This window comes from Nicotiana tabacum, chromosome 22 (assembly GCF_000715075.1).
Source record: "Nicotiana tabacum cultivar K326 chromosome 22, ASM71507v2, whole genome shotgun sequence".
Classification (NCBI taxonomy): Eukaryota; Viridiplantae; Streptophyta; class Magnoliopsida; order Solanales; family Solanaceae; genus Nicotiana; species Nicotiana tabacum.
The window spans coordinates 137,388,588-137,456,316 of NC_134101.1; the positions used below are offsets into that span (position 1 = coordinate 137,388,588).

General features: G+C 38.8%; 1 protein-coding gene and 1 long non-coding RNA gene across 3 annotated transcripts; both read right to left on the bottom strand.

Annotated features, from left to right (window-relative positions):
* Positions 1-27,840: 27,840 nt before the first annotated feature.
* On the bottom strand, positions 27,841-29,607 carry LOC107783366 (uncharacterized). Its single transcript, XR_001647442.2, has 5 exons — positions 29,212-29,607; positions 29,023-29,118; positions 28,391-28,462; positions 28,210-28,271; positions 27,841-28,116 (listed from the first exon to the last, which is right to left on the bottom strand). It is a non-coding gene; the product is annotated as an uncharacterized LOC107783366 (long non-coding RNA).
* Positions 29,608-30,510: 903 nt separating this feature from the next.
* Positions 30,511-38,771, bottom strand: LOC107783381 (kinesin-4-like). Of its 2 annotated transcripts, none has more exons than XM_075242574.1 (19): positions 38,084-38,771; positions 37,760-37,926; positions 37,454-37,597; positions 37,039-37,269; positions 36,877-36,945; positions 35,186-35,254; positions 34,823-34,900; positions 34,578-34,694; positions 34,400-34,481; positions 34,211-34,306; positions 33,947-34,120; positions 33,683-33,789; positions 33,417-33,597; positions 33,063-33,219; positions 32,709-32,962; positions 32,446-32,609; positions 32,166-32,345; positions 31,216-31,706; positions 30,511-31,024 (listed from the first exon to the last, which is right to left on the bottom strand). In XM_075242574.1, the coding sequence occupies exons 1-19, from the start codon at positions 38,190-38,192 to the stop codon at positions 30,898-30,900; spliced, it is 2,997 nt and encodes a 998-aa protein (XP_075098675.1). In that variant the 5' UTR covers positions 38,193-38,771; the 3' UTR covers positions 30,511-30,897.
* Positions 38,772-67,729: the final 28,958 nt, after the last annotated feature.

Genomic DNA, 67,729 nt, shown 5'->3' on the forward strand with positions numbered 1-67,729 from the left:
GGGCGGAGCACGGTGGTTGAAGGCAGCGGATCTGTTTGGTATCTGAAGCTCAGAGACGAAGAGGTGAGGGGGAGTATGGCTTTGGGGGCGTGGGGTAAGGGACTGGACTTATATACGGAGGGGGTGTTTTAATCCTGGCCGTTGGATCAAGCACGATCAACGGCCAGGGTCAAGGAGATTAACCTATACAACGTCATTTGGTTTAAGTAGGGGGTCGGTTTGAACCGAGTAACGGGTCAGGCTTGGTCCTTGGATGTGGGCATTGATCTGTGACCGTTAGATGTGGCTTGGTTGAATGGCTGAGATTTTGTTTGCCATTGAAACGACGTAGTTTGGTCCCTCTACTACGTCGTTTCACCATCTTGTGAAAGAAACTGCCTGGACCGGGTCTGGGACATGCCATTGGGCCAGGGATTTGAGCCCAATCCGATTTTCCTTCCTAGTTTTTGTTCTTTTCATTCATTTTGCTTTTTAAATTATTTTCTAAAATTATAAACTAAGTTAACTTATTAAAATACTAATTAAATAACATTTATCACATATAATTAAATGCCAATTAATAACAAAAATCACACAATTCCCCATTAAATGCTAAAAAAGCAAAGTACATATTTTTGTGATTTTTCCGTTTTGTAAACAAACTTGATTGTTTAATTAATTCCTAAATTGTAAAATTAAATCCTAAATGCACATGCAACACATATTTTTGTATTTTTCTTAATTAAAGTAGAAATAAACATGCACAGACAAAAATACAAATAAATCACAAACAACACAAAACTATTTTATTTTGAATTTTTGGGAGTAGTTCTCATAGGGCAAAAATCACGTGCTCACAAGTACAACCACCTTAGTAGTAACAAAAATAACTAAGGAACTGAGCAGTAGTGACGAGCTAAGTAAAACAGTCCAATTATTTATTTTCACAATTTTCAATAAACATGAATAAACAGGTAAATTCCATAAAACCAACAAATGCCACAAAGAAATTAACAGGTAAATGCAACAACATCAAAAGTAAATGCAACCTCACAGCAATGTCACTCCATCACTCATCACTCGCACTCAGCACTCAACACTCAACACTAAATACGCTCAACACTTTGTGCTCACTGGGGGTGTGTACAGACTCTGGAAGGGCTCCCAAAGCCCAAGCGCTAAGCACGGACAACTCACGTGCCATCATATTAATACCTGAATCCGCACGGTCAACTCACGCGCTATGGTATTAATATCCTCACAACCAGGCCCTCGGCCTCACTCAATCATGTACCTCACGAGCCTCACCATCATCAACAAATAAGGGGACACAACTCACATCAAGTATCATAACATATTAGCAAATAATAGAGACTGAGGTAAACATATACAATAATTTCTATGATTTAGTACAAATAATGTGAGCATGAATAAAGCCTAAGCATGATCTCTAACATGAAGGCAAACAAGTTCAACAACAAGTTAACATTAACCACGGATAATAGCCATTAGGCCTCACAGCCTCACGGAACAGACCAAGTCTCAATTCCTCGCGGTGCACACCCACACACCCATTACCTAGCGTGGGTATCACCACCAAACAATCATATGATATCAATTTCTTCGGGTTTATACCCTCAAAGCCAGAGTTAAAATTGTTACTTACCTCAACCACATAAAATCCTACTCCGGGATACCCTCGTCTCTAGACTCGGTCTCCAAAAGCTCTGAATCCCAATCCATAAGGTAAAAATCGCCAAAATCCGAGCTCCCAACTCAAAATATGATCGAATGAACAAACCATTATTTTATATATTTTTTTGCCAGCTATTCTGTCTCGTTTCTCGTACCAAATGATCCTGAAACTTGCTTTTAATGACTCCAATGGATTCCTTGTGAAATTTTAGTCAAGTTAGGCTTTTGAATCATTCAATTTGACCTTATAATGAATGAGATATGTTGGTTTCAATATTTGCAAATAATGCATATTTTTAAATACGCCGTCAGTGGCAATTTCGTAATTACTCTGAAAAATTTGGCAACCTAATTCTTAGTAAAATGATCATAAACTCCTCATACGATGTCCAAATTCGATGATTCTTTTTGCTACAGGTCCGTAATTATGATACGGATCTAATGCTTCAATTGAAAAAAGAAATCGGAGCTCATTTATTCAATATGATATTATTTATGCTTGAAGAAACGACGTCGAAATACAAGCAAAACGAGCACAACACAACCCAAACCTATCCAAAAATCACCCAAGGCCCACAAGACCTCAACCAATAATTCCAACAGGTCATATGTCACTACCCGAACTTAGTCGAACCTCCGTAACACCCAAAACAATACCAAAATACCAAATCAACCTCGAATTCAAGCCTAATAATTTCTAAACTTCCAACTTTCGCCAATTCAAGCCTAATTTTACCACGGACCTCCAAATTATATTCCGAACACACTCCTAAGTCTAAAATCACCCAACGAAGCTAATCGAATAATAAAAATCCAAATCCGAACTCGTTTACTCATAAGTCAACTTCCGATTGACTTTTCTAACTTAACTTTCTAACTAAGAGACTAAGTGTTCATTTTACTTCAAAACTACTCCGAACTCAAACCTACCAACTCGATACAACTCAACACAGCTGGACAATACATAAATAAGCATAGATGGGGGAAATGGGGCTATAACTCTCAGAACGAACGACCGAGTCGTTACATCCTCCCCCTCTTAAACAAACGTTCGTTCTCGAACGAGTCTAAAAACATACCTGGATTCTCAAATAGGTGAAACCTTCAGTAATACTTTCTCGTCACATTAAAATCATATGAACTCATCTCACAGTCACATCATACTTATCACGTACCCATCCAACCACCATTTCCACTAATAGGGACACTACCGGACATATAGGCCCACAAGTACGCGCTCACACAATCAATACCTCAGTACTCAATCTACCATCAAAACCCAGCCTCAAATCCTCCAGAGTGGCCCATCATCAACACACAGAAATCACATCTCGCACCTCATCCAGGAAATCACAATCCATTGATGCACAACTAATACCGAGTGCTCATGTGCGCATACGAATGCGTGGAATGAATTCAAAGAGTTACAATTCAAGCTGAATCAATACCACATGATAAGAATTCAAGAAGGTGAAGTTTTCCTAAAGGTTCTGCAGCCCCTCGAAGATAAGTACAGACGTCTTCGTACCGATCCGCAAGACTCTACTAAACCCGCTCATAACTCATGAGACCTATATAACCTAGGCTCTGATACCAACTTGTCACGACCCAAAATCTAACCATGGTTGTGATGACGCCTATCGTGTTACAAGGCAAGCCTATTCCCAAAATATTACTACTAATTTGATTATAAGAATTTAATAAAACATTTGCAATAATTTAATTCCTGATAAACTAAACCAACTCTAAATATAAATAATACTCCTTCTGTTTCAATTTATGTGAACCTATTTGACTGGGCATGGAGTTTAAGAAAAGAGAGAAGACTTTTGATCTTGTGGTGTAAAATGAGGCACATATATTTTGTGTGGCTATAAATCATTGTGTAAAGGTAAATTGTTTCTAAATAAGGAAATGAGTCATTCTTTTTGGCACAGACTAAAAAAGAAATAGGTTCACATAAATTGAAACGGAGGGAATATTAAATACAAAAATGAGTCCCAAACATCGGGGTGTCACTAAGACATGAGCGTCTAAATCTATGAACTAAGATATATAACTATCTAAAAGAAGAAATGACAAAAGGAGTAACAAGGCTTTGCGGACGCTAGCAACTACCTTGCAGTCTCCAAAGATAGCCGACCTAAACTCAATGATCGCCGCGCTCTAACTCACCTGGATCTGCACATAAAGTGCACGGTGTAGTACGAGTACAACCACCTCAGTAGTAACAGAAATAACTAAGGAACTGAGCAGTAGTGACGAGCTAATTAAAACAGTCCAATTATTTATTTTCACAATTTACAATAAACATGAATAAACAGGTAAATTCCATATAACCAATAAATGCCACAAAGAAGTTAACAGGTAAATGTAGCAGCATCAAAAGTAAATGCAACCTCACAGCAATGTCACTCCATCACTCATCACTCACACTCAGCACTCAACACTCAATACACTCAACACTCTACGGTCACTAGGGGTGTGTACAGACTCCGGAAGGGCTCCCAAAGCCCAAGCGCTAAGCACGGACAACTCACGTGCCATCATATCAATACCTGGATCCGCACGGTCAACTCACATGCTACGCGGACAACTCACGCGCTATTGTATCAATACCTAGACCCACACGGTCAACTCACATGCTACGGAAACAACTCACGTACTATGGTATTAATATCCTCACAACCAGGCCCTCGGCCTTACTCAATCATGTACCTCACGATCCTCACCATCATCAACAAATAAGGGGACACAACCCACATCAAGTATCACAGCATATTAGCAAATAATAGAGACTGAGGTAAACATATACAATAATTTCTATGATTGAGTACAAATAATATGAGCATGAATAAAGCCTAAGCATGATCTCTAACATGAAGGCAAACAAGTTCAACAACAAGTAAACACATAACCACGGATAATAGCCATTAGGCCTTACAGCCTTACGGGACGGACCAAGTCTCAATTCCTTATGGTGCACACCCACACACCCGTCACCTAGCGTGGGTACCACCACCAAACAATCACATGATATCAATTTCTTCGGGTTTATACCCTCAAAGCCAGAGTTAAAATTACTTACCTCAACCACATAAAATCCTACTCCGGGATACCCTTGTCTCTAGACTCGGTCTCCAAAAGCTCTGAATCCCAATCCATATGGTGAAAATTGCCTCCAAAATTGCCCAAATCTGAGCTCCCCAACTCAAAATATGATTGAATGAACAAACCCTTATTTATGTATTTTTTTGCCAGCTATTCTGCCTCATTTTTCGTACCAAATGATCCCGAAACTTGCTTTTTATGCCTTCAATGGATTCCTTATGAAATTCTATTCAATTTAGGCTTTTGAATCACTCAATTTGACCGTATAATGAATGAGATATGTTGGTTTCAATATTTGCAAATAGTGCAGATTTTTAAATACGCCGTCAGTGGCAATTTCGTAATTATTCTAGAAAATCTGGCAACCTAAGTTTTAGTAAAATGACCATAAAATCCTCATACAATGTCCAAATTCGACGATTCTTTTTGCTATGGGTCCGTAATTATGATACAGATCTAATATTTCAATAAAAAAAGAAATCGGAGCTCATTTATTCAATATCATATCATTTATGCTTGAAGAAACGACGTCGAAATATAAGAAAAGCGAGCGCAACACAACCTAAACCTATCTGAAACTCACTCGAGGCCCACAGGACCTCAACTAATAATTCCAACAAGTCATTCCAACAATTCCAACAAGGCGTAGCAGTAACTGGCCCAACGGTATTCACCAAAGATTGCAAGTGGTTTTCAAGGAAGTTTCCATGCACTCTTTCCCTCCAAGACTTATAATCGGACAAGACATACTTCTTCATCTTGGGCATAATATAGGGAAATGTGGCCTTTGACCTACTTTTAGACAAAACATAAATTCGTAAAAGTTCCAATCCTTTGTCTAAAGAGCACTGATAAGTTAGGATTTTAACATGTTTTATGCCCCTACTTGCCTATGCTTTGATCATATATTGTTACAAAATAGTCCTAAAAGGCTCACAAGTTGTGCTTAATCGCAGGTTTGATCGACAAAGTGACAAAATGTCAAAGATCGGCTAAAAAAGGAGTGAAACCTGCTCAAGTATCAAAGACCAAGAAATTTAAGAAAACAAGGCCTAGTGCAGACCGCACAAAGTGGAATGCGGCCGCACTAGGTGGTTCAGAGAGTTAGTGAATCAGGCTAGAAGAAGCGCGGCCGCGGTAAACATCTCGCGGTCCGCGGTGAAGGCTCCGCGGCCACACTACTCTTTTGTGTGGTCCGCGGTCATGCGGTTCAGAGAGATGAAGTTTGCAAAGCCAGTGCCATGCGGTCCGCAGTCATGGTTGCGCGGACTGCCAACTCCCTCCGTGGCCACGGTCCGTTCTACGCGGTCCGCAGAGTCCAAGTTCATAGAAGCAGAAGCGAGCCCAGTATGGCCGCGATCCATTTAATGCGGCCCGCACTGACTTTGCAGGGGTATTTTTGTCCAGTTTTTCCAACCTAGTATAAATAGAATATTTTACCATTTTTTTGCTTTATATTTACAATAGATTCTTGTATTTTAATTTTAGCAATTAATTAATATGCTTAGTTCTTCATCTATTTCTTTAATTTATTTATCTAGCATGTGTAGTTAAACCCATTAGCTAGGGTTGTGGCTCAACCCTAGTGTGGGTAATTGATGGGTGTTGCCATCTAGTGTTAGATTGACGTATTACCACGTGGTCGGGGATTCGATCCCCGACAACGGCGCCAAAAAGTGATTGCTGCCAACTCGACGCTATACTAAGGTAGGTAGAGCGGGTCGCAGTAGTGGAGATAGGAAGAGCGGGTCGCAATCGAATTCCTCAGGGAGCTAGTAGTGGAGTTGGATTGTCTGTCTATCCTAGAGATATGTTTGTACTCCTAATGTCACTTCAAACATTTTTGGGTTTTCAAATTATAACTATTTTTGTAAAACTATTGATTAACACTAAATTATGCTACGAGAATATTGCTAAGTTATATCTAATGGGAAGACATGCACTAAGGTCGTGACACTACCTAGGTGGCTAATTGACGGGTAGATGTTACTAAGGTTCGATTGACATAATTGGGGCTTATGCTACAACCGTTGCACAATTTTACCCACTCTCACACCTCTCGGTAGAGAGAGTAATTTTGCCCAATTGACTCTCTCGAGACCAAAAGGGTAGGCAAATTAGACCAAGCAACTAGGGTTCAAGTAGGGTAATTACTCTCTCGAGGTTTAACCCGTTAATTGGGACTATCATTTCTTATGAGTCCATCCCAATTCCTTGTTGGGTCAATTTTTGGGGTCATAGACTCTCTTTCTCAAGAAGAGTTAAACCCACAAAGCTTGAATCAGTGTTTGAAACCACCAATTCTAGATTAAAACATAAAATCAACCCAAATAGCAAACACCCATAGTCAATCTAACACTTGATGATGAAGCCGAGGTAGATACTCAAGATGCCGTGAACACGTCTAGGGAACACGCGATTGACATGCCTGAGCCAGTTGTACCAAAGGCCAAGGCACCTTTGCCTAGGCCACCTCCACCTTATCCTCAACGGTTAGCAAAGCAAAAGAGTGACAATCAATTCAAAAAGTTCATTGACATGATGAAGAGCCTCACAATCAATGTGCCTTTGGTGGAGGCACTTGAGCAAATGCCCGGGTACGCTAAGTTCATGAAAGATTTGGTAACAAATAAGAGGTCGATGGAGTGTGAAACAATTAAAATGACTCATCAAGTGAGTGCCATAGTGCATTCAATGGCACCCAAGCTTGAGTATCCCGGAGCTTTTACTATCCCTTGTACTATCGGAAGTGCGGATTTTGCCAAGGCCCTTTGTGACTTGGGGGCTAGCATAAATTTGATGTCGTACTCGGCCTTCAAGACTTTGGGAATTGAACAACCTCGGTCCACCTCAATGAGACTTCAAATGACGGATCGATCGATGAAGCGACCTTTGGGAATAATCGATGATGTACTTGGCCGGGTGGAAAATTTATACTGCCGGCTGACTTTGTCATATTGGATTGTGAGGTGGACTTTGAAGTGCCGATTATTCTTGGTAGGCCTTTCCTAGCTACGGGGAAGGCATTAGTTGATGTTAAAGCTGGTGAGTTAACTTTCCGAGTGGGGGATGAGAAGGTGGTATTCCATGTTTGCAAATCAATGAGACAACCCAATAGCACGGAGGTGTGTTCATTTGTGGACATTGTCACAGTTGTGATAGTGGATGACACAAGTTCCATGATCCATGTTGAAGATCTCCTTGAGGTCGTGCTTCTTAATATGAATGTCAATGATGATGCTAGTAGAGTGGGATGCGTGAATGCATTGCATGGTATGAGTTCATATTCATATGAGCCTAGGAGGCTATCCTTGGATCTTGAAAACCGCAAAACTCCACCAATAAAACCATCGATTGATGAGCCATCGGTGTTGGAGTTGAAGCCACTTCCTCCACACCTCAGGTATGAATTCTTGGGTTCAAATTCTACTTTACCTGTTATTCATTCTTCTTTCCTTACTAACATGCAGGTTGAGGTCACCTTGGCAGTTCTTCAAAAGCGAAAAAGGACAATCGGATGGACTCTAGCTGATATTCGGGGAATAAGCCCCGCATTTTTCATGCAAAAAATCATCTTGGAGGAGGATGCAAAGCCCTCCTTGGAGCATCAAAGAAGACTAAATGAGGCGATGCAAGAGGTGGTGAAGAAAGAGGTTATCAAGTGGTTAGATGCTGGGGTGGTTTATCCTATTTCTGACAATTCGTGAACTTCTCCGGTGCAATGTGTGCCGAAAAAGGGTGGTATGACCATGGTGACCAATGACAATAATGAGCTCATTCCCACTAGAACGGTCACCGGGTGGAGAGTTTGTATGGATTAACGGAAGCTGAACAAGGTGACTAGAAAAGATCATTTATCATTGCCATTCCTTGACCAAATGCTTGATCGTCTTGCGGGCCGGGCTTTCTATTATTTTTTTGATGGTTACTCGGGGTACAATCAAATTCTAATTGCCCCGGAGGACCAAGAGAAGACCACCTTTACATGTCCTTATGGCACATTCGCTTTCTATAGAATGCCATTTGGATTGTGTAATGCTCCGACGACCTTCCAACGTTGCATGATGGCTATTTTCACCGACATAGTGGAGGATATCTTGGAGGTCTTCATGGATGATTTCAGCATGGTTGGGGATTCTTTTGAGGAGTGCTTGGTAAACTTGGATAGAGTGTTGGCCCGATGTGAAGACACCAACCTTGTTCTCAATTGGGAAAAGTGCCATTTTATGGTAGAAGAAGGTATAATGTTGGGTCACAAGATCTCGAAGCGAGGAATTGAAGTTGATAAGGCCAAGATTGAGGTTATTTCGAGGCTCCCTCCCCCTACTTCTGTCAAAGGGGTGAGGAGTTTCCTTGGGCATGCGGGTTTCTACCAGAGGTTCATAAAGGATTTTTCTAAAGTGGTACATCCGTTGTGCAAGTTGCTAGAGAAAGATGCAAAGTTCTTGTTTGATGAGAGTTGTATGCAAGCATTCGAGCTTCTTAAGCTCAAGTTGACTTCCACCCCCATCATTACCTCACCAAATTGGAGCTTGCCTTTTGAGCTCATGTGCGATGCTAGTGACGCTGCGGTTTGGGATATTTTGGGCCAAAGAATCAACAAGATGTTTCATCCGGTGTACTACACAAGCAAGACCATGAATGAGGCTCAAAGAAACTATACAGTCACCGAGAAAGAATTGTTGGCCATTGTGTTTGCTATGGAAAAGTTTCGACCTTACCTTATGGGGGCCAAAGTTATAGTGCACACCGATCACGCCGCCCTTAGGTATTTGATGACCAAGAAAGACTCCAAGGCGAGATTGATGATATGGGTGTTACTTCTTCAAGAGTTTGATCTAGAAATTGTTGACCGGAAGGGTAGTGAGAATCAAGTGGCGAACCACTTGTCCCGTTTGGAGTAGGAGGGGAGGCCTTGTGACGACCTTGAGATCAATGGTTCATTTCCCGATGAACAACTCCTAGCGATGTCAATGAAGGATATGCCATGGTTTGCCGATGTTGCCAATTACCTTATGACCGGAATAATTCCGTGTGAGCTCTCTTCTAACCAAAGGAATAAGCTCAAGCGGGATAGTTTGGATTTATATTGGGATGAGCCATACTTGTTCAAGATTTGCACGGATGGTGTGATTCGTAGATGTGTCCCGGAGAAAGAACAATTGAGTATCCTAGTGGCTTGCCATTCTTTACCCTATGGTGGCCATCATGGCGGGGCAAGAACGACTTCTAAAGTGCTTAGTTGCGGATATTGTTGGCCCATCTTGTTCAAAGATGCGGGCGATTTGGTGAAAAGATGTGATGAGTGCCAAAGAGCCGGCGGAATTTCTAAAAGGGATGAGATGCCCCTCAATACAATTCTCGAAGTGGATATTTTTGATGTTTGGGGCATCAATTTCATGGGTCCTTTTGTGAGCTCTTGTGGGAACACTTACATTCTCGTGGCGGTGGACTATATCTCAAAATGGGTTGAAGCCGTGGCTTTGCCCAACAATAAAGCCCGGAGTGTTGTGGCATTTTTGAAAAAGAGTATCTTCACAAGGTTTGGCACTCCTCGTGCTATCATTAGTGATGGGGGTCTCACTTTTGCAACAAGGCTTTCAACACATTGATTTCTAAGTACGGTGTCAATCATAAGGTCTCGACCCCCTATCATCCTCAAGCTAGTGGCCAAGTGGAAGTCTCCAACAGAGAAATTAAGAGTATCTTGTCTAAAACTGTCAATGCTAATAGGACCGATTGGTCGAAAAAGTTGAATGACGCTCTTTGGGCTTATCGGACGGCTTACAAAACTCCGATTGGTATGTCACCGTATCGGTTGGTGTTTGGGAAAGCTTGTCATCTTCTGGTGGAATTAGAGCATAAGGCCATGTGGACTTTGAGGAAGTTGAACTTAGAATGGGATGTTGCGGCAAATCTGTGGGTTGAACAACTTAATGAGCTTGATGAGTTTAGATTACATGCCTACTCCAGCTCGTCCTTTTACAAGGACAAAATGAAGTACATTCACAACAAATATGCTTGGGGCAAGGAGTTCAAGGTTGGAGATATGGTTCTCTTGTTCAATTCCCGATTACGTCTGTTTTCGGGTAAACTCAAGTCAAAGTGTTGTGGGCCGTTTGAAGTTGTATTCGTGACCCCATTTGGTGCTCTTGATCTAAGGAACAAGAATGGTGAAGTATTCAGAGTCAACGGACATCAGGTCAAACATTATCTTGGGAAATTTGATGATAGCCACGTGGTGTCACTTCTCTATCTAAAGTGATGTGCTGGTAACATGCGTCGTGCCGCGACGTTAAATCAGGCGCTATTTGGGAGGCAACCCATGTTTTTTCTTTTTTTTTGTTGTTTTCTGTGTTTTCTTGGTAGTGTAGGTTTGATTTTTGAGCTAACTGATTGTGAGATGTTGCAGGGATTGAGTTGATGCAGTGCAAAATAGTTTGAAAAAGAGTTGAACAGTCTCTGAAGATTGCTAGTGCGACCGCGGTTGCTTTTGTGCGGTCCGCACTGGTGATGGTCAAAAGTGATGCTCTATGAAGTTTTCCACCGTGGCCGCATTCCATTTAGTGCGGCCCGCTGTGGACCTCCACGGCCGTGGTCTATTTTGTGCAGACCGCGGAGGTTGCCTACTCAAGCTTCATTTTGAATAAACCCAGCACGGTCCGCGGTCGATTTTGTGCGGCCGCACTGGTAGGTAAGGCTGGGTCCCACTGTTTTCTATAAATAGAACTCATGAGTCACTATTTACCTTTTTCGAACTTTTTACACTCAGAGAAATAAAAGTACTATTCATAACCTCTCTTGACCGTGATTCTTGCTTAAGATTGACTAATTACATTTCATTTTCTCATCTGGTAATGTTTCACTCAGTCCTTGTACATTTACTTGATTAATTTTGTTTTATTTTATTATCATTAGCTTATAACTTCTTTTTCTTCTCGTTAGTTTCTTCTTCTTTATTTAGTTGTTAGCTTAGGGTAGTTTTAAATGCTAGATTTGTGTACTAAATATGCATAATGGTTGGGAAAGTGAGTAGGGATAAAGTAGGTGAACAAATTTGAACAATTGTGCAAAAAAAATGATGAAACCCTAACTTAGTGCCTGTGCAAATTACTCTTCGCGGTCGCCTTTGTGCGGTTTGCGGTGCCCTGACGCGGTCTGCATTACCATTTTGCGTGGACCGCGGTGCCCAAGTGACTGAAATTGAACCTACACCTAGCACGGCTGCATTGCACTTTATGCGGTTCGCACTGGCCTACCGCGGCCACAGTGCTTCTTTGTGCGGGCCGCGGTGGTTGGATTCAGAGAGGTAGTGTTACAGACCTCACCTTAATGTGGACCGCGGTTTCTTTTATGCGGTCCGCGGTGCCCCCTATGCGGCCGCAATACTTTTTATGCGGACCGCGGTGGGGAGATTCAGAGAGATGTTTTCCAAGGCCTTGTTCCAATGCGGACCGCAGTCGCCTTTGCGCGGTCCGCGGTGCCCCCAGTGCGGCCACACTCATGTTTGTGCGGGCCGTGGTGTTCTATTCTGTACTGTTTCTGCAACCTGTAATCTGCTGTCTGCAATTCATTTTCAACCCTTGTTTTACTGCCTGTGTTGATACTAACCATGTTAGATGTGTATGCTTGCAGATAATGGTCAAACAACGAGGTGGAGGTGCCAAACAACCCGGCCGAGGTAATTTCTCCCGGGGAGGGAAGCAACGGATGGTAAAACTCACTCCCCAGGCTAAAAAACACACAAAAGAAATGAGGAAAGCAATCAAAGCGGCTGATAGAGCCATTGACAACTCGGGGAGTGAGTACGAGCCCTCCCGGGAGATCTCTTCAGATTTAGTCCCTCTTTACATCCCCTATCCGGAGAACGCCATACATATAGACACTCCTCCATCTTCCCCCGATGCTCGACCTTCAATCAACATTTCTTCTAGGTAGTATGAGGGCTCAGCGGCAGGTAGTGGGGATGAATACTTTACCTCTTCCACAACATCTCTATCAGGAGAGGGTGTTAGGGGTAATAAGGGAGATAAGGAGTTACCTGGGGGTGGTGTGCCTCAGGTTGGGGGTGTTGACCGGACTAGGAATCCCATTGTCTGGGAAGATAGATTTGTCAGCCAGGTGGCGTTCCACAAGTTTAGGGAATGGTGGCCGGCACGGAAATTGATTCTTGAGAGGAGTTTCATTGACAGAGACCTCCTACCCCTACACCCCAATGTACATAGACAGTTTCAGGCTCGGGTAGGTTGGGAGTTATTTAAAGATAATTGTGTGAAGGCGAATGAGCATATGGTCAAGGAGTTCTATAGCAATGTGGCCCATATCTTGAAGGGCACTAAAGTGACCAAAGTGAGAAACAAAAATGTGGTATTTATCGGGAAGGCACTAAATGAATACCTGGGGTTCAATGATGAAGATGTGTCCCTTTACAATGAAAAGTTGTCAATGGGCAAGGAGCTTCGTCTGTGGTTAGCTTCATACCTGGCAATTCCGGGTACGGTTCCAGAGTGGTTGCAAGCAGGGGCCAAAATACTTCGGAGAACTTTCAACTTTGAGGCTAGAGGGTGGTTGACTTTTGTGTGCAGTCGGCTTGACCCCACTACCCATGATCAAACTATTCCACTTGCCCGGGTTGTTCTTGTTGCTTCTATTATGGCAGGATATCCTATCAACGTGGACAATGTGATGTCCCGCGTCGTTTCTGCAGTGGGGGTTGAGCATGACCGGAACTACCCTTTTCCCAGCACCCTCACTGTGTATTTTCGGGACCTGAAAGTGGAGAAGAGGCCTTTTGACATAAAGGTCAAACCTGTGGCTCCGTTTTCATGGTACAGTTTGAAGGGGTCAGACAACCCCAAGGACAAAAATTACAAGCTGCCTGCTTCTGCCCCAACCGGCTAGTCTGAAGAGCCGGTTGCGCTAGAGCCCCCCACTGAGCCTACTTCCACAGTTGCTGACATGCCTCCCGGACCTTCCACTTCTGTTGGTCTCTCGACTTCAGCTGGCCCGGGGATTCCATCTTCCTGGGCCCATCCTATCACCGCCTACCAGCTGAGCCAGACACTGCATAGCTTGAAAATCTGGATGGCGACTGCTTTATCCAAGTTGTCCACCTTGACTTCTACCATTGCGGCTCAGTCGGCACCACAGCCAGTGCAGGTGCCCAGTCTATCGAGGATTCACTTAAGGAGATTCTTGCCAACCAGCAAAAGATCCACAATTCTCAGGCTGCCTTGGCTAAGGCAGTGGATTCATATGGCAAAGCCCTGAAGGAGCTTGCCAGGGAGCACAAGAAGCTGCGCAAAACACGGGCTTCTAAGGAGTTTGTGAAGGCGCTGAGGGAGGATGTTGACAAACTGAAGGCAGACCAGTCGCCTTTAGACTTGCTATTTGAGGATCCAGCCCCAGCAGCAGCACCAGTAGCAGAGCCACAGCAGGAGCGTACAGAGGCTTCCAAAGAAGAAGAGGAAGCTCCCTAGTGCAGATGAGGCGATCATCCAGTTGACGGACCCACCGGAGGTATCCCCCAGTCAGCCACAGGATGTTCCAGATATTCAGCCCATACAGGTCCAGGCCCTAGGCCCAGTAGCTGAGTAGCAGGAGATCGGGAACCAGTCTGAGGTTCCCGTACATACAGAGGACCAGGGGACCACTCATGTTCCCATGCAGACAAACGAGGCTTAGGGATCACCTATATCCTTTCCTTTTGATTTCTTGATGCTTATTTGTTTAGTTGGCATTGGGGACAATGCCAGCTTTTTTTTGTGGGGGTGCGCCCTACTTTTTATCCAGATGATTGTGTGTATTAGTTGACTTAGTTTATGTTTCTATTGATTTTTTTATTAGGTATGTATATAACTTTACATTTAGTTACTTTTATCGCATTTTTTATCTTCTCTTTGGTCTGTATATAAAGTTACATTTTTGTAAATATATTCATCCCCCGTTGTATATTCTAATCCCCTATTGTAAATATTCATTCTATTTTCTATTTTCGTACAAAATTTTCATTCTTAGCTTAGTAGATAGGCTCGCAGCCTTTTTGTTTCGGTTTTGGCGCTTTCAATAAACCCTTGGTTTTCTTAATACCACGGTTCTTTCCAAGGGTGGAGTATTGTGCGAACCGGGTGGCTCTTCCCGATGATAGATGGCATGACAACTTTCTTAAGGGTTTCAGTCCGTTTTTGATTTTTCTCTTGTTTTTAGTAGTTTATAGTTAAGGGTACCTCAAGCAAAGCTTCACTTGGGCCTAACACATTTGCCTTTGATCCCATGGTCAAAGACAAGGGGTTGTGTTTAGGATGGTGAAAGTAGTGACCTTGAGACTCTTGTTTTGACCAAACAAACATCATGTGGTCTTTCAGGACTATTGTGTACTCAATCGTGTCTAAGGTTGTTTTGGGCCCCCGACTCTATGTCTTTATCAATCCTTGAGTGTGTGTGGTGAGAAATCGAATTGTGAGTCCAAGTCCCGAGCCAATGGTCTAGAACTTGCCCTGAATGTTTGTTGAGGCGAAATTTTGAGTGAAATTCGATTTGAGAAGTGATTATAGGCTCTCCTTGATCCAAACAATAGTCGAACAATTCCATAGCCTACCAATGATATAATCCTTAGCTAACCCTTTTGAGCCTTAACCCTTTTTCTTTCAAGAACCAATGCTACAAGCCTATACCCGTTCTAGATTATACCCTCTCTTGGCACCCAAATTATCCCTTAAGTAATGGCAAAAGTCCAAGTTGGGGGGGGGGAGAGACAAGAAAGGAAACAAAGTGGTAAAAGGAACAAAAGCAAAAGGAAAGGAAGGCGATGAAAAAGAAAGAAAAGAAAAAGACAAAAAGAAAGCCCAATGTGCAAAGAATAAAACAGGATTCAAGAAAAACAAAAGTGAAAAAGGTGTGGAAAAAAGTAGAAAAAGAAGAAATGCTTTGAATTGCATAAGAAAGAGTGACAATGTGTCTCTCTAACCCCTTGAAAAGAAGTGAAATACTCAAAGAGTCAAAGAAAATTGTGCCAGAATGAATCAAAAGAAGTGCTTAAGGGAAGATGGAAACAACTTTTCCTACCCTGAACCAAAAGCCTTCACATTGACTGCATAAAATCCCTATATGATCTTGAGTTGGATGACGCTCGCATTAGTGGATACTTACATGAGGGTCAAGCATATGGTACTTAGAGCCGGACTTGTGACCTTTCCTTGAGAGAGAGACGAGTGACTTCCCATTAACCTTGGTTTGCGTGCTTATACTCTAAAATGTGATGTTTGCTTAGGGAGAGTTGAAGATGTGTGAGTTTGAGGTCCACAGCGACCAAAGTAATTGAGAGAGTTCTTTGATGTAATGAGTCAATTCTTGATGCTCTTGTGTCACACTTGATCCATAGTTTTTCAAAGTTTAAATTTTGTTAATGATCCATTCGTATTGAAGGCAATTGTTAGTTCCAATTGATGCTTGTTGAGGTTACTTTAGGATAGCTGGAATTACTTGAATTTTTCTTTAAGGGGTGGGTCTTATTTTGTTTGCTTGAGGACAAGCAAAGGTTTAAGTTTGGGGGAGTTGATAAGTTAGGATTTTAACATGTTTTATGCCCCTACTTGCCTATGCTTTGATCATATATTGTTACAAAATAGTCCTAAAAGGCTCACAAGTTGTGCTTGATCGCACGTTTGATCGACAAAGTGACGAAATGTCAAAGATCGGCTCAAAAAGGAGTGAAACCTGCTCAAGTATCAAAGACCAAGAAATTTAAGAAAAGAAGGCCTAGTGCGGACTGCGCAAAGTGGAATGCGGCCGCACTAGGTCGTTCAGAGAGTTGGTGAATCGGGCTAGAAGAAGCGCGACCACGGTACACATCTCACGGTCCGCGATGAAGGCTCCACGGCCGCACTACTCTTTTGTGCGGTCCGCGGTCATGAGGTTCAGAGAGATGAAGTTTGCAAAGCCAGTGCCATGCGGTCCGCGGTCGTGGTTGCACGGACCGCGCCAGCTCCCTCTGCGGCCGCGGTCCGTTCTACGCGATCCGCGGAGTCCAAGTTCAGAGAAGCAGGAGTGAGCCCAGTGCGGCCGCGGTCCATTTAATACGGTCCGCACTGACCCCACAGGGGTATTTTTGTCCAGTTTTTCCAGCCTAGTATAAATAGAATATTTTACCATTTTTTAGGTTATCAGATACATCAGGGGAGAGCTGCGCTCGTGAGAACGTATTTTGTAGCCATTTTTGGCACTTTCGCTTTATATTTACAATAGATTCTTGTATTTTAATTTTAGCAATTAATTAATATGCTTAGTTCTTCATCTATTTCTGTATTTTATTTTTCAAGCATGAGTAGCTAAACCCATTAGCTAGGGTTGTGGCTCAACCCTAGTGTGGGTAATTGATGGGTGTTGCCATCTAATGTTAGATTGACTATGGGTGTTTGCTATTTGGGTTGATTTTATGTTTTAATCTAGAATTGGTGGTTGCAAACACTGATTCAAGCTTTGTGGGTTTAATTCTTCTTGAGAAAAAGAGTCTATGACCCCAAAATTGACCCAACAAGGAATTGGGATGGACTTATGATAAATGATAGTCCCAATTAATGGGTTAAACCTCGAGAGAGTAATTACCCTACTTGAACCCTAGTTGCTTGGTCTAATTTGCCTACCCATTTGGTCTCGAGAGAGTCAATTGGGCAAAGTCACTTTCTCTACCGAGAGGTGTGAGAGTGGGTAAAATTGTGCAACGGTTATAGCATAAGCCCCAATTATGTCAATCGAACCTTAGTAACATCTACCCGTCAATTAGCCACCTAGGTAGTGTCACGACCCTAGTGCCCTTCTTCCCATTAGATATAACTTAGCAATATTCTCGTAGCATAATTTAGTGTTAATCAATAGTTTTATAAAAATAGTTATAATTCGAAAACCCAAAAAATTTTGAAGTGACATTAGGAGTACAAACATATCTCTAAGCTAGACAGACAATCCAACTCCACTACTAACTCCCTGAGGAAATCGATCCCCACCTTCATATCGGGTAAAAGCTATTGCGACTCGATCTTCCTACCTTAGTGTAGCGTTTAGTTGGTAGTGATCAAGCACTTACAAAAATTTTGATCCAAGCAACCAGGGATATCTTAATAAAAACCAAATTGGCGGCTAAAGCGATGAGGCCTATAAGACTCCACGATGAAGGTCGATCCATTTCTCAAAGGAAGGTAATTCGAGCGAATACTCATACAATAATTTGACTCGGACTCTTCCTAGTTGCCATTATCATGATAGTAACATGGTTGAGAATTACTTGGCATTGTCGAAGTCCATACGACACTTTCTCCTCCATGAATACGTTTTCTCGCGTCTTCATTGCCAAAGTATCTTGATGTTCCCTCACCTGAATATATGGACATCATAGGAGTAGCCGGCCTATTTGTTAGAGAAAATTGAGTCTTGAAGTAACAGGCCAAGCAACCATACACATAATGAATTGGGAATTGAACTCCAAAATGATCGAGTGGTGAGCCATTTGAAATTGTGTTTAAACCCCTACAAATGCTAGCTAAGACTGGAACGACGAGGTTAATTCTTTGCCCACACACTAGAAGGCCTGCAATTTTGAAAGTCTCAAGCCGAATAAAGTCGCCTTCTTTTGTAGGGAGCGCAAAGACACATAACCAGCATGATAAAAAGGCAGCCAGGTATACTTCGTCTTTCTTGTCACTTCCAATGCCAAGTTTAATAAATAATGCATCTTCAACTTCCGACCAATTGGCCATTTTACCTATGGCTCAAGTAGGGTTGTGTGTTGATTTGGGAGAGATGACTTCTTTTCTTTTCTCGCTGGAGGTTGTTCATACTTCACAACCTTTTTGCTCCAAAACTCTATCCATCTTCTCACAGGGACGTTATGATTTTTAGTGTTTCCCTCTCGGAGTTGGTGATATGCATCAAACAATTGCTGACAGGCTTGTGGAAGGAACATTTTATCCTTGTCGTAAGCACCTATAAGTTCTCGAGTATTTGGAATAACTTCCTCATAAGGAGACCCCATTAAAGGCAGACCCCCAATAGTGCACAAATCCCAAAGGGATATGGATAACTCTCCAAATGAGGTAAGCAACGTGTTTGTAAGAGGACACCAAGCCTCACAAAAGGCTTGCATGATACTTGTAGAATGATCATAAGTAAACAATGAGGCAAAGACAGCATCATAAATATTGGTGGCCCTCAATGCTCGATGGTTCCTACTAAGAATATCTTCGGTCCACTCCCAATAGTCGGGTATATAATAAAATTCTCCACCAAAAGTTAAGGAATCACTCCAGTATACTTCTCCTTTGAGGATTCATCGTCCTAAGCATGGGAGGGAACTTGCCATATCTTTAACTTTGTGATTATAGGAACGAAGAGTCCATGTCTTGAATTTACGTTTGGTGTTTTCAAAGGTCCAATCTATCAAATGAAATGGTTTGCAGTGATGGCCACGTAGTTGCGTATAAACAGGTTAGTGGTGTGTCAACTAGTAATCTGGTCTCCGTTTTACTATCCTTATGCTCTAAAATGACAAGATACTTGGACGTGGAGGAAGAGGATGTTGAGTCTCTAAAGTAAACCATGTTCAAGCTGCAAAAAAACAATTGTTAGTACCTAAGTCAAAAGGGAAGAGTAACAACCACAATCTTGAAAGAGAGCATGGATAAGTAAAAAAAAAAGGATGTCTGTGTCGGATTTTTTTTAAAGGTTTTCGTTACAAACTTTTAAAGTTATTCGTCTCGAACTTTAAAAGGCATTCAAATTTTTAAAGGTTTTTGTTGCAAACTTTTAAAGGTGTTCATCTCGAACTTTTAAAGGCATTCGAATTTTTAAGGTTTTCTTTCCAAACTTTTAAAAGGCGTATGTTTCGAACTTTTAAAGGTGTTTGTGAAGGTGCTCGTGACGAAGTTTAAAGAGTCCCCGCTTTTGACTTTTAAATATTTCTACCACGAATTTTTAAGAGTCTTCATCACGTGCTTTTAAAGGCCTTCACCGCGAACTTTTAAAGATCTTTATTGTGAACTTTTAAAGATCTTGACCACGAGCTTTTAAGGATCTTTACGCGAACTTTTATGGGTTTTCACCACAAATTTTAAAGGTTTTCATCGCGAACTTTTATGGTTTGCCACCACAAATTTTAAAGAACTTCTTCACGAACTTCTAATGGCCTTTGTCTCGATCTTATAAAGGACTTCGTCATTTGACGAAGTTACTTCTAAAAGGGAAAAAAGAGACAACAAGTAAAATAAGGAAGAAAAGCATAAGAAAAGAAGAAGAAATTACCTTCGCGTCAATGCTTTCGAGTCCACAAAACTTGACTCAAATGGCTTCAAAATACTGCACTGATGCCGACTGAATGGAAGATATGCAGCTATTTATTGAAGCAGTGAGACGATACTGGAAGTTTAATGGCGATGTGGGACTGGAAGTAGGTTAGAGTCCAACAAGGATTTGATATCCTAATTCAACTTGAAGAAAAAGTTACGGCGGTGGATTTGATATATGCAAATTGAGAAAAGGACAATGTTAGTTCTATTTCTAGTGAATTAGGGAAAGAATATCCTAGGAATATAAAAATGACATCTACGTGGATTTAGCCTAATTCCATTATTCAAGTCAAATGCATTGAAAATGGACGTTGCTAGGAGTTGCATGGGATGTTTTTCATAACCATATGTACGTACGAAGTTCTTTTACTACAAGCCTAGTCTTTTAAATTCACACAACAAGTCTTCAAGAGGCTGTTGTAGGCATTTAAAATTTATTGAAATTAAATCCGTAAAATAATTTGGACTATATTTTAAATTCAAGATATATTAGTTCAAATAAATTTATTGGGCTAATATAATTGGATTAATTATAAGTCCAACATATATGGATTAAATAAATAAGTCTTATCCATTGGGCTAATCCATTTAATTGGGCTAAAGTTATGAACCCACTTCATTAAGCCCAAGATGTCATCTTCCTAGAGGCCCAGTTTGGTGCCACGTGTCAAATGACGTGGCACGTCAAGTCAAACGGAAGAGCCAATAGGATCATGCGATGTGTCAAAATGACAAAGCATGCCAAATCACATTAAAAGCCAATAAAACTGCACCACGTGTGCAAGTGACATGTTCTGGCCAATCAAATACGGCCTTGTCACACTTCAATTTGATTGGTCGGAAAGAATTTGTTGTTATCATAACTCCTCCCTTCCACAACTATAAATAGGGGTCTTCATAACTCAGAAAAGAGACCAGAAGTTATAACAAGAAGCAAGAGAGAGCTCGTGGATCAAACGCTGCAGATTTCTCTAAAAGCTACAAACATTCAAGTGTTCTAAGGATTAAAAGATCAAGACGAAGATTCAAGAACAAGCTGCAAGCCCTTGGATTAAAAATACGTCAAGATCAAAATCAGGCCTCAAGCGCTTGGATTAAAATAAAATAAAATTCAAGATTAAGCTCAAAAGCTCTTTTATTTACTATGAAAAAGTAGATTCAGAGAATTCATAAAGATTGTAATACTCAAATATTCGAAATAAAATACTACGATTGTTGCGATATTTTTTCGGTCTTGATTTTATTTTCTCAACGCAATTTATTGTCTACACACTTATCAGATTTTGAGTTAAGTTTATGAGACTGCAGTCTCTTAACATAAGCTTGACAATCCCAAACTTTAATATGTTTAAGGTTAGGCTTACATCCTTTCCATATTTCATATGATGTTAGAGACTAACTTAGTGGAAAGTTTATTAAGTAAGTATGTTGCTGCTTCCAAAGCATATCCCCATAAATTTATTGGAAGATCAGTGAACCCCATCATAGATCTCATCATATCTAATAAGGTTCGATTTCTCCTTTCAGACACACTATTGTGTTGTGGTGTTCCTGGAGGTGTCTACTGTGAGAGAATCCCATTCTCTTTGAGATATCTGGTAAAATCTTCACTAAGATATTCTCCACCTCTATTAGATCTTAGTACTTTGATACTTTTACCAGTCTGTTTCTCAACTTCACTACGGAACCTTTTGAATATTTCAAAAGATTCAAACTTGTGTTTCATAAGATACATAAATTCATATCTTGACATATCATCAGTGGAGGTGATGAAGTAAGAATATTCACCTCTAACTTGAATTTTCATGGGCCCACAAACATCTGTATGAATTAGTCCCAATAATTCAGAAGCTCTTTCTCCACTTTCAGTAAATGAAAATTTGGTTATTTTTCCTTTGATACAAGATTCACAAGTTGGATATGATTTAAAATCATACTTGTCAAGGTACCCTTCCTTGTACAACTTGTTAATTCTTTTCTGTCCAATATGACCAAGCCTACAATGCTAAAGGTATGTATAATTTATATGATAATCTCTTTTACTCTTAAGACTTGAAACATGCATAATCGAATTAGCATTCACATTAGGTAAGACATAAACATCATGTTGGAGATAGCCATTCGCATATAAATTATCATCATAATAAATAGAGCAAATATCATTCCTATAATAATGCAAAAATCACGTTTGTCTAACATAGAAGCTGAAATTATGTTCGAAACAAATTTAGGAACATAATAACAATCATCCAACATAAGTGATTTGCCCGCAGGCATTATTAAAGAAATTGATCATACAGCTATGGCCGCAACTTTTGCATCATTTCCATCTTGTAGATTAACTTCTCCTTTCTTTAGTCTCCTACTTATCTTGAACCCTTGCAACATATTGCATATGTTATAACCATTGCCAGTACTAATACTCACAGTGAAGAATTAGTAGTAGCTAAAGCAACATTAAAAATATTTTTCATTAATGTCTCACCTTGTTTCTTGTCCTTTAGAGTTGCAAGATACTCCTTGCAGTTTCTCTTCCAATGCCCTTTCTTCTTACAGTGAAAACATTCAACATCATATACTGACCGCAAGATCAAATCTTCAGAAAGCTTTTTACCAACCTTGTACCCCAACTTCTCATGTTCTTCGGTAAGAACAATCACATGATTGACAAGGGGTCCAACTGGAGAGTTTTCAATATCCAACTGTGTATCAACCATCTTCTTAAGATATTCAATGATTGCAGTTGGATCCATATTCTGATGTTTCCTTTGGAGTTCAGAACTCATAGAAGCAAGAATGATGCGTTTAATAGCAAGGCATTCTTCCAAGTGTTTCTGATAAACCTTAGTGCCTTGAACATCATTCTCTGGTGAGATTATCTTTGCAGCTTATCGATCACATCAATGAGTATTTCATGCATGAGAATAATTCTCAAATTTCTATACCAGCCATAAAAGTTTGGTCATACCAACGTGTTGGTCTCAAGTATTTCACGCAGTTATATAACAGGCATATTGAGAAATCTAAAATATAGAAAAGAAAAGGTAATAATATAAGAACATATTTAAATATATCATAAAGACATAGACTTTTATCTAAATGATATTTTCATTAATTATTTTAAACTATTTACCATCATTATAGTTTAAGAAACTCTATCTCTGTTAGTGGAGTAGAGGAATCCTTTAACAATATGTATGAGCCCATTTGAAGTCAAATCGTTTCTCACATATATTCTAAAGGTAGGTACTCTTACCAATTGTATCTCTATACAACTTCCTTAAATAGCTTTATGTCAAATAGTCCTCTGGTAGTCAGGTCGATCCTATTGGCATAGTTGAGTTCAACCATTCTGATGGCAAAGAACTTATTAAATTTTATACTCCCCCCGGGTAGTCCAAGCGTCTAGTATAAATTAAACAATTCTTTCAAATCTAATGCAATAAATAATTTTTACATATTCTCGAACAGTCTCCTGGTTGTGAGGTCGCTCCTTATAAACAAGAAACAAATAAAATTATTTATTTTGATGGATAGCTTTACAATAAAATATCTTATATTTTATTATTAAAGAACTTAAATTTTAGTAGGAGGAAATTGTTATTAAAATAACTTTTAATAACATGATAATCACATCTTTTATAGCACATGAATTTAGTTTAAGTTGTCTACATGCTTAGTCCTAAATTAATTTACATCACATGTAACAATTCAAAATTATGTAACGAACAAGCATGTGACATAAAAACGAAATCCAACATACTTCTAACATGTTTATCATATATATCACATAAAAAGAATCCATGCCAGAATATTAATATTAATTAACATCTCATGAACTAATAACAATTAAAATAACAGTAGAATCTAATAACCTACTATAGATTACCGTCGTATATAATACAAAATTTTAAATTTAAGTTAAGAACTATCTCAATAGTTTAATTTATATGTATACATATTTTATGCACAATAAAATAATATCAATCCATATGTATTCAAACAATTTGACTATTGCACATGACAAAAGTATTATGGTTTGAACTCTTCAAATATAATCTTAAAATATTTCGTAAATAAATTTTAGACACGAGAAATCATGGCTCTGATACCACTATAGTATTGCATATATGTGTTCGTAACACGCAGCGGAAGACAATAACAATCCTAGGAAGATCCGTTCGTGTTTAAAATTTATTTACATGTCAAAATCGGATCTAAGACATACCTGGTGAAGAGAGTCTCGTTTCAAAATTTCTTCAATAGTGCGAAGACTCTATGTGTATCCACACCGAGACCGATCCTTGCTATCAACTCTTTGATCAATGAAACCCGCGAACAAATTGAACGAAAAATTTATGCTGAAATTTTTCTCAAAAATCTCAACTCAAATTAAAAGAACAAGAAATGCTTTTCTTGTAATTGTATTTTCTCTCTTGGCTTTGTATTGCACTCTCACTTTCACAAAGTGATTTTTCTTCTCAAGACTTAGTCCCACAAATTTTCTTCATCACCTTTTATATATAGCATCACTTATAAACCCTTTTTTCTTATTTGGTTGAGGTAACGATTTACTTAAGGTAAAAGTTTATTCCAAAAATAAACTTGATGGAATATTTTTAAGGAAAATCAAAATCCCATTCTAAACGGGTAACTTCAGTGACGACTTTCATGGACTTTCCATGAAGTTCAATTCCAAACATTGGAATCTAACTTATTAGTTTCTCCTAATAAAGAATTCAAATCCCATTCCAAATGGCTTGAATTATCCGAACATCCTTCTTGGGACTATATACGTGAAACCAAATTTCAATTGGATTTCACATAATAAGTTTCCAACAATCTTTATTTTTATTAATATTTTATATAACATATTTTATATAAAATAAGTATTAATAATATATATTACATATATATTTTAATCAAGAGATTTAATTTCTATTCCAAATAAAAAACTTCAATTTGTTCACAATATTAATTATATCCTCTATGCTAGCAAAGAATATAATAATATTTCATTTGAACTAATAACTTTATCTATTTGACTAATTAAATTCTTTAACTCAATTGTCAAATAATAAGTTAATTAATCCTTTAGCAAAGATCAGAACACTCGTTAGTGTGCGACCCCATAGATTTAATACTAAACCAGTAGTAAATTGACCGTATCAATATACTAATCAAGGGTGGCATCTAGCAATACTCCCTAACGACCAGATAGCATGAAGTATACATTTTACTCTCAAGAACCTGTAGAAGAATAAAGTAATATTTCCTTCTGTCCTTATAGCTCTCAGTCACCCTAGGATATGGTTCAACTGTCAAATCCTAATAGGCGACCAACTATGTGTGCATGTCAAATATAATCGACCATTGAATGACCTAAGAAACTGTTTTTCTTCTTTTCATTCAATTGCCCTGGCCAAGGTCTTACTTTGGTCGTTTATAATTCATGACAACATGGAACTTAAACTCATTACCAAGAGTTGACAGATTCCATCTTGATCAATCACTAATTCTACAAGCATTTAATCATATCCAATATCCTTTCAACTATCGCCCTAGGGCCATAGGTGTCTAGTATCAAAGCACAATAAATAACTTGTCAATTACTATGACGATCTAAGGTTAAAGGAAACTCTTACATCACATTCTTCAAGAGAATATCCTATTGACAGTTTATGGTAATTCTAACCATTAGAAATTATCCAATGAGTCGGTTCAATGACCATATCTCTATATGCATCATCTATCTATGTGATTTAATTAATGAGATCAACTAATCTTTATCCAATAAAGACGATCACATAAATATTGATCTAACCGGATTACTAATGTCTAAATTAATAATCCTATGATCAAGAACAAATTTGGATTAAATTATAAGAAACTTCACTCTCATTATCATGATCTCCATCACGATGGTAAGTCTCAAAATTTAATCAAGGACCTTATTAAATTGATCAAGCAATTAATAATAACTATGATAAAAGAATATCAGATGCCATATATATTTTAAGTGAAATAATGTTCACAAAAATATGTTCAAATTATCAAATATGAGATTGGATCTAGGGCACATCTATTACACCCCTAACAAAATATCAGTAATTGTTGTAGTGTTTTATCTGCAAACTATAATTCAGAAGAAATAAATAAATAAATGGAGGTTGAAACAAATAGATTGCAAGTACAATGAAGATTAATTTTCTAATTTCCACTTGAAGCAATTTAACTGTAATTCAATTCCCCTCTGGACAAAAAGAAAAAGAAGACAAATGAAGAAAAAATGGAAGAGAAGAAAAAGATGAGTTATCACGTGTTTGGTGATGGAAAACAGGTATGAACAGCGGAAGCAAAAATAGTTAGGATCACTTGCATGTAATATAGACAATACATAATCACAGATTTTAATCAACCACAAGATCGATACTTATCTCTTGAAGCGTGACAGCGACCGCGAAAAGAGCCTCCAAGCAAGAGCGAAAACGTCCATGGGATCATCTTCCAGTTCCACAGTCTTCTACTGTGTGACCCGAATAATGACCGGAATAAGCGAAACTCGTGTGGGCGAGTTTCTCCTAGGAAAACTGTATATAAAAACATAGCCTCCTTATGGAATGAAACCTCTTTATATAGCCACAGGTTTTAGGGTTTAAAACCTTTTCCTAAACCTGTTGGGTCTTACTTTTCCACCAAGAAATATAATTCCATTTAATTCCTAATTATTCGGTCACAGCAGGGACCTCAATATTTAATTAACGAGGCTTCCTATTATAGACTTAATTCCAAATATCCGAATTAATACTACCATAATAAATTACGAATTATTCCACTAAAAATTCGCAACTGCACTCCTCAGTGCAATTTCAAAATTCTTTCATTAAACATTATTTAACTCCCCATGTTAAGATTCAGATACTAATCGAATAAATTAAATTACTGACAATTTAATTCATTGATTATTTCCTTTAGACCTTCGCTTAACTTATTTCATGTGGCGGATACAAAATCCACCTGCAGGGTTTACACATGAAAACTTATAAGCTTTCATAAAGGTGTATCATCAATCTCTAGACCGAGACATGAATTACATCAACTAATTATTACTTCGCCGATATATATCATCATTGTCCAATTTACCAGGCATATTGACCCACAAAAGAATCTTGCCTTTTAGTAAATCAAAACAATAAATAATATACACAACAATAATAATTATATCAAGATTAAGAGTATAAGTACATTTAATAGCTAGAGAATTTATTTTATTAAGTCATTATAAAATAATTATCTCTACTTGGTCCGTTCAATACATACAAAATGTACTAGCACAAGAAGTCGGAATTAAACCATTCTCATAATCAAGATAAATTATATTTAATCTTGTGCTACAATCATTCCTGATGGTTTGTCCAATTCCATCACTAGATTGTGAACATGATCTTTATACTTATAAGAACCGATGATTTAATCTTCCGTGTGTAAGCTAAATTGTATACACTAAATCATCTACTATATAAGTAACGGACACAGACGAATATATGATCTATTTAAAATTTTGTTAAACTTAAATAATAGTTATTCCATAATAAATCCTATATCCAAACCAAAATCCATGGTTAATAGTATATATCCCAACATTTGGTTGGGAAAAATTGACCGAGTAATTGCAAGAGTAGATCACCTTCTCTATTAGAACTAAACAAAGATATCGATGGAGTGGAAAATGGAATAAAATAAACAAAATAGATTATACATAATCAAGGATCATATATAGATGGACGAGTAATGTTTTTTGTTAGAGTATTCTGTATTGGCGTCATGTAGACACACTAATTAAAGGGGTGAAGTGCTCCCGACCAAGACCAAGAGGTTGTTCATTTTCAGAGGCTGAAATCGATCATATACACACACGTCTTCGCTTTGGTTGAAGGGATTCATCAATATCACCCGTCATGCATGTCTAATAACAGCTCTTGAAGGTGTTCGCACCCTGTTTCAATTACAAAATATTCTCTTTAATCGCATCAAAAAGACATGTATTGTTCACGTTCATAAATAACAGAAACTGAAGGAAGATTAATACCCTAGACTAGATTTCTCAGCTTTCATCATTGTTATCATTTCTTGCATAAACTCGCAGAATTCCTGTTAACATAGGAGTAACAATAAAATACAGTTACTTCTTTAATTGCAGCATCAAAAGCACAGTTTAGTCATATAAGTTACAGCTGAAATGGGAAAGACAGAAGAAGAAAGAAACTGACTATATCATCGATCTCCCATGAGGTGAAGCAACCCTGTGTCATACAGTGATCTCTTCCTCTTGTCCGACAGAACTGCAAATTAATTAACTAATTAATACAAGGTCAATGTAACATATACGCTTAGACGAACACTATTCATCAGCGGCAGATCCAAGATATATTTAATTAAATTTGATGGTGCATGCAAGCTTTAAATTTTTATTAATTAACGCATTAAACTTTACAAATTATGTGTTTAATATCTAACGTGTCAGTCAAAATTTGAGTAATATTTTACATATTCCGTCCAAAATAATGGGCTCAATATACCCGGCCGTACGTTTATATGCTAATTGGCCTCTAATCGGATGTGACTCCCATGACATGACAGAGGGCCGAATTAAAGAGGACTGACAAAATTCTAGATTGGTGAACTTTCAAAGAAGTGCAATAGTTTTATAGAACACAAACAAATCACATGGTATATGATTCATACGTGCAGTTTTGAACTCGACGCGAACGCAACCAAAATGACAAATTCATTCTATTAGGCAAGAACAAAAAATTAAATGAGCACTATGAACTCGATCGGCATGTGATATATATATGTAAAATGCATTTGGTGGGGAGGGAGATTATATTGAGATGCATACCAGAATAAGCCTCTTGAACTTGCTGAAATCTATGTTTAGCTTCTCCCTTAATGCAAGGATCCTTCTTCATCCATCTATCCGGGTGCCATTTAATTTCTTTAACAACACACATAAATTAATAAGACAAATTAAGCACTGCATGCAGAAGATGAAGATCAAGAAGATTTTAGCTTTCAAATTAATTAATACCAGAGCAAGCTTTCTGTAAGCACAGCGAATATCAGAATCTGAGGCTTGTTTACAGATTCCAAGAACAGAATAGTAGCATTGTTGTTAGACATAACTTCCGTTTTCTCAGCGTACAAAAGGGGGGGATATTTATTTGGTGAATATAATACTATACTACTGCCTGGTTTCAGCGTACAAAGAAAAGAAGGTTGTTTTTTGTTAAGGTTTTGGTGGGTGCAAGAAATGAATTTAATAACTATATATATATATATATAATCATGTGTTTCGTCCAAAAGGTAGAGAAACTAAGTGAAGTTGCGAACCCCACAAAAATAACATGAGCCTGGCCCTGCAGTGGAAGGAAGCTGAGTCAGGAGAAGGTTCTAGAGTCTAGACCTTGTTTCTCATCTTAAATTTAACATGACAGTACAAATGTTACTACTATACTACTTTTAGCAAATGTTTGGACTTCCGAAACAAAATGTTACCCACAAATTGTAACAAGTCGTGTGGTGATCCAAGGAGGTAGGGCTTATGTGGTCACTGCCTTCCTTCCACAAGTTTCATGCACTTTATAGCCTTCCTTGTTAGGATTTGTATTAGGATGTGTTGGGTACATATGTTTATTTATGGTTTAAGTGAGTGAAAAAGTTAATTGAGACAACCCAAAATAAATTAATTAGGACGAATCACAGGTTATTACCTTGTGAAACATATTACTCCCTCCGTTCACTTTTACTTACTAAAAATATATTTTCACTTTTACGTATCCACTATATTAAATCAAGAGAAAACCAAATTCTTTTTTCTTATTTTACTCTTATTATTAATTACTTATTCCCCAAATTAGTTCTCATGACGTTTTAAAACGCTATCATTATAAGGGGTTATATGGTAAAATATATACTACAATTATTATTTCTTAAGAGGCGTGAATAGTCCAAAGTGGACAAATAAAGATGAACGGAGGGAGTAGATCACTATTTTTAAGGACATGAAATTTCGCGCCACATACTTAATTAACTAGTTAAGTTTAACGGTGATCATGAGGTCACTGGAATCCGAACTTGAACATTGCAATTTCAATTACTGATTTTCCCCCCTTGTAGATCAGAGTTTTGTTCAATTTTGCTTGCTTGTGATCCCAACTCTTAATAATCTGTCTTTAATCTACTTTTGTCTTCATTGATATCAATAATATCATCATTAAACATACCTTGGACAAAATTGTTTCCCACTATTAACTTAAGGGACGGGTGATTATAATCTGTACAGCCAGGACATCAACAAAAGTAAGAATAAGAAAAAAAAAATAATGGATTCATAATGAACTTTGGTTTTCTACTATAAAAAATGGAAGACAATCAAACTATCGAATATGTGCAAATTGTACATGTCGAATCCTCAAATGTGCCAAAAAATGTCATAGTAGAACAGCCTTTAAGGATCTTCATATTGCTACTTACCAAGGTTTCCAACAAACTGGAACTCTACAAATCTAATGATGTGAACATTACACGCAATGGAATTATTGCCTCTTTCACATGCTCAAAATACACATTTTGAAGTGAAAAAAATCATATAGGCCAAAGACTCTGTGTTAGAAAAAGTAAAACAACTCTCTCACTCACTCTCATAATAACAGAAAGAAAAAAAAAAATAATAATAATAATAATAAAAGAATTGGAAGCAGCTTAGCTCACATCCCTACTTCCTGTTTCCTGCTTTTCGCTTCATTTCAGTTGGCACGGCCTGCCTCCCATTCCGTAGAGGTGTGTGCCCAATTCCATTTGTCTTTCGTGATGGCGAAGGCCCTCCTTTGTAAACCATGTTCCTGCCACAGTCAGCAAACAAAATGTTAAAGATAAATGAGCCCGAATAGAGTAGAACAGATATTGAGGATTCTTATAACCGACCCTTGCTAGTTTGGGGATTGAAATACAGTTGATTGATTGATTAACTACTTATTATGTTATTCTTGAAGTGCAAATAAATCACAAAAAAAAAAAATGAAAATGAGAATACCTTGTTTCTGGGCTCTTTACATGCTTTGCATTTGGTCTCTGGATCTGTGACTCATTCCCATTGGTGAAGCTGTTCAGTTTGGAATTATTGAATTGCCAAAGCAAATCTGGCTCAGACGAATCACTGGTCGTGGCATCAAATTCTTCAAGATCATCAGCAGGAGTAATGTCAAAGTGGTCACTCAATGGGAAAAGATTACTCGATTTTTCTTGGCATAATAATTTAGATGATTCCGAACGATATTTCTGAGCAAAGACATCAGACATGCCTTTTTCAGATTCCCAACATACAAAGGGTTTTCCCACTCCATTGATAGAGTCCTGTTTGTTCACCATGACTTTGTCTACCCACTCACCTGTGCCCATGTCTTTATCATATCCCACATAGTTTTCACAAGGACTGTTGACCGGTGGCCAGGAAGGGGAATTTCCTAGTAACTCATCAAGGTCAAAGCTTTGCGTCTTTTGTCTGAAAGCAGAATTACTTGATACCTGCAACTTAGTAGATGTCAAAAGCAAACTCTTGCAGATTACAACCGCACGCATCAAAAAGGATGCTCCTAAAAAACTTCACTAACGGCGTCTTACGGTCTAGTTTCGGTATAAACTTATTCAAGTCTCATGCTCTTCCAAGCAGGGGCGGAGCCACATAGCTCCTAGACCAACGGAAAATTACGGCCGGAAAATTACACTGTTTAGATAGATAAGAATTAATTTTTTATGTATATATATACTTTGTATTGCATCCCCTTGACTTATTTGTGTATTTACTTCTTTAAATTTTGACACATCCCGACTCAGCTACTGCTTCCAAGTATTGCCTTATCTATTTATTGTTTGAGCTAAAACACCACGAAACACTAATAGAACTCAACAAATTATTCTTCCATTCACGAGTTTGCATTTTGCTACAAATGCACTTAGAGAGACAACCAAGTCCAGAGATTCTACCTCTATATTGCCTACATCGTCCATCGGTCTCCTCTGGATGTGTGAATCGGCCAATTTCTCTCTCTTCTGTGGATTAGATTGAAAGGGCGATGGCTGCATGTTACATGGACTGCTCATTATATGCTGCATGGGAACTGACTCCTCTTCTTTTTTTGCCAAGGCAGCTTTAAGAGTTGCAATCTGATAAAACAACGATATCGTTCTTTAGCACAAACCAACTTAGATTCGGAACAAAAGCAATATGAAAGGATAAAAGGAAAAAGGAGAAAAAATTGAATACCTGTTCTTTGAGCTCTTTGACATCTGCAGAGTCTTTATTTACTCGTGCAGCGCCTAGTTCAACAGTAGAAACACGTTCTGCAAATTTAAGTGTGCTAATTGTTTCTCCTACAGCTTCAGGTTCAGGGCTTATGTGAACAAACATCAGAGTTTTGGCTTGCCCTCCTACAATAAAGTCACATCCCAAAAAAACCAATCTTTATTATACAGAAAGAGAAGAGTCGCAAGAACAATCAAATTTCATCATTTAAACTTATATCCTACCTAGTGAGTCTTGCAGTAGCTGAGTAAGTTTGCTGTTACGGTATGGGACATGTGCATTCTTTTGGGCAAGGGCAGAGATAACATCACCCAAAGCTGAAAGAGACTTGTTAATGTGCTGAGCCTCCTTAAGCCTATCTCCTGTTACTTCAGATTTGTTGACTCTCTCACTTCCTGCAAGATCAACCAAATGCATACAACCACGAAGAATAGCTCCAGAAGTCAAGTCTCGTCCCTGAATACGAACAGTTAGGCAACTGCACATTCAAAACCAGATACACTGATAGAGTCAGCATCTCCACGACAAGTTTCTTTCAAAGAATCTAGAAAGTAAAACAGAAGGTTCTGCATTCAAACCTGTGGGAGCGGCTACTGCGGTCATTGAGTGCTGTTGCACCCACTGAACGATTCTTTTGCCCCAAATTCATCAGATCAATAACGTCGCAAGTTGAAGTTACATGAACCAAGCTTGCATCTGGTACAGTTAGTCCTTGAGAAGCACTACGGATTTCTAATGTAATTATGGGTTAAGGAACTCAGGAAGCTTAAGCACGATGCTCTAGAATAAACATGTGTAATAATAAAATCATATAGCTTAAGGTTACTTAAAAGTTTTGAATATAAGAATGTTTGTTGATGCAAAACATTCAATATGCAGAAGAGGAATAGTAAAGATCATCAAAACATAAGTCACAAGATATTGAGAAGGATATCTTTTGTTTACACCATCAGAAACTAGGAGATCCCTAACTTGCTCATTGTATATCTCGATCATCTGTACAGACACATCATAGTGGAAGGTATCCTTTCTTTGTTCTGCGAGAAGGAATAGATCGCCTAAAGCCCTATAGTTTACTCCTTGACTTTGTTCTGTGATATTCTTAGGCCCCGTCTGAATATAACAAAAGAGCTTCTTAGCACATACAACAAAGAAAATATGATTTTATTTAAAATGGAAATATTTTTCTTTAACTAACCATTGTATAGGTTTTTCCTGATCCTGTTTGGCCATAAGCAAAAATGCAGACATTGAAGCCATCAAGAACTGATCTTATCAGTGGTTGTGTATCAGAAAACACCTCGCCTGCCAAAAAGTAAGACAAGTAAAAACCACTGAAGAAAGTTGAGGGATAACATAATTAAAAGTATAGATGCCAATTTTTATAAAAGGTAAACACAAATGTCATTTTACCAATAATTACGGATGCAACATTCTATACTGTTCTATGTTTGCCATTTACCTTGAGTAGCACAGGATCCAAATACTTCATTGAAGTTGAAAGACTTTCGCCCTTTTCCGTTCTTTGACGGAACACTTATTGTAATGGTGCCATCTTCTATGTGATCCACAGAACTAGCACAAGTAGATTGCCCGGGCAAAAAGGGTCTTACTCGACAGTAAACCCTTATGCTTCCTAATTGAGCAAAAACAGACAACCTTCAGTTCATGGTTGAATAAGAGATGAAGAAAGACACAATGATGGTCTAATATATAAGAATGTTACCTTTAAGATCCTGAACTTGATTATAAAGCTTGCGATTTTCTTCAAGAACTCTATGATAACCAGAAGCTGCATGAGCTAGGCCATTTATGTGCATGCCTATAGTGCAAGGCATAATTAGGTGGAAACAAACTCATTTCAATAAATGCACATAAACCAAAAAAAAAATAGAGAATTGTGCAATATCCCTACCAATATTATGCATTTCCTCATGAAACTTCATCTGCATGAATTGCATACCCGCTTTGGTAGTCAAAAGAGTTTGCTTCAGGTTCTACAATAGGACATTAAAGCTCATAAGAGTTTAGCGGAGAAATTGTTTTTTCCTTGTTCGAGGGTCTAATCGTGCCCGGCAATCTTCAGTTCTTACCTTAATGTCACTTTGCTGTTGGTCAACAATGGCGTATTGCTTCATGTATCTTCTTTCAAGTTCTTCATTTGGCAAGGAGTCCTCTTTCTTCTCTATGATCACATTTCTTTGGTCAACCTAATTGAGAAGGGAAGAAAAAATTTGCAAGAATGAGGTATCATATCTTTTGACATGAAATGATACTTTCTGATTAAAAACAAGTGAATTGTTTCTTTCAGCAAGATCTGAAAAATTAGATACATCACCTTTGCACTGTCAGAAGTATATCTCAAGGTGGATTTGTTACCACAAGAACCAGTTGAATCATCTGTAGTTGCTTTACTCTGATGGAAGGATGTTAAATGGTATGTCAGAGCATAAGACGATGCATATAGATAACATCAAAAAAGTAGAGATACTCTTCTACTATTTTTTATTAGTGTAACAGTAGTTATTGTAAGAAGAAATCAAAGGGCGGATTGCAATAAAAAGGTGTTTATACAAGCATAGAAAGGGAAAGAGAAAACAGAGAACTGAATCAACAGTGACTACTACTAAGGAAGCAGATAATCCAACTTCAACAAATGAATAATCTTGTAATTCAGCAGATAGATGAAAGATGAACTAACCAGTTCAATTTTGCTTGCAACGCGATGCTCAAATTCCTGAACAACCTTATTCAACACCGACTCCACAAGCTGTAGCATGCACAACGTTGATGGATTTTAGAACAAATGGCACTAGATACCAAGTACAATTACACATAATAGCTAATACCTCGCCAACAGTTTACAGGTGGTAAACTGCAGGAATCTGCAGAAAATTCTACCACAACAGGCATATCATATATTAGGTTAACCAAAGATTTCCTATCACTAAACTAAAAGACTATGGAGATTGCTTTTTCTAGTTACTAGTTAACATATTAGCGAAAAAATCTCGGGTGCAGCACTTGATGGTCATGAGTTGTTATGACTTAAGACAATACCGGAGGACAAACTAAAAGAATTTTAAAGGCATCATAGAATATGAATATAGCGGAATCAACCATATTTGAAGAGCTAATCATGTACGTTGCTTTAAATGCAGAAGGTCAGTGACGAGGAACCAAAAGATACCAAACTTGTGAAATGAAAAAATACATGTGGTTTACACGAAGATCAAGAATGAAGATGTTCAACATTTTTTTAGATGTCAAGCTAACAAGGACAAGGTCCAGAGTTAAAAGGTCCCTTACACACTTTATCATCAATTAACTTGCCATCTCCAATTTCACTGACAGAATAATTAACTCCACAAGTAAAATCAATGTCAAGGAAATAACATTTACAAGAACTAAATCCTCAGGCTAGTACAACGTCTAACAATTTCCTACTAGTCTAAAATCCTCAGGCTAGTACAACGTCTAACAATTTCCTACTAGTCTAAATTCACTTGATTGCTTTCCTGCTAGTCTAATAGCCTGTTTTCCCAAAAGCACTTTTTTTTCCTAATTTGAGGTGTTTGGCCAAGCTTATTTGGGGAAAAAAGTGTTTTTGGGAAGAAGCAGAAGCAGAAAAAAGTAGTTTCTTTCCAAAAGCAAAAGCAGAAGCAGTTTTGGCTTTTCTTCTTACCTAAAATACCCTTAACAAAATATAGTATATACCAAAATAACCCTTAAACCTAATACTTAGGATATTAATTTATAAATATTTCTTCTTATTTTTAGGAAAACTTTCTAATATATAGTGACTTTAGGGGTGAATGCTTTTATATTTGTTGAAGGAATTTTAATATATTTAACTTATATTAAAAGAATTAAGTACTTTTTAATTTTATTTTCATATTTTACTTAAATAAAATAAAAAAAATTTAATTATTGCATGTAATAACAAAATTTTGATATTATTTATTTACTTATAATATTAATTATTAAGTAAATCTATTCATGTCCTTATTCGTAATTTGACACTTAAAACACTTTCTAAAAAGCTTGGTCAAACACAAATTATTTCTCAAAAATGCTTTTCAGACTGATTAGCCAAACACAAACTGATTATCTCCAAAAGTACTTTTTTCAAAACCAGTACTTTTTTCAAAACCACTTTTGAAAAAAGTGGTTCTCAAAATAAGCTGATTTCTCCTGGCCAAACAGGCTATAAGTTCACTTGATTTCTTGCTTGACACTACCTACTTTAGCTGAAAAGAGTGAACAGGTGAAAGTACTTTGAAGAAAAATGATGTAGGAGCAAGAAGATTGAGGGCTGAGTAGAATTGCTTCAGCATTACACTACAAAAATCTAAAAGGAAAGTTTATCAAGCTTGATGAATTTCAACTTACATTAGGAACCTCTTCGGGCCTCTTATCAGTTAGAATTGCACGAACAAGCATGCTCAAGGAAGAGCTGGCCTGTAAAGAGAAGATTTGATTAATGAATTGTTCATTGAATTCATTATTCTCAATGCATGCAATGCTTTTTTCAGTCAAGCAGAGCTTACCTACCGTTTTGTTTTTTCCAGCTTCAATTGATGCACCATTTATAGGTTTCTCATACATATTCCTTGACAAAGAACTTGTGAATGGCTCAGAATTTTTCCGCACAATTTGTTTCACAGATGCATTGGATTTTATATTTCCACCGAATTTCCAGACTCCTGTACCACCTTCTTGCTTCCATTCGCTGTAAGATTTAAGTCCCAAAACACAATTCACAATCCTTGATGATTTTCCTCCCTGATAATTTTCAAGAATGCAGCTTTATCACATATTTTATAGAAATTCCAGTAAGTCATGAGAATGCCTATACAATTAAACTAGGACTCAATTTAGTATGAGAGGTATGAAGACACCGGAAATAGATATTCCCAGTTATAATTATAAACTACTTTGGCTCCCATCAAATGAACTAACAATTTACCTGCTCGAGATCAGAAGCCTCAAACAAAGGAATCCCCAATTCTTGCACAGCAACCAAAAAATTTCTAACATTCTCAAAGTACTGGTATGCAGAAAGGGCAGCTCCATCTGAGATAACTGCAGAGTCACATGGACTTTCAACAACCTGCAGTAGTTGATCAATGATAAAGGTCAATCTGGAAAAAACAACAATTCAAGGCCGCCAACAAATAGGTCTAACTTGCAATTTCCTTTTTGAATGATCAATCTCCAAATACATGGCTGAGGGAAAATTAAAAGATTGGTTGATTTCCTTTATTGAAATTACCTTGGGCACAGCTCCAGGTTGAATTTTATTGAGTACATTGCAAAGGATCATTCCACTCCTTAAACCAAGCCTGAATTCTTCCTCAGAAGGTTCAGCTGGCAAATTTTTAGCTCCCACAATTCCAACTATCTTCCTCAGCCATGCTGCTGCTTGATACCTCTTTATTGCTACAATTCAAACATCACAAATTCAGAAACAGTAAAACAAATTCCCAATTTATGCGTCTTTTTAAATTACATGAACAGACTAGTAACAATGGATCTCTAGCCTAATCACACTTATTATCAGCCACAAAATAAAAGACACAAAAAAAAAATCAGTTACCAGCTTCCTCTGCTTTACGGGCATCCACCAAATCAAGATTTTTTGATGGGTTATTGCCATGCTGCTGAAGAACATCCTCTACCACAGACAATGCTCCATAGGCCGCCATTTTTATTTATTTAAGCAAAGAAACAACTACCTTTTCTTGATTATAAATTCCTAAACGTCAAAATTCTCAACTGTACCAAAAACGAAGAAAAAACCCAAGTGGTAAATTGTTTGAAAGAAGCCAAGTTCAGTGTTCAGAAACAAGATCTAACTGATTGGAAAAAGGTAAAATAAAGGTCAGAGAGGATAAACAGGTAAATAAAGGTACAATTTTGATGTAATCTTAATCTTGTATAGACAATGTGAACCCTAGTAAACTGAACACGAAGATACTAAGAAGTAGTAGTAGTAGTAGTAGTAGTGGTGTGTTATGGACTCTGGTGCTGGTTTGCTTGATTCGCTTTATTTTTCTGCTTTATTTGCCCACATCTCCCCACGAAATGCAAGAAAAGCGCTTTATTTTTGCTTTATAGGAGGAGTAAGTGAAAGACTGCTTGCTGCTTTGAATTTGTAGAATTTAGAGCCACGTAGTCCCGAGCCTCATTTGAGCCCAAATTGAAACCATACTCTCTCTGTTGCCTTCTAAAAACGGTATTTTTAGTGCTTACACAGCGCGTTGTACGACTCTTATCGTCCAGCAGGTGGTTAAATATTTGAATCAATTAACAGATGGCCTTGAAAAAATTGCAGCAACTACTCTTTTGATTACATAGTATTTTTTTAATATAAATATATAATTTTAAGATTACGTTTAAGTATTTTTAATCAAACCGAGTCGCGATTATGAGTTGCCTGTAAAAGGGGGACTAGGCCTAACCTTTTACTACAAAATATGAACTTGACAGAAACAAGTTAAAGAAGATAAGAAGCTAGAAAAAAATTCCCATAAAGAGCTCAGAAATATAATGATAATAAAGTTGATTCTTCAAGGTGGCTCGTTATGCCAGAATTATAATGCAATAATTATTTATGTGTTAATTAATATTAAAGGGACTATTATGTGGTGATTAATAAAAAAAATTATTATAAAAAATTACTTACTTTAGGGGCATTGTTGTCTCTAATTAGCTAATTCTCATTTTCTTAATATATGTATTATTATTTCATATTTTATTCCGCATAAACTAATATATAAATCCCTATATAATTAAATAGAAACGATACCGCTAACAAATGATGCACTAGGTAAGCCATTATCATTTTTTCTATTTCTTATGCACCCAACCAAATGTTACATTATTTTATGTGAGACTTTATGTTGAGATTAATTATGCTGCTACAATTAACAAGATGACCCCTAAAGTGTATGTGACATCTTGTATCAAAGATGTTGATCCGTCCATGCTTAAAAAAGCTACTAGATTCGAACTAGTGGTATTCTAGTTTGAATTATAACTACTCGATAATTAAATTTAATTGTTTCACAAGACAGTCGGTCTGTGCTTTACAAAAATAAATAAAAAGGAAAAATCACCAACATTTTGAGATAAAGTCGTAACTTGATACATTTCTAAAAAAAATTAGTATGGAGGCTACAACGTCAGTTTTGTACAAGTAATTTAATAAAAAATCAGTCTTGTCGTTCACACGAATAAATATACTTTAAATTTGGTATGATGACAACAAATAAAGGTGGCTATGATGTCAAAAGTTATAAGGGGAAGGAATGTTTTTTTTGAGTAGGGATGGTAATTTGCTGGGCTCCTCCATTTTCATAAGATTCGTACCACAATTTAGAAGAATCCGATGTGGTAATAGACAAGGCAAAAAAGTAAAATAATTATTATAATAATAATAATAATAATAATAATAATAGTCATAATAACAATAAATTAAATTACAGAAAAGTTAGAGCAAAACTTGCTATACCAATAGCCAGGGGCGGATCTAAAGGGGTGAGTATGGGTTCCCGGGAACCCAGTAGCTTTTGGCTAGATCCCGTATTTGTATTAAGAAAATCTTTTAATGTATAAGAATATTTAGTTGGGAACTCAGTTCTTTAGTCTGGTTATTATAATATATTAATTTAAAATTGATGTAGGAACCCATAAACTAAAAATTTTAGATTCGCCTCTGCCAAGAGCATCAAGCAAAAGCTATATTTTCAAAAGTGTCGAGTATCGTTTTCTTCTTTTTCTCAATAATTATTCAATTCTACTCTATTAAAGGAAGGTAGAATAGCCTATTAGATATTTGTACTTATTTCGGTTTGTCAATCCGGTCTTTTTACTCCACAAAGTTTCATCTAAATACTTTTAATTTATTAAAACGAGTGTTTCAAACCCTTCTAACAGTGTTTGTCTCTCAATCGCTCTATATCATAATCCACGTCAGATAAAAATATGCCACATCATCTATTCCTTTATCCTATTTTTTAAAACCTTTCTCTAAATAGATCTGGTTTTTTATTCCTGAGATTAAATTTTAGCTAGATGATTTATATTAAATAGATCTGGTTTTCTATTCCGGAAAATTAAAGTTTTATTCCTGAGATTATATTTTAGCTAGAGAACATTTGTCAAATAAAGATAAAATAGATCTAAATTTTCTTTCTCTTTCTTGCCTTTACTCTCACCCAAAACCTGCCAAAACAATAAAAAAAAAACTTCATATTATCCTTCAAAAACTCATTGATGTTTCATGACGGCCGATGAAGAACTTTAATTTTGATGGTGGTTGACAACAATTAAAAATGGAGAATGAGGAAGAGGAAGAGGAGGAGACCAGCAGGGGATCTAAAAGTGAATTAGTGAAGTATTTTGATCTTGACAATTTTGTTTAATATCAAAGCTTAGTAAAGAGGAACAGAATGAAGGATTTTGAAGGGAAATGAATAGGGAAGAAAGAAGATAGAAAGAGGGGAATGGGGGGAAGGATTACGGAAGGGGTAGGGTCTTTGGAATTTTTTAAATTGCTTTTCTGTATTTTATTGTTTCTTTTTTTTTTATGATTTTTATAATAACTTTTTAAATCAAAATAATTGATGCACGCCCTTTTAAGAGTGTGTAACGGCGCAATTATCTGACTCAGCAAAATAGATGTCATATAAGCTTGGTCAACGGTCAGATAGGTTTAAAATATAAGTTTTATAAAATTAAAAGTGTCTAGATGAAACTTTGTAGCGTATAGGGATCAAGATGACAAACCAAAATAAGTACAAGTGTTTAACAGGCTATTTAGCCAAAGAAGAAGCGAAAAGTCTTAGCTTTTGTAGAAATGCATGTTCACATTATAAATAGAGTTATAAATTGTGCAATTTGAAATTTCAAAAATTGGCAGCACAGCAAACAGAAAACGATGAATATGTCACCTTCGAAACAACTTAATACGACTGATTATTATTAACCCACCAAAGACCTAAATATACATCTAATGCAGTAGTTGAGAATTCATTTCCCCCCGAAACTACATTCAAAAAGGATTTCAAATATTTGCTACTATTCCTAGTCAAGTTATTTGATTATTAACTACTTTCCTATCCAAAGGAATCGCTAGATTTTTTATTTCCAGTATGAATTTGGGTATCAAATTCTTATGCATTTAAATTAAAACTATGTTTACTCCTGTATTTAAGAACTACATGAGTTATTACAAATCATAAGTTTTTGTACGAAAGTATTGTGAAATTTTTAGTTATAGATAAATTGTTTAAAATTTGCCACCAGATAAAAACTAGAGCATTAAGTGTGTCAATCAGAATCCAATGCTGAATTGCTTAATGTGAAACATGCTTCTGTATGAGTCCGAACTTAAATGTGGTTCTTTTGGACTCAAAATTTTTTTTTGAGTGTAAAAAAAAATTATATTTCTATATAAAACGCGGTTCATAACCGCGCTTTATATAAAATGCTTTAGCATACCGTGTTTTACCTAGTAGCTGAAAAGACAACTATATAAAACGTGGCTCAGTACCGCATTTTATATAAAACGTGGTATTAAACGTGGTATTAAACCGCGTTTTATGTATTTTGTGGGCCCACCAATAACTCTTCTGCGCGTAGCTGACATAACAATAATTCAAATATGTAAAACGCCCTTTTAAACCGCGGTTTACTTCCAAAAATTTGACCTCCCCCCCCCTCCTCCCCGGATTGGGCATTGCCTTATTTAAAGGCGTTAAGGGTTTTGAGAAAAATCATTCAGAAATTCTCCAACTTAGTGATAAATTTTTCTTGTTGTTAAATTCTCAAGCTTTTTTCATAATGTCTAAAGAGCGAAAAGTAAGGGTTTCATTATATTGGGGGTGAGGGGGTGAAGTTGTGGTGGCAAATAACTCAGTGAATAGTTTATCTCCATATAGTCATGTTAAGTTGCCACTTGCAATAGAGTAGGATAGACCGGTACCGTTGTTATGCAATAAAATGAGGTTGAGCAAGCGTTTGGTGAATCATAAAATAACCGAAAGATATTCGTATTCTGTGACTCCGCAAGGTGTCGCTTGTTACACTGAGTTTAACATCGAGGATGATGAAACTTTGAGAGATTTTTTGGGGACTCGGGATAAATATTGGGAACTTATTTTGATAAAAATGTTGGAAATGTACGTGAAGCATGAAGACGTTCGCAATAATGATGTTGCGCAGATCAGTGATAACCCTCAATCATCGAGTGGTTATTCTGGAGCAGTTGTAGCTCAACAGGTTCCGGCCGAAAGAGTTTGGCCGGATTTAAACTTATCTCCATGGGCGAACGAGGAGCGAGGAAATAATTTCTCTCCTACTTTAAGTAATCCACAAGACGACTGGTAAACTTTAATTTTCCTTTGTGTTACAATGTTTATTTTTTGTTGTATTGAATTTGTATTAACACTCATATATTCCACGGGGGGGTACCGTCCATATATGAACTTTACAAGTTATGACCCCATGCCCAGTTGGAATATGCATAGTTTTGGTGTGTTGGATCACGGTGGACCATCCGAGAGTCATCACCAACAGGATAATGTCCATCATGGAATGTCAACACATTACGACTTGTAAGTGAAGTGATATAGCTATATGTTAAGTATTTATCAATTTGAGTAGCTTATCATTTTGTTGTTTGTGCAGTGAAAACGAGCAACTTGATGGTCTTAACTTCACTCAGTTGCCCGTAGACGATGTATTTACTTGGGATTTGGCAGATGCGCAGAGTCAAAAAGATAATAGTAATTATGAAAACAATGCCGATGAGTCTGGAGATGACACACCCTTCCCTGACGAGGGTGATAAATGAGGATGAAGTGAATGTCGAACCTGAGCTGACGAGGGAGCATGCTCCACCTCCCATTAGGCCAAGAGTGTACGAGTCCCATGTGCCGTTTCATTCAAGGCATATTCCCTACCTTGATAATTTGCCAAGTATGCCGGATGCGGATATCCTCACAAGGGATCTTGACGAAATTCGGTTTGCAATATAGGATGAGTCTAGACCAACGATGCTGGCAAAGGGCATGTTTTTTCCCGATAAATCTCGTATATCTAGGGCTTGTAAAATGTACAACATAAGAGAGTGTCGTGAGATGATGGTATGGGGGTTAAGTCCGGATGTATACAAGGTTGTTTGTCGTAGATGGTTTACGGGTTGTCACTGGATGTTGCGTGCGAGCAAGAAGGAAACAGGGTTGTGGAAAGTGGGTAAACATATTAGCACCCACAATTGTAAAATGGACACATTCAATGGGAATCACTTCAACTTGGATGTTGACTTGATTTCTGTTTAACTGATTCCACACTTGGAAGTGTCTATTAGGTACAAGATCAAAGAGTGTATTACATCCATCCACCAGGAATATGGGTGTACTATTACCAAAAGAAAGGCATATCTCGGGCGCAAACGTGCATTTAAAATTATTTATGATAACTGGGATAAGTCATTTGCATCTCTACCCAGGTACATGGCCGCATTGAAACACTTCAACCTCGGGACTGTTGTTAAATGGAAGCTTGAGCAGAGTGCAGGAAGACCGGAATATATATTCAGATATGTGTTTCTGGACATTTAAACCAGCAATTGATGGTTTTGTGCATTGTCGTTCAGTAATTTCCATAGACGGTACTCATGTCTATGGAAAGTATGATATTAAGCTATTGATTGTCGTTGTTGTAGATGCCAATGGACAAATATTTCCACTAGCCTTTGTCATCTGTGCAAATGAAAGCAAAAAGACGTGGACGCTATTTTTGAACCACTTGAAGCAGCACGTTGTCAAACAACGTTCAGGTATTTGTCTAGTATTTGATTGGTATGGTGGTATATTAAGTTCTGTAGAGCATTTGCTCAAATGACAGGAACCCTATGCATATCACCGTTACTATGTGAGGCACCTGAAGGCTAATTTCTAGAAGAAATATCCCAACAAGGACTTGCATGATTTAATATGGATGGTTGCAACTGGTCACCAGTAGTCAAATTCAGGAGGCACATGGAATCGATCCGGCAGTTAGATGAAAGAGCCTATCATTGGTTGATGCGACATGAGCTTCACAAATGGACATTGCATGCGGATGGTGGCAGACGATGGGGAACCCTGACTATAAATGTGTTGGAGTCTTTCAACGGGTTATTGAAGTCTGCATGTGGATTGCATGTCACTGCCATGGTCCGGATGACATTCAAACTGATGGCGGAGAGGTTTGTTGAAAGGCATAGAGGTGCATCGGAATTGATGGAGAGGGGTGTTGAATTTATGCCAATACCGATGAAAAGATTTGAGAAATACAGGAGGCGAGCACATTGGCATTCATACTTACAGTATGATCACGACCGGGGTATTTTTGAAGTTCACACCGATATCTATCAACACGGAGGGAATAATATACACACCATAAATAAAGCCTGCAGGTTGTGTTCATGTGGAAAATGGACTATCTACCACTTGCCATGCTCACATGCCATAAAGTGCTTTCAACAAACAGGTTTAGGGCCAACCAACTATGTTGATAGGCAATACAGTGTTGTTGCATACATAAACACATATAGTGGGCAGTTGCAGCCAGTGGGTGCTGAGCATTATTGGCCGCCGGAACCATTTAAAATGTTGTGTAACAAGGACTATTTGTGCAAGCTACAAGTGAAAATGAGAACACGTATATGGAACCAAATGGATGTTGGTAATACCGTTTATGCACGTAAATATGGCATATGCTCGCAAACAGAACATGACTGTCATAAAAGATCCTTCAGTTGGTTTGGGTGGTGGTGGTAATCAAGCTCGTGGTGGGTGTTCTTCTAATGTGCCCAACTATCAAATAATATAATATGTTGTACTAAGTAACTGTTTTGTTTATGTTGCAAGATGTATCAAATAAAAATTATGCTTGGTAAGTATGATTTGAACAGATTGGAACATGACCTTTTGAATTGGGATGATGATATGATAGTTCCAATATTTAACTTATTGGTGTTAGTAAAGAAGACCAATATGAAGATTGAAATTTCATAACATAATACTTCAAGAGAAAAAAGCACAACAACCATCACTAAAGCAACATACATGAAAATAAAAGATAATAAAAGGATTAATTAACACAAACACATCCTAGTAGAAAGTGAAAAACGGATTAGTACAAACAGGATATCTGTCTCCCTTAACTTGAACATTAAAGATAGCACCCAGTGGTGAAACATCAACCAACGTAAATTTGATGATGAAACCTTGCCTGATAAAATTCTCCAACACAAAAAGTCTCCAGCCTACCTTGAACCTTCTTTGATCACCAACGCTCATATTAACATACCACTCTTTGCCACGATGGTGAAGAAACGCGTGTTCTAATGTTGGAGGAAGATGCTTGTAGATTTTTCTTGGAATATAATTTTAAAAAAAGCATTACTATTAAGTTTCGGAAAATATGAAACTGAATAAAGATATACAATACTGATGTATATAAATTTTCTGGAGTTAAGGTATAAGAAACAAAAGTATTTTATGTTAAAGAAATAAAGTTTAATGGACATCATAATTTACCTGATCGTTGTCGTCAATGCGTGAATCAGTCATAACCACTTCAAATAATTGAGGATTCTCTTCTTTATTATCACTGCTAGTAGAAGAGTAAGATAGGGCAATAATGCTAGTAGAAGAGTAAGATAGGGCTCGTTTGGTAGAGGAAGAGGCATCCATAGTTTAGGGTTTGAGTATGTGAGTGTGTTTTATGTTTTGAGTATGTGATTATATATATCGGTACACGCATAGCATAGCGCGGTTAAAAACTACATTATGTGTATATATATAGCGTGGTTAAATACTACGTTATGTGTGTTGTCTTGTCGAACTAAAAAAGCTGCCCGCCTGAGAAAAAGCTATTTTGTATCTGACGAAATCTTTAACACGCATAGCATAGCGCGGTTAAATACTACGCTTTGTGTGAATATATAGTGTTGTTGAATACTACGTTTTGTGTGTTGTCTTGTCATTCTGAAAAGCTGCACGACTACGAAAAAGTTTTTTTGTATCAAAAAAAATCTTTAACAGGCCAAGCATAGCGCAGTTAAATACTACATTTTGCGTGAATATATATAGCGCGGTTAAATACTACGTTTTGTGTGTTGCCTTGCCTATAAATAACGGGCGCATTCTAGTTATTTTCTGCGCTTAACAATAACCAATAGTAAAACTTTCCGTAAAAGCAAGGTTTTTTTATGCTTTAACAAATGTCTGAACGTCTTTATGTACCAAGGTGCGAGTGCGGCAAAAAATGCATCATGAAAGATTGTTGGGTTGATTGTGAAGTTGGACGCCGCTACTGGATGTGTGTACACAAGTTTTATAGGGTTCCCGACGAATCTTTTTGCAATTTTGAGGTATGGATTGATGAACCCTGTCATCAGGAATGCTACAAACAATCTTTGCAGTTTCTTCATGATTTAACCAAAAAATAGTGGGAATATGAAAGAGAATACAAACGAGAAGTTGCGGAGTTGAAGGAGAAACTCAAAGAGGTTGAAGAAGAAAAAAATAAGCTGGAAGAAAAATTTAAGTGGTTGGAGCAGAGAATATTAGGCAGTGGTGACTAATGTATGACATGTATGTGTTGAGTATAACATTTTATCTTTATGTTTTCCGTGTCATGTGTTTTCATTAGTTGTACTGCATTTAAATTATGTTAAGTTTCTATGTTTATGTTTGTGTTGTAGTGTTAAAATAAAGAAGAAATGGGGAAATTAAAACATAATGCGCATATTATGTAAACATAAAATATTGTTGTTATTATTTACATAAAATAATATTTACATAGTGTATATAAAAAGACAAAAAAAGAAAATCAATGTGTCCCACAGCCTGTGTGCTTCAATGCAGCCATTGGCCTGAGGCGCATCCCTTCCCGCCCGGATACGCTATTAGGATCATCCTCATCACATCGCCTCTTTATATTAGGATGTGTTGCAGCATGATCATCAGTAGTGCTGGAAGGATCGGTAGAAGGGGTCATCGGTCCATCAGCAACCTACAAAATAATAAGTCAGCTCAGTATAGGAAAATATATATTAGTAATATACATGTTAAGTCAAAACAAATTCTTACCATGGTCTCATCGGGCTCCTGAATATAATCATCTGTGGGGTCCTGCTCAGCATTACACAAAGTGGCCTCCATGACGGGCTGGGATGAAGCCTTAATAAGAAAATTATAAATTTATTTATGGCGAATCAATGAGATAAAAACAAATTTAAATTTAATAGTAATACAAACATACCTGCGCCTGTGAAAGATCCACAGCACCCGTCGACGATGAGCCAAAACTCAGCCGGTGCCCACCATCCACATCTCGGGTCGGCCTATCCTCAGTAGCGGTCTTTGGGCCTGAAAAGAACTGATCCTAATATCCGGCAATGCTCATGCCCGTGATCAACAATGGATCTGATGGGGTCAGCTGCGATGCTAGTAGCGTCAGCTAAAGGCTGTACGACGGCATGCTACTAGGATGCTCGTCTGGCTGAGGGAGGTAACCCGACAGATCATCTCCAACATCCTCATCAGGTGGCTCAACAGTTGCCTCAATGCCCCCTTGTGGGGACTACCTCCTCGCCGGGCCCCACGACCCCGTGGGGCACCCCTACCTCGTGGGACAGCCCTTCCTCGTACCTATCCCCTCGCGCGTGGGACATGCCTATCCCGATGGTAGTTCTCTAGCACCACATAAGCAGGTGGTGCTTTAAGCGCTTGTCCTCTTTGGCTCGATGCAGTATCCGGGTAGCTAGCTCTGTAAACTGCCGACCATACTCCTGCAAAGCGACTATAGGATCGCCGCATACTGCTACATCTGCAATCCCAACTGGTGGACTAAATGTAGACCACTATCCTGCACAACATGTAAAATATAAATTACAGAATGTTATATCACAGTTATAAATAAGAATACCAAATAACATACCAGTGCCTCGTGCCTCCCGGCGTATGGAACGTACCGACCGCCAGCTCGGTGAATGGGGTTCCCCACGAAAAATCAGGTAACGCCACAGTACCAGGGCATATAATCATGCTCAAATCCTCCCGAGTCGGTGGAGGGAGGGGGGCGGAATCAGCTCTAATTGCTGGTCCCAAGTAAATATTTGATCTTGTAGCCATACCAAATATGCATCGTCCCCCCTGGTACGATCATCCCGCTGGTAATGTGTGGCCTCCCAAGTGGGCGCTATTGGTATGAGTTGCAGCCTGCCAAACTGGCGAAGTACCCGCTTAGTGGCATGATGCTCCACAATATCAAGGCATAACAACAGGACGGAAGAGCCCCACATATCACGGCCGACCGAGCAACAATCGGGCAAGCCAGCTTTCAGCGCATCGCTGTATGGCATCCGGATGAACTATTAAGGAAGAACACAAAATGTCAGTATACACAACTTCTATTTGAATCAATGACAAGTAAACTTAGATATACATATACATGTGTGCCATCCAGCAAATCCAATATATCCCTACACAAGGAGAGATTATGCCGAGCATCATACTCGCGTGTATGTCCCCGTCGGAGTACCAACCTCCTAGATAGAGGGAGCAACTCCGGTGGTACATCCGGATCTAATGGTGGTAGAGGTGGGTGCAACTGCACAAACCGTTCCTAGGCCCAAACCTAACATAGAAAGTTGACGTAAAAGTTAAGATATATTTTTACTAGGTATGTTAAAATGAATAAAGTATTCGAATATGTTGTCACTTACAGTAGCGGCAAGAATCCAGCAACCTCATGCTGGGTGCCCATGCTCACCCGGCACATGTATCTATAAAAGTAGGTGAGAACAACAGAGCCCCAGTAGTACTGGGGTAAATCATCTAGCCGCTCAAGATGATGAAGTAATCTCAAGCTGACTAGGTTCCACAAGTGTTCGGGAATAAGATCCCTCCAAACAATAGGAGTAGTAGCAACCTCGTATACCGGTCAACATGATCATCCGATGTAGTGCCATCGATCTTGTGATGACCCAAAGGGTCATCTTTTGTTTTAAAACTCGAATCCAGGTTCCGAGACCTTAAAAACCTCATTTTCTTTCTCCTCAATTTGCATGTGTTGTCCGGGTGCATTTACGGAAAGCTTTTATGTGAGATTTAAGAAAAATATTGAATTTGGCCTTTAAAATTGATTAAAATTGACTTCGGTCAATAATTTTGGTAAATGAACTCGGACCCATGATTTGACGGTCCCGTAGGGTCCGTAGTAAAATATGGCACTTGAGCGTATGCCCGAAATCGAATTTCGAGGTCCCTAGCTCGAGAAAAGAATTTTTTAAAGAAAATTGTTTGCTGGAAAATATAAAGGTTTTTTTAGAAATTGAATAGTGTTGGAACTTGATGGTATCGGGCCCATATTTTGGTTCCCGAGCCCGGTACAGGTCTGTTATAATAATTAAGCCTTATCTTTAAAATGTGGTGAGAAACGGACGTAATTTGACGTAATTCGGACCCTTGGTGAGAAAATGGAAATTTTGAACTATCTTGAGAATTTAATGAGTTTTGGTATCAAATTCATTGTTTAATATGTTATTTTGGCGATTTGATCGCACGAGCAAATCCATATGATATTTTTAGACTTGTGTGCATGTTTGGGTTGGAGCCCCGAGGGCTCGGGTGAGTTTTGGATAGGCCACGGAGTGATTTTGGACTTAGAAAATTTCTGTTGCATCTGGTATTTTTGTTGCAGCCACTGATCTCGCAATTGCGAGGGCTTTATCGCAATTGCGAAGAAGCCTAGGCCAGCATTTGTTCGCATTTGCGAACATCCCTTCGCAATTGCAAAGTCAACAAGGAGGGTCAAAGATCGTAATTGCGAAGAATTTCTCGCAATTGCGAGAGGAAAAGACATGCAGCAGGTTTGCAATTGCGACATCTGCACCTGAACAAAACATCATTTAGACGGGATTTTCACTTCATTCTTCAAATTTTCAAAACCTAAGCTCCAAAGGGCGATTTTCCTAGAGCAAGTTGCTCCCAAAATCATAGATAAATGAATCTCAACTCTTTTTCTTCAATCTATTTCATCTTTTCATATGATTTCATCTCAAAAACTAGGGTTCTTCATGGGAAATTGGGTGTTTTGAGTAGAAATTAGGAATTTCGAAATTTGGGGATTTGGACCTCAATTTGAGGTTGGATTTCAAAACTAATTGCATATTTGGGTTCGCGGGTGAATGAGTAGTCGGGTTTTGATTCGAACTTCGAATTTTGACTAAGCAGGCCCGAGGTCGGTTTTTGAATTTTTAGGGAAAACATTGAAAAATCTATAATCATGCATTAGAATTGGTTTATTTAGCATTTATAGATGTAATTAAGTAAATTATGACTAGATACAAGTGGATTAGAAGTGGAACCGAGAGGTAAAGTGGTAATTGAGGCTTGATTTTTGGCCGTGGAATCGAGGTAAGTGTTTGGTCTAACCTTAGCTTGAGGGAGTAGGAGTTGTTGTCTTATTTTCTACGTGTTCGTGTTGGGTATGACGTATAGGTGTGGTTACGAGTATCTATACATTGGTGTCGAGCATGCAAGTGAGTCTTAAACTGTAACCGTTGTGGTTCTTATTGTGTACGATTCATGCTTAAATTGATGATTATCCATGTTGGACAAGACTTATGACATTTTTTTGGTAATTGACCATTGTTAAGTATTGATTCAAGTTGAGACTTATTTTGTGAAGTTAACTGTTGAAACGAGATTTGGTTATAGTTGATTCCCTTGCCGGGATGTTATTATTTTATATTGTTGATTCCCTTGCCGGGATGTTATTGTTTTATATTGTTGATTCCCTTGCCAAGATGTTATTGTTTCTATTATTTGGGTGAGGAAGAGTGTAAAGCACGAAAGGTGATGTCGTGCATGATATTGTGAGTGAGTGTTAATGCACGAAGGGTGATGTCGTGCCGATATTGTGAGTGTTAATGCATGAAAGGTGATGCCGTGCCATGATTTGAGAGCTAATGCACGAAGGGTGATGTCGTGCCACGATTATGAGAGTTAATGCACGAAGGGTGATACCGTGTCATTTCTGTTGTTTCTTATGGTGAGAACGAGAGTAAAAACACGAAAGGTGATGCCGTGCATGTGTTACTATTTCATTATCCCTGTTGATATAAATATGGTGTTCATTATGCTTTTCTGTTGAATTACTGTTAGAATTTGATATTCCCCGCAGCATGTTTCCCCTTCCCATATTTATCTATTATTTTTTGTTATTATTGTTATGCGCATATATGATTTAACTGCACAGATTTATATGGTTGTCGTGTCCTAGACTCGTCACTACTCTACCGAGGTTAGGCTCGACATTTACCAGTACATAGGGTCGGTTGTACTGATACTGTACTATGCATTTTTTGTGCAGATCTCGGTGTCGGACCTTGTGAGTAGATTCGAGGTTGCCCTAGAGGCCGAGGTAAGGGCAGGGCTCAGCCTGGAGCTCGAGCAGCAACACCAGCAGTAGAGCCCCAGGTAGAGTTTGAGGACGAGGTTCCGGCCCAGACCGTTCCAACAGGGCCAGCTTAGGTTCCAGAGGGGTTCATCACTACCCCGGTACTTCAGGACGCTTTGGTCCGTCTAGTGGGCCTTATGGAGAGTGTTACTCATGCATGCATACTTCCTGTAGCACCAGCCATCTCTCAGGCTGGGGGAGGAGCACAGATTCCTACTACTCGTACTCCGGAGCAGTTGGCTCCCCAGTTCCAGACTCCAGCAGCTCAGCCAGTAGGAGTAGCTCAGCCTGTTGTTGCAGATCAGGCCACTGGTGGATCTTATATGTCTTCTGAGGCCTTGTTGAGGTTGGATAAGTTCACCAAGCTTTTCCCGGTTCGTTACGGTGGAGCAACTTCTGAGGACCCCCAGGATTATCTTGACCGCTGCCATGAGGTGTTGCGGAACATGGGGATAGTAGAGACTAATGTGGTCGACTTTGCTGTATTCCAGATGATAGGGTCCGCCAAGAGATGGTGGAATGATTTTGTGTTGACCAGACCAGTTGGTTCGCTTGTCTTGACTTAGGACCAGTTCTCTCAGCTATTCCTTAAGAAGTTTCTTCCTGTCACTCAAAGAGAGGAATACCGCAGGCGATTCGAGCATCTTCAGCAGGGTTCTATGACTGTCACCTATTATGAGACTAGGTTTGTTGATTTGGCTCGCCATGCTCTTCTTATACTTCCCATAGAGAGAGAGAGAGAGGAGGTTCATTAAGGGACTCTCTCAGCCTATCTGATTGCATATGGCTAAGGAGGCGGGCAGCGAGATTTCTTTTCAGGATGCGGCCAATGTGGCCCGGCGAGTTGAGGTAGTTCTAGCTCAGGAGAGTGGTTAGGGGTCTAACAAGACCTCGTCATTCTGGTAAGTTCAGTGGTGTCTCATCTGGAGGCAGGGATTCTTTTGGTAGGGGCCATCCTCCCAGGCCGTTTCATTCAGCACTTCAGGCTTCTCACGGTGCTTCAGGTCGCTGTGGTTATCACATGTAGTAGTCTGATCAGCTACCCTATAGTGCACCACCAGCCCCTATCAGTACACCTCCGCTCCAGAGTTTTCAGGGTGGTCACTCAGGCTGTCAGAGTCAGTTTCAGGGTCAACAGTCCCAGCACCGAGGACTTGTTATACTTGTGGTAATCCGAGGCACATTGCTAGATTTTGCCCTCGAGCATCGAGCAGTTCTTAGCATCAGGGTTCTCGTGCCATGGTTAAAGCACCAGGTGTTCCATCGCTCGCTCAGCTAGCTATGGTCAAGGATCAGGCAGCTAGAGGTGGAGGTAGAGGTGCTAGAGGTGGAGGTCAGGCCGCTAGAGGTGGAGGCCAACCAGTAGGAGGCCGTCCTAGGATGTAGTTCAGAGTGGTGGGCCCAACCCCAATGTTATGCTTTCTCAGCCAGGCCTGAGGCTGAGGCATCCGATGTCGTTATCACAGGTATGATTTCAGTTTGCAGTAGAGATGCTTCAGTTTTATTTTATCCATGGTCTACATACTCCTATGTGTCATCTTATTTTCTACGTATTTGGTTATGCCTCGTGATTCTTTGAGCACTCATGTATATGTGTCCACCGGTGGGTGATTCTATTATTGTAGATCGTGTCTATCGCTCATTTGTGGTTATTATTGGGGGTCTTGAGACCCGTGTGGACCTCCTACTTCTAGATATGGTCGATTTTGATGTCATCTTGGGGATGGATTGGTTGTCACCTTATCATGCCATATTGGATTATCATGCCAAGACCGTGACTTTGGCATTGTCGGGTTTGCCTCAATTAGAGTGGAGAGGGACTCCTGGTCATTCTACCAGTAGGGTAATTTCTTATATGAAGGCTCGGCGTATGGTCGAGAAAGTGTGTTTGGGTTATTTGGCGTATGTTTGTGACTCTAGTACTGAGGTTCCTTCTATGGATTCCGTACCAGTTCTTCATGAGTTTCCAGAGGTATTTCCTGCAGACCTGCGGGGGATGACACCTGACAGGGATATTGACTTTTGCATTGATGTGGCTCCGGGCACTCAGCCCATTTCCATTTCGCCATACCGCGTGGCCCCACCAGAATTGAAAGAATTGAAGGAACAATTACAAGATTTACTGGATAAGGGCTTTATTAGACCTAGTGTCTCGCCCTGAGGTGCACCGGTGTTGTTTGTTAAGAAGAATGATGGGTCGATGAGGATGTTCATAGACTACCGGTAGTTGAACAAAGTCACCATCAAGAACAAGTATCCATTACCGAGGATTGATGATTTATTTGATCAGCTTCAGGATGCCAAAGTGTTTTCAAAAATTGATTTGAGATCTGACTGCCATCGGTTGAGGATTAGGGTATCTGATGTCCCTAAGACAGATTTTTGCACTCGGTACGGGCATTATGAGTTTCTAATGATGTCATTTGGGTTGACAAATGCTCCAGCAACTTTTATGGATTTGATGAACCGAGTGTTCAAGCCCTATATGGATTCCTTTGTGATTGTTTTCGTTGATGATATCTTGATCTACTCCTGCGGTAGAGAGAAGCATGAGCAACATCTTCGAGTCGTTCTTCAGACTCTAAGGAATGGCCAGTTATATGCTAAGTTTTCGAAATATGAATTTTGGTTGAGTTCAGTTGCATTCTTGGGTCATGTTGTATCAGTAGAGCGTATTCAGGTGGATCCTAAGAAAATTGAGGTAGTCAAGGACTGGCTTAGACCCACATCAGCTACAGGGATCCGGAGTTTCTTGGGTTTGGCGGGTTATTACCGTCAATTTGTGGAGGGGTTTTCATCCATAGCAGCCCCGATGACTAGATTGACCCAGAATGGTGCCCCGTTCAGGTGGTCGGACGAGTGTGAGACGAGCTTTCAAAAGCTCAAGACAACTTTGACTTCGGCGCCGGTATTAGTATTACCCACAGGTTCAGGGCCATATACAGTATATTGTGATGCATCTCATATTGGACTTGGTGCGATGATGATGCAGAATGGTAAGGTTATTACATATGCATCGCAGCAGTTGAAGATTCACGAGAAGAATTATCCAGTTCATGATTTGGAGCTAGCAGCCATTTTTCACGTGCTGAAGATTTGGAGGCACTATTTATATGGTGTGTCATGTGAGGTGTTATACTTGTTCAAACAGAAGGAACTAAACTTGAGGCAAAGGAGGTGGTTGGAGCTATTGAAAGACTATGATATCACCATCTTGTATCATTCGGGGAAGGCCAATGTAGTGGCCGATGCTTTGAGTAGGAAGTCAGCCAGTATGGGCAGCCTTGCGTATATTCCAGTCGGTAAGAGACTGCTTACTTTGGATGTTCAGGCTTTAGCCAATCAGTTCGTAAGGTTGGATGTTTCTGATCCCAACTGTTTTCTAGCTTGCACAATCGCTCTATCTTTATTATTTGAGCGTATCAGGGATCGGAAATATGATGACCCTAATTTGCTTGTCCTTAGGGACACAGTGTAGCATAGTGGTGCCAAGCAGGTTACAGTTGGGGATGAAGGAGTTTTGAGGATGCAGGGTCAAGTTTGTGTGCCTAATGTGAATGGACTTCATGAGTTGATTCTAAAAGAGGCCCATAGTTCCCGGTATCCTATTCATCTGGGCACCACGAAGATGTATCAGGACTTGCGGCAGCATTATTGGTGGAGGAGGATGAAGAAGGATATTGTTGCGTATGTAGCTCAATATTTGAATTGTCAGCAGGTAAAGTACGAGCATCAGAAACCTGGTGGTTTGCTTCAGAAGATTGAGATTCCTGAGTGGAAGTGGGAGAGTATCACTATGGACTTTGTTGTTAGACTCCCACGGACTCAGAGGAAGTTCGACGCAATATGGGTTATTGTGGATAGGCTGACCAAGTCAACGCACTTCATTCCTGTGGTAGTTTCCTATTCTTCCGAGCGGTTAGCTGAGATCTACATCCTGGAGATTGTTCGTCTTCATGGTATGCCCGTGTATATCATTTCTGATCGGGGTACGCAGTTTACCTCGCATTTATAGAGGGCAGTTCAGCGTGAGTTGGGTACACAGGTCGGGTTGAGCACAATATTTCATCCTTAGACAGACGGACAGTCCGAGCATACTATTCAGATTTTGGAGGATATGCTCCAAGCATGTGTTATTGACTTCGGAGGTTCGTGGGATCAATTCTTGTCGTTAGCGGAGTTTGCTTACAACAACAGTTATTGGTCGAGTATCCAGATGGATCCTTATGAGGCATTATATGGTAGACGATGTTAGTCGCTGATTGGATGGTTTGAGCCGGGAGAGGCTCGATTGTTGGGTACAGATTTAGTACAAGATGCCTTGGACAAGGTGAAGATCATTCAGGATAGGCTTCGTACAGCTCAGTCCAGGCAAAAGAGTTATGTTGACCGTAAGGTTTGAGATGTGGCATTCATGGTCGGAGAGCGAGTGCTGCTTCAGGTGTTGCCCATGAAGGGCGTGATGAGATTTTGGAAGAAGGGCAAGCTAAGCCCTAGGTTCATCGGACCTTTTGAGATTCTTGATCGAGTGGGAGAGGTAACTTACAAACTTGCGTTGCCACCGAGTTTATCAGCTGTGCATCCAGTGTTTCATGTTATCACGACGATCCATTCCACGTGTTAGGCTTCAGCACTGTCCAGTTGGACAAGGACTTGACCTATGAGGAGGAGCCGGTAGCTATTCTAGACCGGCAGGTTCGTCAGTTGAGATCGAAGAATTTCCCTTCAGTTCGTGTGCAGTGGAGAGGTCGGCCTGTTGAGACAGCGACCAGGGAGTCCGAGTCCAATATGCAGAGCAGATATCCCTATCTTTTCACGGACTCAGGTACTTTTCTATGTCCGTTCGAGGACGAACGATTATTTTAGAAGTGGAGAAAGTGATGACCCAAATGGTCATCTTTTGTTTTAAAACTTGAATCCGGGTTTTGAGGCCTTGAAAATCTTATTTTATTTCTTCTTGATTTGCGCGTGAAGTCTGGACGTGTTTCTGGAAAGCTTTTATGTGAGATTTAAGAAAAATATTAAATCTGGCCTTTAAAATTGATTAAAGTTGACTTCGGTCAATATTTTTGTAAATAGATCCGGACCCGTGATTTGACGGTCTCGTTGGGTCCGTAGTAAAATATGGGACTTGGGCGTAAGCCCGAAATCGAATTCTGAGGTCCCTATCTCGAGAAAAGAATTTTTTAAAGAAAATTGTTTGCTGGAAAATATAAAGGTTTTTTAGAAATTGAATAGTGTTGGAACTTGATGGTATCAGGCCCGTATTTTGGTTCCGGAGCCCGGTACAGGCCTGTTATAATAATTAAGCCTTATCTATAAAATGTAGTGAGAAACGGAAGTAATTTGACGTAATTCAGACCCTTGGTTGAGAAAATGGAAATTTTGAACTATCTTGAGAATTTCATGAGTTTTGGTGTCAAATTCGTTGTTTAAGATGTTATTTTGGCAATTTGATCGCACGAACAAATCCATATGATATTTTTAGACTTGTGTGCATGTTTGGATTAGAGCCCCGAGGGCTCGGGTGAGTTTTGGATAAGCCACGGAGTTAGTTTGGACTTAGAAATTTTCTGTTGCATTTGGTATTTTTGTTGCAGGCTCTGATCTCGCAATTGCGAGCCTAACAGGCTTGGCAATTGCTAGGGCTTTATCGCAATTACGAAGAAGCCAAGGCCAACATTTGTTCGCATTTGCGAACATCCCTTCGCAATTGTGAAGTCAACAAGGAGGGTCAAAGATCGCAATTGCGACAAATTACTCACAATTGCGAGAGGAGCAGACATGCAGCATGTTCGCATTTGTGAAGCCTGTCTCGCATTGCGAGCTTCGCAATTGCGAAGCTGTTGTCGCAATTGCGACATCTATAGTTGAACAAAACATCATTTAGATGGGATTTTCACTTCATTCTTCAAAATTTCAAAACCTAATCTCCAAAGGTCGATTTTCCTAGAGCAAGTTCCTTCCCAAATCATAGGTAAATGAATCTTAACTCTTTTTCTTCAATTTATATCATCTTTTTACATGATTTCATCTCAAAATTTAGGGTTCTTCATGGGAAATTGGGTGTTCTTGGGTAGAAATTAGAAATTTCAAAATTTGGGGATTTGGATCTCAATTTGAGGTCGGATTTCAAAACCAATTGCATATTTGGGTTCGTGGGTGAATGGGTAGTCGGGTTTTGGTTCGAACTTTGAGTTTTGACCAAGCGGGCCCGGGGTCGGTTTTTGATTTTTTGGGAAAAATATTGGGAAATCTATATTCATGCATTAGAATTGATTTATTTAGCACTTATTGATGTTATTAAGTAAATTATGACTAGATACAAGCGGATTGGAAGTGGAACCGAGAGGTAAAGCGGTAATTGAGGCTTGATTTTTAGCTGTGGAATCGAGGTAAATGTTTGGTCTAACCTTAACTTGAGGGAGTAGGAGTTGTTATCTTATTTCCTACGTGTTAGTGTTGAGTACGACGTATTATGACATTTTCTTGGTAATTGACCATTGTTGAGTATTGATCAAGTTGAGACTTATTTTGTGAAGTTAGTTGTTGAAACACGATTTGGTTGTAGTTGATTCCCTTGCCGGGATGTTATTGTTTTATATTGTTAATTCCCTTGCTGGGATGTTATTGTTTTATATTGTTGATTTCCTTGCCAGGATGTTATTGTTTCTATTATTTGGGTGAGGAAGAGTGTAAAGCACGAAAGGTGATGTCGTGCATGATATTGTGAGTGAGTGTTAATGCACGAAGGGTGATGTCGTGCCGATATTGTGAGTGTTAATGCATGAAAGGTGATGTCATGCCATGATTTGAGAGCTAATACACGAAGGGTGATGTCGTGCCACGATTATGAGAGTTAATGCACGAAGGGTGATACCGTGTCGTTTCTGTTGTTTCTTATGGTGAGAACGAGAGTAAAAGCACGAAGGGTGATGTCGTGCATGTGTTACTATTTCATTATCCCTGTTGATACAAATATGGTGTTCATTATGCTTCTCTGTTGAATTACTGTTAGAATTTGATATTCCCCGCAGCATGTTTCCCCTTCCCATATTTATCTATTATTTTTTGTTATTATTGTGATGCGCATATATGATTTAATTGCACAGATTTATATGGTTGTCGTGTCCTAGTCTCGTCACTACTCTACCGAGGTTAGGCTCGACACTTACCAGTACATAGGGTCGGTTGTACTGATACTGCACTCTGCACTTTTTGTACATATCTCGGTGTCAGACCTTGTGAGTAGATTCGAGGTTGTTGCCTTGATATAAACTAAGCGTCTACCAGACTGTATAGAGAACCGGGTTATCTATGAGTTTCCACTGAAAATACTGATGAACCAAACTGTATAGTGATCTGGTCCTGTATTAGTTTGGTACAGTGCTAACTGCTGAACCAGTATGTAGATGAGACACATGATAAGTTCTCACTGAATAGAGAACTAGATTCTCTAGAAGTTCCTACTATAAGCAACAGACTGTGCAACCAACCAGTATAGGGAATCAGGTTCTCTAATTGTTGCCACAGTATCTTGGCAGTAAGTAAAGAACATAGAGGATTTTTACGTGGAAAAATCTCAACTCAAAAGGACAAAAACCACGACCTACACTTGTAGGCTTTCAAATTCACTAACTTGTAAACACCTATTACAAGCCACTTTGTAATGACTATATTACAAAAAATTCAACTAACTTGTGGTACTCTAACCACAAGCCACTTTGTGACTCCCTAGTTACAAAAAATTTAACTAACTTGTGATGCTCTCACCACAAGCCACTTTGTCACTCTACAGTTACAAAAAATTTTACTTTAACTTGTAATAATACTATTACAAGCCACTTTGTAACTCTCTAGTTACAAAGACTTTACAACTCGGCTAACTCTAGCCAAGACACAAGCTTAGAGGATTTGTGATTTTGGGTTTCCTAAAATCAGCTTCTAAGAAAGCAAGATAGGAGTTACAATTGAAGAACAAATAACAAAGACTCAACAAACCTAAGGACTTAAGATATCATCAATCTTGGATCCGGTCCTTGAGGTTGCAGCAGCTTTGTTCTTGAGAGAGGTTGTAGCAAGCACTTGAGAGGAAATTTTCTTTTTTGATTTTTGCAAGTGTTAGAGAGCCGATGCCTTGCGTCTTGAACCAGGTTTATATTGCAAAAAGACATCCCAATGTTGATGTCAAATCTTGGTTAGTACATGCCTTTTCCCAATGGGAAATGACTGATGCACTGTCTGTTGCAGTTGCTTTCCAGCTGTACAGTTGACCTATACTTCTGTCAGGGGAAAACCAAGGTATCAGGTCTCTAATCTGGTTCCTGTGAATCTAAAGCACATTGCCCAGATTATCTTGAGTCGATTAACTTGAATGATTGTACCAGGCATGTTTCAGGTCCTTTATTTGGTTCTCTCATGAAGTAAGTTATTTTACCTTCCTTGATGGTATTTATACGTGTGTGACATCACTTACAATGATGTAAGTAAGGTAGGTAAAACGCCTTCCATAGAAAATTGAATGTTGCACTGTTCCTGTACAATAGCATGTGCATGCAGCAACTTTCCTGCTTGAGAGTTGACTTCATACAGTCTCCTCGGGAACTACCAGGGTCCTGTTCCCTCAGTTGTTCCTTCCACTCTTCCTCACTTGAGTCATTACCATCAGCTTTGAGTACCAGGTTCTTTTCTTTCTTTGGTTCTCTTCTTTCACTGTTTATCTTCCTCTTCGTCTCGTAGGTCTTTAGATATCCAACCAGCTCTTTTATGGTCAGCTCCTGCAAGTCCTTTGATTTAGCAAATAGTAGTCATCTTGCTTTCCCAAGGGCTGGATCCCAACCTGGAATTTTGTGATCTCAGGGTCTTGTAAATGTGTAACAGGTTCCTTATCTGGTTCTAGATGGTAAGTTTGTTAGATCATCAAAACATAAAGTAAAGTACTTGTGCCCAAGGTACTTGTAACCTATCAATTTCCCCCTTTTTGATGACGAAAAACTAAACATTGATATTCCCCCTAAGAATCAGATCTCCATATTGTTCCCCCTACGAATCAACCATATTCCCCATGAGAACCAAACCTAAGGAGCTGATCACAACTGGTTCCTCAAAACTGTTTGGAAAATCATCAAAACTCAAAGTACCATAACTTATCAATTTTCCCCTTTTTGATGATGACAAACCCAAAATTGATATCCCTCTTGAGAACCATATTCCTCACATGTTTCCTGCGGATCAGACCTATAATCAACATATTATCAGCACCGTTCCCCCTATGAAGTAGATCTATCTCTTGATAACCAAATTCCTCACATGTTTCCCTGCATTATTAGGAACGCTCCCCCTGTGAAGCAGAGCTATCTTTCATGCACAACACAATATATCAATTCGATTCTGTTCCTCCCCCATGTTGACACCTATATAACTTCCCCATTTTGGCATCATCGAAAAGAATAACAGAAGAAGCATAACCAAAAAGAAGTTCAGCAACATTAACTCATGCCACTTGGGCAGCACAGCATAAACAATAACAAGAACAACAAGTGAATGTCATGGCACAAAATAGAGTGATTGCCCATAGTAGAGTAATTATAACAAAAGCACAGTAGTTTCAACAATACATAATATGACAATTTAAACAACTAAAGTACCAATGTCATCAAATATAGGGATCAAAAGAAGATAAGAATTCAAGAGAATTTGGAAGGAGTGAAGGATATGGATCACTGGGCAGGAAGAAAAGTAAGGGGCTAAGGCTTTGATGAGCTTGTCCATTCGTTCATTTACTCTCCTTTGATCAATGATCATCGGCTCTCTCAGTTCCTCCACTTGTTTCCTCAATTTTTCATTCTCACCCTTCAACTTAGTATTCTATTCTGCCAAGGGTCCTCGAGGACCAGGTTCTGAGTAGGTTGAACCATCAATCAGATCACCAAGAATCTCCCCAAGCTTCGTCACATCAAGAACAGACTCAGTCCCATGCACATATAGCATCATAGTATCACGTAAAACATAAAAGTTTTTACTTCTTCTTCAGAAACATTGGGACTTGGAGGAACAAAGAGGTGATTCCAATTTTTGGAACTCAACAATGTCGAGAAGTTGCTCCATTTTTCAGCAATATCAGAGTCAACACTCTACCTTACAACACCTTTTGAGACTTCAACATCTTCTCCCTCCAAACCTAATGGCTCAACCTTTTGCTTCTATAAGGAACCAGGTTCCTCACTTACACTACCCTTTCTATCCCTAAGCAACCATGTCTCCCTCTTCTTCTTCTCAATCTGTTTACCCTTATCATCTGCTGCATCTTTCTCAGCCAACTTTCTTTTCTCATTTTTTTTAATTCTTTCTCACAAATAGAGATTTTTTCCACTTCATTCTCTCTTCCACAGTCACCACATCAGCAGGTCATACTACTTCATCATCAATCAACCTACTTTTCTCAATCCTCTTTATTGGATCGGAAGTTTGTTTAAACACAAAACTCAAAGAGAAAAAGATCATCATTAAAATTGACTTCATGAGAAGGACTTGAGGCACCAGGTCTCTCATTCAATCCTCACATTTACCAATTTCTCCATCCTTAAAGACTTCCATAAGTCCAACCACAACTTCAGCCTCACGCTCTAGAATATTAGATCTACCATGTTCCCTTTCAGTTAAACTTCCATCAAAATCTACCAAAGACTTCTTGGGGTTATGATTCTGATGGAGTTAGATTTTTGAAAAGTGAGAGAGTTGGGTTCACTTCTGGCATATTTGGAAATAAGGATTATTTTGAGACAAGGTTGAATTTGGTTTTGAAGAAAAGAATAGGTTTTATTTGGGTGTAAGATAGAGAAGTGCCTTTTTGGGGTGACAGATCAGTTCAGAAAAGGTTTAACATTTGGACTTCAAAAGGTAGGAGGAGTGGCAGGAGAAAGGCAGAAACAAATTTATGACATGACACTTCAGCAGCTAAAAAGGCATATAAGTAATGAAGATACTACTAAACTAAGTCACATGAACCAGGTTCCTTGACGGTTTTTGAAAAATTTGAGAAGACTCCTAGAAGTGCAAAGTCACTCTTACTTGTTTTTGTCCTGAAACTGCCATATGTGTATATCTGTAACAGTATAGATTTAAGTTAGATGTCGCCGAAAAATACTTTTTAGCACTGTACCTTTCCTTCTTAACATAGCCAATCATCAAGGGACCAGGTCCTTCATTGAGCTTGATCAACCCCAACTCCAGACGATTTCTTTCAAAATGTTCCCTGCTTAGTGCTTTGGTGAAGATGTCTGCTACCTGATCCTTCATCTCCCAAAACTTCATACAAATCAGAACCCTTTTCAACATTTCCCATGAGAAAATGGTGTCTAACATCAATGTGCTTGGTTCTCTTGTGTTGAACCGGGTTCTTTGCCATGTTGAGAGCACTGGTGTTGTCACATAGAAGTGGTACACAATCAATGTATACACCAAAATCTTTAAGATATTGCTTGATCTGTACTATTTGAGCCCAACAAGAAGCATCAACTACGTATTCATCTTTAGCAGTAGGAAGAGCCACACAGTTCGTCTCTTTGTACCCCATTATATCAAGCATGACCCCAAAAAATGTGTCGTTCCAGAAGCGCTCTTTCTGTCCACCAGATATTCAACATAATCAACATTAGCATATCCAACCAATTCAATGTTATATCCTAAGGGATAGTAGAGAACCAGGTCCTGCATCCCTCTGATATATTTTAGGATTCTCTTGGCAGCTTTCAGATGAGATTCCTTTGGACTGGATTGAAACTCAGCACAAAGACCCACACTAAAAATAATATCTGGTCTGCTACAGAAGTGACCCTATGATACCTCTATACATGGTCTCATTTATAGGGGAACCAGGTTTATCCATGTCTAGACAAGTAGCTACGACGATGGGATTGTCATTGATTTTTGATGTCTTCATGTCAAATCTCTTCAGCAGCTTCTTGATGTACTTCTGTTGTCTTATCATTTGAATACATGTTCAGGATGTACATGACGTTCAAAATCTGGAGGTAGCTTGATATAGACTCCTTTCTTGACAAATCCATTCAGGAAGGCACTCTTCACATCCATTTGGAATAGGGTGAATTCAATATGTGAAGCAAAGGCAATGAGGATCCTACTAGCTTCCATGCGAGCTACTGGGGCAAAAATCTTATCACAATTGATCCATTCCTCCTGATTGTATCCTTGGACAGCAGGCCTTGCTTTGTTCCTTGTAGTATTTCCATGTTCATCCAGCTTATTCCTGAATACCCACCTGGTCCCTATGATGGTTCTGTCTGAGGGTCTAGGTACCAGGTGCCATACCTTGTTTCTTTCAAATTGATGTAGTTCCTCTTGCATTGCAATGGATTTCCCTGCACTCCTTGTTCTGCTACTTGTGGAGTGCCTTGCACTACATCTCCAACTCTTTCTTCAGCTACAGTGATAGTAATTGAAGTACCAGGTTCCTCTTGAGAAGTGGAAGAGGATGTTTCATTGTATTCACCTATCTTCTTCATCTGACTCATCATATCAGCCTTCCTATTTAAAACATCAGATATTTTCCTTAGCACATGCATCACACACTCCGTGTTCCTTGAAATTTGAATTTGGCAGGACACGAACCAGGTCCTTCTTGACTAATATGTTCAGCAGCATAAAACTTGCATGACTCAGCCTTATGTGCCATAGCTTAGCAGTATCATTAACAGCACTCAAACAGCTAAGATCCCATTGTCACAGAGTTGGGAAATACCCAGAAAGCTATACTTCAACCTCTTCATGAAGTATGCATTTTCAATAGAGTGGGAAAGAGGCTTCCCGATCCTTCCAACTCCCAGAATGTATCCCTTCTTGCCATTTTCAACGGATACACTCCCTCCTTGCAGGGCCTTTAGTGAAAGGAAATCATTTGTTCTTCCAGTTATGAGCTTCGAGCAATCGCTATCCATGTGCCGTTGTTGACTGCTACCTTTCATTGTTCCCTGCACACTTAAGTCAATGATTAGACTTAGGAACCCAAGCCAGCTTGGGTCCCTTATAATGATAGAACGGGCGGATCAAACTTCTTTTTGCCCATGCAGGCAGCACATATTTTCTTTTCAGGGAACCAGGTTCCTCATCAGTACGCCTTTTTTCAACAAAGACTTTATTTTTCTGCAAAGACTAATTTTTAACTTTACAAGAGTCCTTGTAATAACCGGTTTGACCACAGTGAGTGCACAACCTATTATCAGCCACAGTTACATATTTCCTATGGGGATTATAGGAGGTTTTAGCCTTTTGGAACCCGATGTCTTGCATGTTTCCATTATTACTCATGTACATAAACATTATTACATCAGGGAACCGGGTCCATTTAAGTGACTTATCAAGATCATTTTTAACCCTTTTTAAATTCTCCTGAAGTTGTTTATTCTTTTCAAACTCAGCAACAAGACTTGCTTTAACTCTCTTAAGCTCGCTCTCAAGCTCAAGTTGAGCCTTTCTAGCCACTTCCTCTCCCTCAGTGTTGTCCATCCATTTTTTTGTTTGTTTTTTCAACAAGTTGTGTTCTCTAGTTACTTCTTCCACTTGTTTCCTTAAATCTACAATGGAAACTACCATATCATCCCTTTCTTGCTCAGTAGCTGCAATTTTCTCTACTAGAGTATTCTTTTCTTTGCTTGGTCTCTATGGTTTCCTTCAAGTCATTAACCACTACCATCAAATCATCTCTAGACTGTTCAACATCTCCTAGCTCTATGATTAGGGCATCTTTATCATTAACAAAACTATAATATGTATCAATTAGAACATTGCTAATGACATCAATTTTTTCGAAGAGTGGGACTTCAGATTTCTCTGAACCATCAATGCAAATAATGAATCATCTTCATTTTGTATTGCCATCATGGAGCTGCTTCCTACATCTGGTTCCTCTTTTGATTCACTAGAGGAGTCTTCCCATGCAGCAAGAGTTTGCTTCACAATATTGTCAGTTGCACCTTTTTGGCTGAATTGTTTGTCAGGAACCGGGTTCCTTTTTGCTACTTTGTCAGAGTTGTGTTTGTAATGCTCTTGTTTCAGAAATGGGCAGTCTTTGATGAAGTTTCTAGGCTTTCCACACTTATGACAACAATCATTTCCTTTGAGATTCCTGCTGGAACTTCATTTCTTTGGGATCCCACCATTTTTATGAACCATCTTCTAAAATCTTTGTGGTTTATTGGTTGATTGACTTTCCTCAAAGTTTGGTGGAGCAGCCATGTAGATCCTTTCTAGGTGTTAACCTTTTATAAAGAACATGCTCTGATACTAATTGATAGAAACTAAGCGTCCACTAAACTGTATAGAGAACCGGGTTCTCTATGAGTTTCCACTAAAAATACTGATGAACCAAATTGTATATCAATCTGGTCCTGTATCAGTTTGGTACAGTGCTAACTGCGGAACCAGTATGTAGATGAGACACAGGATAAGTTCCCACTATATAGAGAACCAGATTCTCTAGCAGTTCCTACTATAAGCAATAGGATGTGCAACCAACCAGTGCAGGGAATCAGGTTCTCTAATTGTTACCACAGTAGCTCAGCAATAAGTAAAGAAAACCAAGATTTTTACGTGGAAAAATCCCAACTCAAGGGGACAAAAATCATGACCTACACTTGTAGGCTTTCAACTTTACTAACTTGTAAACACCTATTACAAGCCACTTTCTAATGACTATATTACAAAGAATTCAACTAACTTGTGATACTCTTACCATAAGCCACTTTGTGACTCCATAGTTACAAAGAATTTAACTAACTTGTTATGCTCTCACCACAAATCACTTTGTCACTCTACAGTTACAAAGGCTTTTACTCTAACTTGTAATAACACTATTACAAGCTACTTTGTAACTCTCTAATTACAAAGACTGTACAACTCGACTAACTCTAGCCAAGACACAAACTTAGAGGGTTTGTGATTTTGGGTTTCCTAAAATCAGCTTTTAAGAAAGCAAGATAGGAGTTACAATTGAAGAACAAATAATAAAGACTCAACAAAACTAAGGACTTAAGATATCTTCAATCTTGGATCCAGCAAGCACTTGAGAGGATATTTTCTTTTCTGATTTTTGCAACTGTTAGAGAGCTGATGCCTTGTGTTTTGCACCAGGTTTATATTACAAAAAGGCATCCCAATGGTGATGTCAAATCTTGGTTAGTACATGCCTTTTTCCAATGGGAAGTGACTGTTGCACTGTCTGCTGCAGTCACTTTCTGCAGTTGCTTTCCAGCTGTACAATTGACCTATACTTCTGTCAGGGGAACACCAAGGTATCAAGTCCCTAATCTGGTTCCTGTGAAGCTAAAGCACACTGCCCAGATTATCTTGAGTTGATTAACTTGAATGATTGTACCAGGCATGATTCAGGTCCTTTATCTGGTTCTCTCATGAAGTAAGTTGTTTTACCTACCTTGATGGTATTTATACATGTATGACATCACTTACAATAATGTAAGCAAGGTAGGTAAAACGTCTTCCCCAAAAAGTTGACTCTTGCATTGTTCCTGTATAATAGCGTGTGTAGGCAACAACTTTCCTGCTGGAGAGTTGACTTCATACAGTCTCCTCGGGAACTGGTAGGGTCCTGTTTTCTCAGTTGTTCCTTCCACTCTTCCTCACTTGAGTCATTGCTATCAGCTTTGAGTACCAGATTCTTTTCTTTCTTTGGTTCTCTTCTTTC

What these genes read in the sequence shown, in the direction of transcription:
- LOC107783381 (XM_075242574.1), bottom strand. Translation starts at nt 38,192, where the DNA reads ATGGCGGCCTATGGAGCATTGTCTGTGGTAGAGGATGTTCTTCAGCAG. An exon ending in CAGGAAAAACCTATACAATG is followed by an intron (nt 33,598 to 33,682) that starts GTTAGTTAAAGA and finishes TGTTATATTCAG; the next exon opens with ACGGGGCCTAAGAATATCAC. An exon ending in GTAAAGAGCCCAGAAACAAG is followed by an intron (nt 31,025 to 31,215) that starts GTATTCTCATTT and finishes TGACTGTGGCAG; the next exon opens with GAACATGGTTTACAAAGGAG.